The sequence below is a fragment of the Anopheles moucheti genome, chromosome 3 (genome assembly GCF_943734755.1).
Source record: "Anopheles moucheti chromosome 3, idAnoMoucSN_F20_07, whole genome shotgun sequence".
Lineage (NCBI taxonomy): Eukaryota > Metazoa > Arthropoda > Insecta > Diptera > Culicidae > Anopheles > Anopheles moucheti.
This window is the reverse complement of record NC_069141.1, coordinates 84,953,517-85,023,395: the sequence shown is the minus strand read 5'-3', so window position 1 is coordinate 85,023,395 and position 69,879 is coordinate 84,953,517. Positions and strand designations below refer to the sequence as shown.

The window sequence follows — 69,879 nt, the reverse complement described above, 5'->3', positions numbered from 1 at the left end:
TTGTCCGCCATATTGTCCGCCATCTTGTCCGCCATCTTGTGTCCGCCATCTTGTCCGCCATCTTGTGTCCGCCATCTTGTCCGCCATCTTGGCCGCCATCTTGTGTCCGCCATCTTGGCCGCCATCTTGTCCGCCATCTTGTCCGCCATTTTGTCCGCCATCTTGTCCGCCATCTTGGCCGCCATCTTGTGTCCGCCATCTTGTGTCCGCCATCTTGTCCGCCATCTTGGCCGCCATCTTGTGTCCGCCATCTTGGCCGCCATCTTGGCCGCCATCTTGTCCGCCATCTTGTCCGCCATATTGTCCGCCATCTTGTCCGCCATATTGTCCGCCATCTTGTCCGCCATCTTGGCCGCCATCTTGTGTCCGCCATCTTGTCCGCCATATTGTCCACCATATTGGCCGCCATCTTGTCCGCCATCTTGGCCGCCATCTTGTCCGCCATCTTGTCCGCCATCTTGTCCGCCATCTTGGCCGCCATCTTGTCCGCCATCTTGGCCGCCATCTTGTGTCCGCCATCTTGTCCGCCATCTTGGCCGCCATCTTGTCCGCCATCTTGGCCGCCATCTTGTCCGCCATCTTGGCCGCCATCTTGTCCGCCATCTTGTCCGCCATCTTGTCCGCCATCTTGTCCGCCATCTTGTCCGCCATCTTGTCCGCCATCTTGGCCGCCATCTTGTGTCCGCCATCTTGTCCGCCATCTTGTGTCCGCCATCTTTTCCGCCATCTTGTCCGCCATCTTGGCCGCCATCTTGTGTCCGCCATATTGTCCGCCATCTTGGCCGCCATCTTGTCCGCCATCTTGTCCGCCATCTTGGCCGCCATCTTGTGTCCGCCATATTGTCCGCCATCTTGGCCGCCATCTTGTCCGCCATCTTGTCCGCCATCTTGTCCGCCATCTTGTCCGCCATCTTGTCCGCCATCTTGTGTCCGCCATCTTGTCCGCCATCTTGGCCGCCATCTTGTGTCCGCCATCTTGTCCGCCACCTTGTGTACGCCATCTTGTCCGCCATCTTGTCCGCCATCTTGGCCGCCATCTTGGCCGCCATCTTGCGTCCGCCATCTTGGCCGCCATCTTGTCCGCCATCTTGTCCGCCATCTTGTCCGCCATCTTGTCCGCCATCTTGTCCGCCATCTTGGCCGCCATCTTGTGTCCGCCATCTTGTCCGCCATCTTGTGTCCGCCACCTTGTGTACGCCATCTTGTCCGCCATCTTGTCCGCCATCTTGGCCGCCATCTTGTCCGCCATCTTGGCCGCCATCTTGTGTCCGCCATATTGTCCGCCATCTTGGCCGCCATCTTGTCCGCCATCTTGTCCGCCATCTTGTGTACGCCATCTTGTCCGCCATCTTGTCCGCCATCTTGGCCGCCATCTTGTCCGCCATCTTGGCCGCCATCTTGGCCGCCATCTTGGCCGCCATCTTGGCCGCCATCTTGTGTCCGCCATCTTGTCCGCCACCTTGTGTACGCCATCTTGTCCGCCATCTTGTCCGCCATCTTGGCCGCCATCTTGTCCGCCATCTTGGCCGCCATCTTGTGTCCGCCATATTGTCCGCCATCTTGGCCGCCATCTTGTCCGCCATCTTGTCCGCCATCTTGGCCGCCATCTTGTGTCCGCCATATTGTCCGCCATCTTGGCCGCCATCTTGTCCGCCATCTTGTCCGCCATCTTGTCCGCCATCTTGTGTCCGCCATCTTTTCCGCCATCTTGTCCGCCATCTTGGCCGCCATCTTGTCCGCCATCTTGTCCGCCATCTTGGCCGCCATCTTGGCCGCCATCTTGCGTCCGCCATCTTGGCCGCCATCTTGTCCGCCATCTTGTCCGCCATCTTGTCCGCCATCTTGTCCGCCATCTTGTCCGCCATCTTGGCCGCCATCTTGTGTCCGCCATCTTGTCCGCCATCTTGTGTCCGCCATCTTTTCCGCCATCTTGTCCGCCATCTTGGCCGCCATCTTGTCCGCCATCTTGTCCGCCATCTTGGCCGCCATCTTGGCCGCCATCTTGTGTCCACCATCTTGGCCGCCATCTTGTGTCCGCCATCTTGTGTCCGCCATCTTGGTCGCCATCTTGTCCGCCATCTTGTCCGCCATCTTGTCCACCATATTGTCCGCCATCTTGTCCGCCATCTTGTCCGCCATCTTGTCCGCCATCTTGGCCGCCATCTTGTCCGCCATCTTGGCCGCCATCTTGTGTCCGCCATATTGTCCGCCATCTTGGCCGCCATCTTGTCCGCCATCTTGTCCGCCATCTTGGCCGCCATCTTGTGTCCGCCATATTGTCCGCCATCTTGGCCGCCATCTTGTCCGCCATCTTGTCCGCCATCTTGTCCGCCATCTTGTGTCCGCCATCTTTTCCGCCATCTTGTCCGCCATCTTGTCCGCCATCTTGGCCGCCATCTTGTCCGCCATCTTGTCCGCCATCTTGGCCGCCATCTTGGCCGCCATCTTGCGTCCGCCATCTTGGCCGCCATCTTGTCCGCCATCTTGTCCGCCATCTTGTCCGCCATCTTGTCCGCCATCTTGTCCGCCATCTTGGCCGCCATCTTGTGTCCGCCATCTTGTCCGCCATCTTGTGTCCGCCATCTTTTCCGCCATCTTGTCCGCCATCTTGGCCGCCATCTTGTCCGCCATCTTGTCCGCCATCTTGGCCGCCATCTTGGCCGCCATCTTGTGTCCACCATCTTGTCCGCCATCTTGTCCGCCATCTTGGCCGCCATCTTGTGTCCGCCATCTTGTGTCCGCCATCTTGGTCGCCATCTTGTCCGCCATCTTGTCCGCCATCTTGTCCACCATATTGTCCGCCATCTTGTCCGCCATCTTGTGTACGCCATCTTGTCCGCCATCTTGTCCGCCATCTTGTCCGCCATCTTGGCCGCCATCTTGTGTCCGCCATATTGTCCGCCATCTTGGCCGCCATCTTGTCCGCCATCTTGTCCGCCATCTTGTCCGCCATCTTGGCCGCCATCTTGTGTCCGCCATCTTGTCCGCCATATTGTCCACCATCTTGTCCGCCATCTTGTCCGCCATCTTGTGTCCGCCATCTTGGCCGCCATCTTGGCCGCCATCTTGTGTCCGCCATCTTGGCCGCCATCTTGTCCGCCATATTGTCCGCCATCTTGTCCGCCATCTTGGCCGCCATCTTGTGTCCGCCATCTTGTCCGCCATATTGTCCACCATCTTGTCCGCCATCTTGTCCGCCATCTTGTGTCCGCCATCTTGTGTCCGCCATCTTGGTCGCCATCTTGTCCGCCATCTTGTCCGCCATATTGTCCGCCATCTTGTCCGCCATCTTGTGTACGCCATCTTGTCCGCCATCTTGTCCGCCATCTTGTCCGCCATCTTGGCCGCCATCTTGTGTCCGCCATATTGTCCGCCATCTTGGCCGCCATCTTGTCCGCCATCTTGTCCGCCATCTTGTCCGCCATCTTGGCCGCCATCTTGTGTCCGCCATCTTGTCCGCCATCTTGTCCGCCATCTCGTCCGCCATCTTGTCCGCCATATTGTCCGCCATCTTGTCCGCCATCTTGTGTCCGCCATCTTTTCCGCCATCTTGTCCGCCATCTTGGCCGCCATCTTGTCCGCCATCTTGTCCGCCATCTTGTCCGCCATCTTGGCCGCCATCTTGTGTCCGCCATCTTGGCCGCCATCTTGTCCGCCATCTTGTCCGCCATATTGTCCGCCATCTTGTCCGCCATATTGTCCGCCATCTTGGCCGCCATCTTGTGTCCGCCATCTTGTGTCCGCCATCTTGTCCGCCATATTGTCCACCATATTGGCCGCCATCTTGTCCGCCATCTTGGCCGCCATCTTGTCCGCCATCTTGTCCGCCATCTTGGCCGCCATCTTGTGTCCGCCATCTTGTCCGCCATCTTGGCCGCCATCTTGTCCGCCATCTTGGCCGCCATCTTGTCCGCCATCTTGTCCGCCATTTTGTCCGCCATCTTGTCCGCCATCTTGGCCGCCATCTTGTGTCCGCCATCTTGTCCGCCATCTTGTGTCCACCATCTTGTCCGCCATCTTGGCCGCCATCTTGTGTCCGCCATCTTGGCCGCCATCTTGTCCGCCATCTTGTCCGCCATATTGTCCGCCATCTTGTCCGCCATATTGTCCGCCATCTTGTCCGCCATCTTGGCCGCCATCTTGTGTCCGCCATCTTGTCCGCCATATTGTCCACCATATTGGCCGCCATCTTGTCCGCCATCTTGGCCGCCATCTTGTCCGCCATCTTGTCCGCCATCTTGGCCGCCATCTTGTGTCCGCCATCTTGGCCGCCATCTTGGCCGCCATCTTGTGTCCGCCATCTTGTCCGCCATCTTGTGTACGCCATCTTGTCCGCCATCTTGGCCGCCATCTTGGCCGCCATCTTGTCCGCCATCTTGGCCGCCATCTTGTGTCCGCCATATTGTCCGCCATCTTGGCCGCCATCTTGTCCGCCATCTTGTCCGCCATCTTGGCCGCCATCTTGTGTCCGCCATATTGTCCGCCATCTTGGCCGCCATCTTGTCCGCCATCTTGTCCGCCATCTTGTCCGTCATATTGTCCGCCATCTTGTCCGCCATCTTGTGTACGCCATCTTGTCCGCCATATTGTCCACCATATTGGCCGCCATCTTGTCCGCCATCTTGTCCGCCATATTGTCCGCCATCTTGTCCGCCATATTGTCCGCCATCTTGTCCGCCATATTGTCCGCCATCTTGTCCGCCATCTTGTCCGCCATCTTGTCCGCCATCTTGTCCGCCATCTTGGCCGCCATCTTGTCCGCCATCTTGGCCGCCATCTTGTGTCCGCCATATTGTCCGCCATCTTGGCCGCCTTCTTGTCCGCCATCTTGTCCGCCATCTTGGCCGCCATCTTGTCCGCCATATTGTCCGCCATCTTGGCCGCCATCTTGTCCGCCATCTTGTCCGCTATCTTGTCCGCCATATTGTCCGCCATCTTGTCCGCCATCTTGTGTCCGCCATCTTTTCCGCCATCTTGTCCGCCATCTTGGCCGCCATCTTGTCCGCCATCTTGTGTCCGCCATCTTGTGTCCGCCATCTTGGCCGCCATCTTGTCCGCCATCTTGTCCGCCATCTTGTCCGCCATATTGTCCGCCATCTTGTCCGCCATCTTGTCCGCCATCTTGTGTACGCCATCTTGTCCGCCATATTGTCCACCATATTGGCCGCCATCTTGTCCGCCATCTTGTCCGCCATCTTGTCCGCCATCTTGTCCGCCATATTGTCCGCCATCTTGTCCGCCATATTGTCCGCCATCTTGTCCGCCATCTTGGCCGCCATCTTGTGTCCGCCATCTTGTCCGCCATATTGTCCACCATATTGGCCGCCATCTTGTCCGCCATCTTGTCCGCCATCTTGTGTCCGCCATCTTGGCCGCCATCTTGTCCGCCATCTTGGCCGCCATCTTGTCCGCCATCTTGGCCGCCATCTTGTCCGCCATCTTGTCCGCCATCTTGTCCGCCATCTTGGCCGCCATCTTGTCCGCCATATTGTCCGCCATCTTGTCCGCCATATTGTCCGCCATCTTGTCCGCCATCTTGGCCGCCATCTTGTGTCCGCCATCTTGTCCGCCATATTGTCCACCATATTGGCCGCCATCTTGGCCGCCATCTTGGCCGCCATCTTGTCCGCCATCTTGTCCGCCATCTTGGCCGCCATCTTGTGTCCGCCATCTTGTCCGCCATCTTGGCCGCCATCTTGTGTCCGCCATCTTGTCCGCCATCTTGTCCGCCATCTTGGCCGCCATCTTGTATCCGCCATCTTGTCCGCCATATTGTCCGCCATCTTGGCCGCCATATTGTCCGCCATCTTGGCCGCCATCTTGTGTCCGCCATCTTGGCCGCCATCTTGTGTCCGCAATCTTGGCCGCCATCTTGTCCGCCATCTTGTCCGCCATCTTGGCCGCCATCTTGTGTCCGCCATCTTGGCCGCCATCTTGTCCGCCATCTTGTCCGCCATTTTGTCCGCCATCTTGTCCGCCATCTTGGCCGCCATCTTGTGTCCACCATCTTGTCCGCCATCTTGTCCGCCATATTGTCCGCCATCTTGTCCGCCATATTGTCCGCCATCTTGTCCGCCATCTTGGCCGCCATCTTGTGTCCGCCATCTTGTCCGCCATATTGTCCACCATATTGGCCGCCATCTTGTCCGCCATCTTGGCCGCCATCTTGTCCGCCATATTGTCCGCCATCTTGTCCGCCATCTTGTCCGCCATCTTGGCCGCCATCTTGTCCGCCATCTTGTGTCCGCCATCTTGTCCGCCATCTTGGCCGCCATCTTGTGTCCACCATCTTGTCCGCCATCTTGTCCGCCATATTGTCCGCCATCTTGTCCGCCATCTTGGCCGCCATCTTGTGTCCGCCATCTTGGCCGCCATCTTGTCCGCCATCTTGTCCGCCATTTTGTCCGCCATCTTGTCCGCCATCTTGGCCGCCATCTTGTGTCCACCATCTTGTCCGCCATCTTGTCCGCCATATTGTCCGCCATCTTGTCCGCCATATTGTCCGCCATCTTGTCCGCCATATTGTCCGCCATCTTGTCCGCCATCTTGTCCGCCATCTTGGCCGCCATCTTGTCCGCCATCTTGTGTCCGCCATCTTGTGTCCGCCATCTTGGCCGCCATCTTGTCCGCCATCTTGTCCGCCATCTTGTCCGCCATCTTGTCCGCCATTTTGTCCGCCATCTTGTCCGCCATCTTGGCCGCCATCTTGTGTCCGCCATCTTGTCCGCCATCTTGGCCGCCATCTTGTCCGCCATCTTGGCCGCCATCTTGTCCGCCATCTTGGCCGCCATCTTGTCCGCCATCTTGTCCGCCATCTTGTCCGCCATCTTGGCCGCCATCTTGTGTCCGCCATCTTGGCCGCCATCTTGTCCGCCATCTTGTCCGCCATTTTGTCCGCCATCTTGTCCGCCATCTTGGCCGCCATCTTGTGTCCACCATCTTGTCCGCCATCTTGTCCGCCATATTGTCCGCCATCTTGTCCGCCATATTGTCCGCCATCTTGTCCGCCATCTTGGCCGCCATCTTGTGTCCGCCATCTTGTCCGCCATATTGTCCACCATATTGGCCGCCATCTTGTCCGCCATCTTGGCCGCCATCTTGTGTCCGCCATCTTGTCCGCCACCTTGTGTACGCCATCTTGTCCGCCATCTTGTCCGCCATCTTGGCCGCCATCTTGTTCGCCATCTTGGCCGCCATCTTGTCCGCCATCTTGGCCGCCATCTTGTCCGCCATCTTGTCCGCCATCTTGTCCGCCATATTGTCCGCCATCTTGTCCGCCATATTGTCCGCCATCTTGTCCGCCATCTTGTGTCCGCCATCTTGTCCGCCATCTTGTCCACCATATTGGCCGCCATCTTGTCCGCCATCTTGGCCGCCATCTTGTGTCCGCCATCTTGTGTCCGCCATCTTGTCCGCTATCTTGGCCGCCATCTTGTGTCCGCCATCTTGTCCGCCATCTTGGCCGCCATCTTGGCCGCCATCTTGTCCGCCATCTTGTCCGCCATCTTGTCCGCCATCTTGTCCGCCATCTTGTCCGCCATCTTGGCCGCCATCTTGTCCGCCATATTGTCCGCCATATTGTCCGCCATCTTGGCCGCCATCTTGTCCGCCATATTGTCCGCCATATTGTCCGCCATCTTGGCCGCCATCTTGTCCGCCATCTTGGCCGCCATCTTGTGTCCGCCATCTTGTCCGCCATCTTGTCCGCCATCTTGGCCGCCATATTGTCCGCCATCTTGTCCGCCATCTTGGCCGCCATCTTGTGTCCGCCATCTTGGCCGCCATCTTGTCCGCCATATTGTCCGCCATCTTGTCCGCCATATTGTCCGCCATCTTGTCCGCCATCTTGTCCGCCATCTTGGCCGCCATCTTGTGTCCGCCACCTTGGCCGCCATCTTGTGTCCGCCATCTTGTGCGCCATATTGTCCGCCATGTTGGCCGCCATCTTGTCCGCCATCTTGGCCGCCATCTTGTCCGCCATCTTGGCCGCCATCTTGTGTCCGCCATCTTGTCCGCCATCTTGGCCGCCATCTTGTCCGCCATCTTGTCCGCCATCTTGTCCGCCATCTTGTCCGCCATTTTGTCCGCCATCTTGTCCGCCATCTTGGCCGCCATCTTGTGTCCGCCATCTTGTCCGCCATCTTGTCCGCCATCTTGTCCGCCATCTTGGCCGCCATCTTGTGTCCGCCATCTTGGCCGCCATCTTGTCCGCCATCTTGTCCGCCATCTTGTCCGCCATTTTGTCCGCCATCTTGTCCGCCATCTTGGCCGCCATCTTGTGTCCGCCATCTTGTGTCCGCCATCTTGTCCGCCATCTTGGCCGCCATCTTGTGTCCGCCATCTTGGCCGCCATCTTGGCCGCCATCTTGTCCGCCATCTTGTCCGCCATATTGTCCGCCATCTTGTCCGCCATATTGTCCGCCATCTTGTCCGCCATCTTGGCCGCCATCTTGTGTCCGCCATCTTGTCCGCCATATTGTCCACCATATTGGCCGCCATCTTGTCCGCCATCTTGGCCGCCATCTTGTTCGCCATCTTGTCCGCCATCTTGTCCGCCATCTTGGCCGCCATCTTGTCCGCCATCTTGGCCGCCATCTTGTGTCCGCCATCTTGTCCGCCATCTTGGCCGCCATCTTGGCCGCCATCTTGGCCGCCATCTTGTCCGCCATCTTGTCCGCCATCTTGTCCGCCATCTTGGCCGCCATCTTGTGTCCGCCATCTTGGCCGCCATCTTGTCCGCCATCTTGTCCGCCATTTTGTCCGCCATCTTGTCCGCCATCTTGGCCGCCATCTTGTGTCCACCATCTTGTCCGCCATCTTGTCCGCCATATTGTCCGCCATCTTGTCCGCCATATTGTCCGCCATCTTGTCCGCCATCTTGGCCGCCATCTTGTGTCCGCCATCTTGTCCGCCATATTGTCCACCATATTGGCCGCCATCTTGTCCGCCATCTTGGCCGCCAACTTGTTCGCCATCTTGTCCGCCATCTTGGCCGCCATCTTGTGTCCGCCATCTTGTCCGCCATCTTGGCCGCCATCTTGTGTCCGCCATCTTGTCCGCCACCTTGTGTACGCCATCTTGTCCGCCATCTTGTCCGCCATCTTGGCCGCCATCTTGTCCGCCATCTTGGCCGCCATCTTGTGTCCGCCATATTGTCCGCCATCTTGGCCGCCATCTTGTCCGCCATCTTGTCCGCCATCTTGGCCGCCATCTTGTGTCCGCCATATTGTCCGCCATCTTGGCCGCCATCTTGTCCGCCATCTTGTCCGCCATCTTGTCCGCCATCTTGTCCGCCATCTTGTCCGCCATCTTGTGTCCGCCATCTTTTCCGCCATCTTGTCCGCCATCTTGTCCGCCATCTTGTCCGCCATCTTGGCCACCATCTTGGCCGCCATCTTGTGTCCGCCATCTTGGCCGCCATCTTGTCCGCCATCTTGTCCGCCATCTTGTCCGCCATCTTGTCCGCCATATTGTCCGACATCTTGTCCGCCATCTTGGCCGCCATCTTGTGTCCGCCATCTTGTCCGCCATATTGTGTCCGCCATCTTTTCCGCCATCTTGTCCGCCATCTTGGCCGCCATCTTGTCCGCCATCTTGTCCGCCATCTTGGCCGCCATCTTGGCCGCCATCTTGTGTCCGCCATCTTGGCCGCCATCTTGTCCGCCATCTTGTCCGCCATCTTGTGTCCGCCATCTTGTGTCCACCATCTTGGTCGCCATCTTGTCCGCCATCTTGTCCGCCATCTTGTCCGCCATATTGTCCGCCATCTTGTCCGCCATCTTGTGTACGCCATCTTGTCCGCCATCTTGTCCGCCATCTTGTCCGCCATCTTGGCCGCCATCTTGTGTCCGCCATATTGTCCGCCATCTTGGCCGCCATCTTGTCCGCCATCTTGTCCGCCATCTTGTCCGCCATCTTGGCCGCCATCTTGTGTCCGCCATCTTGTCCGCCATATTGTCCACCATCTTGTCCGCCATCTTGTCCGCCATCTTGTGTCCGCCATCTTGTCCGCCATCTTGGCCGCCATCTTGGCCGCCATCTTGTGTCCGCCATCTTGGCCGCCATCTTGTCCGCCATATTGTCCGCCATCTTGTCCGCCATCTTGGCCGCCATCTTGTGTCCGCCATCTTGTCCGCCATATTGTCCACCATCTTGTCCGCCATCTTGTCCGCCATCTTGTGTCCGCCATCTTGTGTCCGCCATCTTGGTCGCCATCTTGTCCGCCATCTTGTCCGCCATCTTGTCCGCCATATTGTCCGCCATCTTGTCCGCCATCTTGTGTACGCCGTCGTGTCCGCCATCTTGTCCGCCATCTTGTCCGCCATCTTGGCCGCCATCTTGTGTCCGCCATATTGTCCGCCATCTTGGCCGCCATCTTGTCCGCCATCTTGTCCGCCATCTTGTCCGCCATCTTGGCCGCCATCTTGTGTCCGCCATCTTGGCCGCCATCTTGTCCGCCATCTCGTCCGCCATCTTGTCCGCCATATTGTCCGCCATCTTGTCCGCCATCTTGTGTCCGCCATCTTTTCCGCCATCTTGTCCGCCATCTTGGCCGCCATCTTGTCCGCCATCTTGTCCGCCATCTTGTCCGCCATCTTGGCCGCCATCTTGTGTCCGCCATCTTGGCCGCCATCTTGTCCGCCATCTTGTCCGCCATATTGTCCGCCATCTTGTCCGCCATATTGTCCGCCATCTTGTCCGCCATCTTGGCCGCCATCTTGTGTCCGCCATCTTGTCCGCCATATTGTCCACCATATTGGCCGCCATCTTGTCCGCCATCTTGGCCGCCATCTTGTCCGCCATCTTGTCCGCCATCTTGTCCGCCATCTTGGCCGCCATCTTGTGTCCGCCATCTTGTCCGCCATCTTGGCCGCCATCTTGAACGCCATCTTGGCCGCCATCTTGTCCGCCATCTTGTCCGCCATTTTGTCCGCCATCTTGTCCGCCATCTTGGCCGCCATCTTGTGTCCGCCATCTTGTCCGCCATCTTGTGTCCACCATCTTGTCCGCCATCTTGGCCGCCATCTTGTGTCCGCCATCTTGTCCGCCATCTTGTCCGCCATCTTGTCCGCCATATTGTCCGCCATCTTGTCCGCCATATTGTCCGCCATCTTGTCCGCCATCTTGGCCGCCATCTTGTGTCCGCCATCTTGTCCGCCATATTGTCCACCATATTGGCCGCCATCTTGTCCGCCATCTTGGCCGCCATCTTGTCCGCCATCTTGTCCACCATCTTGGCCGCCATCTTGTGTCCGCCATCTTGGCCGCCATCTTGGCCGCCATCTTGTCCGCCATCTTGTGTCCGCCATCTTGTCCGCCATCTTGTGTACGCCATCTTGTCCGCCATCTTGTCCGCCATCTTGGCCGCCATCTTGTCCGCCATCTTGGCCGCCATCTTGTGTCCGCCATATTGTCCGCCATCTTGGCCGCCATCTTGTCCGCCATCTTGTCCGCCATCTTGGCCGCCATCTTGTGTCCGCCATATTGTCCGCCATCTTGGCCGCCATCTTGTCCGCCATCTTGTCCGCCATCTTGTCCGTCATTTTGTCCGCCATCTTGTCCGCCATCTTGTGTACGCCATCTTGTCCGCCATATTGTCCACCATATTGGCCGCCATCTTGTCCGCCATCTTGTCCGCCATCTTGTCCGCCATCTTGTCCGCCATATTGTCCGCCATCTTGTCCGCCATATTGTCCGCCATCTTGTCCGCCATCTTGTCCGCCATCTTGTCCGCCATCTTGTCCGCCATCTTGGCCGCCATCTTGTCCGCCATCTTGGCCGCCATCTTGTGTCCGCCATATTGTCCGCCATCTTGGCCGCCATCTTGTCCGCCATCTTGTCCGCCATCTTGGCCGCCATCTTGTCCGCCATATTGTCCGCCATCTTGGCCGCCATCTTGTCCGCCATCTTGTCCGCCATCTTGTCCGCCATATTGTCCGCCATCTTGTCCGCCATCTTGTGTCCGCCATCTTTTCCGCCATCTTGTCCGCCATCTTGGCCGCCATCTTGTCCGCCATCTTGTGTCCGCCATCTTGTGTCCGCCATCTTGGCCGCCATCTTGTCCGCCATCTTGTCCGCCATCTTGTCCGCCATCTTGTCCGCCATATTGTCCGCCATCTTGTCCGCCATCTTGTCCGCCATCTTGTGTACGCCATCTTGTCCGCCATATTGTCCACCATATTGGCCGCCATCTTGTCCGCCATCTTGTCCGCCATCTTGTCCGCCATCTTGTCCGCCATCTTGTCCGCCATCTTGTCCGCCATATTGTCCGCCATCTTGTCCGCCATCTTGGCCGCCATCTTGTGTCCGCCATCTTGTCCGCCATATTGTCCACCATATTGGCCGCCATCTTGTCCGCCATCTTGGCCGCCATCTTGTCCGCCATCTTGGCCGCCATCTTGTGTCCGCCATCTTGTCCGCCATCTTGGCCGCCATCTTGTGTCCGCCATCTTGTCCGCCATCTTGTCCGCCATCTTGTCCGCCATCTTGGCCGCCATCTTGTATCCGCCATCTGGTCCGCCATCTTGTCCGCCATCTTGGCCGCCATATTGTCCGCCATCTTGGCCGCCATCTTGTGTCCGCCATCTTGGCCGCCATCTTGTGTCCGCCATCTTGGCCGCCATCTTGTCCGCCATCTTGTCCGCCATCTTGGCCGCCATCTTGTGTCCGCCATCTTGTCCGCCATCTTGTCCGCCATATTGTCCGCCATCTTGGCCGCCATCTTGTGTCCGCCATCTTGTCCGCCATCTTGGCCGCCATCTTGGCCGCCATATTGTCCGCCATCTTGGCCGCCATCTTGTGTCCGCCATCTTGGCCGCCATCTTGTGTCCGCCATCTTGGCCGCCATCTTGTCCGCCATCTTGTCCGCCATCTTGGCCGCCATCTTGGCCGCCATCTTGTCCGCCATCTTGTCCGCCATCTTGTCCGCCATCTTGTCCGCCATATTGTCCGCCATCTTGTCCGCCATCTTGTCCGCCATCTTGTGTACGCCATCTTGTCCGCCATATTGTCCACCATATTGGCCGCCATCTTGTCCGCCATCTTGTCCGCCATCTTGTCCGCCATCTTGTCCGCCATCTTGTCCGCCATCTTGTCCGCCATATTGTCCGCCATCTTGTCCGCCATCTTGGCCGCCATCTTGTGTCCGCCATCTTGTCCGCCATATTGTCCACCATATTGGCCGCCATCTTGTCCGCCATCTTGGCCGCCATCTTGTCCGCCATCTTGGCCGCCATCTTGTGTCCGCCATCTTGTCCGCCATCTTGGCCGCCATCTTGTGTCCGCCATCTTGTCCGCCATCTTGTCCGCCATCTTGTCCGCCATCTTGGCCGCCATCTTGTATCCGCCATCTGGTCCGCCATCTTGTCCGCCATCTTGGCCGCCATATTGTCCGCCATCTTGGCCGCCATCTTGTGTCCGCCATCTTGGCCGCCATCTTGTGTCCGCCATCTTGGCCGCCATCTTGGCCGCCATCTTGTCCGCCATCTTGGCCGCCATCTTGTGTCCGCCATCTTGTCCGCCATCTTGTCCGCCATATTGTCCGCCATCTTGGCCGCCATCTTGTGTCCGCCATCTTGTCCGCCATCTTAGCCGCCATCTTGGCCGCCATCTTGTCCGTTATCTGGTCCGCCATCTTGTCCGCCATCTTGGCCGCCATCTTGGCCGCCATATTGTCCGCCATCTTGTCCGCCATCTTGTCCGCCATCTTGTCCGCCATCTTGGCCGCCATCTTGTGTCCGCCATCTTGGCCGCCATCTTGTCCGCCATATTGTCCGCCATCTTGGCCGCCATCTTGTCCGCCATCTTGGCCGCCATCTTGTGTCCGCCACCTTGGCCGCCATCTTGTGTCCGCCATCTTGTCCGCCATATTGTCCGCCATGTTGGCCGCCATCTTGTCCGCCATCTTGGCCGCCATCTTGTCCGCCATCTTGGCCGCCATCTTGTGTCCGCCATCTTGTCCGCCATCTTGGCCGCCATCTTGTATCCGCCATCTTGGCCGCTATCTTGTCCGCCATCTTGTCCGCCATATTGTCCGCCATCTTGGCCGCCATCTTGTGTCCGCCATCTTGTCCGCCATCTTAGCCGCCATCTTGGCCGCCATCTTGTCCGTTATCTGGTCCGCCATCTTGGCCGCCATCTTGTGTCCGCCATCTTGTCCGCCATCTTGTCCGCCATCTTGGCCGCCATCTTGTGTCCGCCATCTTGGCCGCCATCTTGTCCGCCATCTTGTCCGCCATATTGTCCGCCATCTTGTCCGCCATATTGTCCGCCATCTTGTCCGCCATCTTGTCCGCCATCTTGGCCGCCATCTTGTGTCCGCCACCTTGGCCGCCATCTTGTGTCCGCCATCTTGTCCGCCATATTGTCCGCCATGTTGGCCGCCATCTTGTCCGCCATCTTGGCCGCCATCTTGTCCGCCATCTTGGCCGCCATCTTGTGTCCGCCATCTTGTCCGCCATCTTGGCCGCCATCTTGTATCCGCCATCTTGGCCGCTATCTTGTCCGCCATCTTGGCCGCCATCTTGTCCGCCATCTGGTCCGCCATCTTGTCCGCCGTCTTGGCCGCCATCTTGTCCGCCATCTTGACCGCCATCTTGGCCGCCATCTTGGCCGCCATCTTGTGTCCGCCATCTTGTCCGCCATCTTGGCCGCCATCTTGGCCGCCATCTTGTCCGCCATCTTGGCCGCCATCTTGTGTCCGCCATATTCTCCGCCATCTTGTCCGCCATATTCTCCGCCATCTTGTCCGCCATCTTGTCCGCCATCTTGGCCGCCATCTTGGCCGCCATCTTGTCCGCCATCTTGGCCGCCATCTTGGCCGCCATCTTGTCCGCCATCTTGTCCGCCATCTTGTCCGCCATCTTGGCCGCCATCTTGTGTCCGCCATCTTGGCCGCCATCTTGTCCGCCATCTTGTCCGCCATATTGTCCGCCATTTTGTCCGCCATATTGTCCGCCATCTTGGCCGCCATCTTGTCCGCCATCTTGTCCGCCATATTGTCCGCCATCTTGTCCGCCATATTGTCCGCCATCTTGTCCGCCATCTTGGCCGCCATCTTGTGTCCGCCATCTTGTGTCTGCCATCTTGTCCGCCATATTGTCCACCATATTGGCCGCCATCTTGGCCGCCATCTTGTCCGCCATCTTGTCCGCCATCTTGGCCGCCATCTTGTGTCCGCCATCTTGTCCGCCATCTTGGCCGCCATCTTGTGTCCGCCATCTTTGCCGCCATCTTGTCCGCCATCTTGTCCGCCATCTTGTCCGCCATCTTGTGTCCACCATCTTGGCCGCCATCTTGTCCGCCATCTTGTCCGCCATCTTGGCCGCCATCTTGTGTCCGCCATCTTGTCCGCCATCTTGTCCGCCATATTGTCCGCCATCTTGTCCGCCATCTTGGCCGTCATCTTGTGTCCGCCATCTTGTCCGCCATATTGTCCACCATATTGGCCGCCATCTTGTCCGCCATCTTGGCCGCCATCTTGTCCGCCATCTTGGCCGCCATCTTGGCCGCCATCTTGTGTCCGCCATCTTTTCCGCCATCTTGTGTCCGCCATCTTGTCCGCTATCTTGGCCGCCATCTTGTGTCCGCCATCTTGGCCGCCATCTTGTCCGCCATCTTGTCCGCCATATTGTCCGCCATCTTGTCAGCCATATTGTCCGCCATCTTGTCCGCCATCTTGGCCGCCATCTTGTGTCCGCCATCTTGGCCGCCATCTTGTGTCCGCCATATTGTCCGCCATCTTGTCCGCCATATTGTCCGCCATCTTGTCCGCCATCTTGGCCGCCATCTTGGCCGCCATCTTGTGTCCGCCATCTTGTCCGCCATCTTGGCCGCCATCTTGTGTCCGCCATCTTGTCCGCCATCTTGTGTCCGCCATATTCTCCGCCATCTTGTCCGCCATATTCTCCGCCATCTTGTCCGCCATCTTGTCCGCCATCTTGGCCGCCATCTTGGCCGCCATCTTGTCCGCCATCTTGGCCGCCATCTTGTCCGCCATCTTGTCCGCCATCTTGGCCGCCATCTTGTGTCCGCCATCTTGGCCGCCATCTTGTCCGCCATCTTGTCCGCCATATTGTCCGCCATTTTGTCCGCCATTTTGTCCGCCATCTTGGCCGCCATCTTGTCCGCCATCTTGTCCGCCATGTTGTCCGCCATCTTGTCCGCCATATTGTCCGCCATCTTGTCCGCCATCTTGGCCGCCATCTTGGCCGCCATCTTGTGTCCGCCATCTTGTCCGCCATATTGTCCACCATATTGGCCGCCATCTTGGCCGCCATCTTGTCCGCCATCTTGTCCGCCATCTTGGCCGCCATCTTGTGTCCGCCATCTTGTCCGCCATCTTGGCCGCCATCTTGTGTCCGCCATCTTTGCCGCCATCTTGTCCGCCATCTTGTCCGCCATCTTGTGTCCACCATCTTGGCCGCCATCTTGTCCGCCATCTTGTCCGCCATCTTGGCCGCCATCTTGTGTCCGCCATCTTGTCCGCCATCTTGTCCGCCATATTGTCCGCCATCTTGTCCGCCATCTTGGCCGTCATCTTGTGTCCGCCATCTTGTCCGCCATATTGTCCACCATATTGGCCGCCATCTTGTCCGCCATCTTGGCCGCCATCTTGTCCGCCATCTTGGCCGCCATCTTGGCCGCCATCTTGTGTCCGCCATCTTTTCCGCCATCTTGTGTCCGCCATCTTGTCCGCCATCTTGTCCGCCATATTGTCCGCCATCTTGTCAGCCATATTGTCCGCCATCTTGTCCGCCATCTTGGCCGCCATCTTGTGTCCGCCATCTTGGCCGCCATCTTGTGTCCGCCATCTTGTCCGCCATCTTGGCCGCCATATTGGCCGCCATCTTGTGTCCGCCATCTTGTCCGCCATCTTGTCCGCCATCTTGTCCGCCATCTTGTGTCCGCCATCTTGTCCGCCATCTTGGCCGCCATCTTGGCCGCCATCTTGGCCGCCATCTTGTCCGCCATCTTGTCCGCCATCTTGGCCGCCATCTTGTCCGCCATCTTGTCCGCCATCTGGTCCGCCATATTGTCCGCCATCTTGGCCGCCATCTTGTGTCCGCCATCTTGGCCGCCATCTTGTCCGCCATCTTGTCCGCCATATTGTCCGCCATCTTGTCCGCCATATCGTCCGCCATCTTGTCCGCCATCTTGGCCGCCATCTTGGCCGCCATCTTGTCCGCCATCTTGGCCGCCATCTTGGCCGCCATCTTGTGTCCGCCATCTTGTCCGCCATCTTGTCTGCCATCTTGTCCGCCATCTTGGCCGCCATCTTGTCCGCCATCTTGGCCGCCATCTTGTCCGCCATATTGTCCGCCATCTTGTCCGCCATATTGTCCGCCATCTTGTCCGCCATCTTGGCCGCCATCTTGTGTCCGCCATATTCTCCGCCATCTTGTCCGCCATATTCTCCGCCATCTTGTCCGCCATCTTGTCCGCCATCTTGGCCGCCATCTTGTCCGCCATCTTGTCCGCCATCTTGGCCGCCATCTTGGCCGCCATCTTGTCCGCCATCTTGTCCGCCATCTTGTCCGCCATCTTGGCCGCCATCTTGTGTCCGCCATCTTGGCCGCCATCTTGTCCGCCATCTTGTCCGCCATATTGTCCGCCATTTTGTCCGCCATATTGTCCGCCATCTTTGCCGCCATCTTGTCCGCCATCTTGTCCGCCATCTTGTGTCCACCATCTTGGCCGCCATCTTGTCCGCCATCTTGTCCGCCATCTTGGCCGCCATCTTGTGTCCGCCATCTTGTCCGCCATCTTGTCCGCCATATTGTCCGCCATCTTGTCCGCCATCTTGGCCGTCATCTTGTGTCCGCCATCTTGTCCGCCATATTGTCCACCATATTGGCCGCCATCTTGTCCGCCATCTTGGCCGCCATCTTGTCCGCCATCTTGGCCGCCATCTTGGCCGCCATCTTGTGTCCGCCATCTTTTCCGCCATCTTGTGTCCGCCATCTTGTCCGCCATCTTGTCCGCCATATTGTCCGCCATCTTGTCAGCCATATTGTCCGCCATCTTGTCCGCCATCTTGGCCGCCATCTTGTGTCCGCCATCTTGGCCGCCATCTTGTGTCCGCCATCTTGTCCGCCATCTTGGCCGCCATATTGGCCGCCATCTTGTCCGCCATCTTGTCCGCCATCTTGTCCGCCATCTTGTCCGCCATCTTGTGTCCGCCATCTTGGCCGCCATCTTGGCCGCCATCTTGGCCGCCATCTTGTCCGCCATCTTGTCCGCCATCTTGGCCGCCATCTTGTCCGCCATCTTGTCCGCCATCTGGTCCGCCATATTGTCCGCCATCTTGGCCGCCATCTTGTGTCCGCCATCTTGGCCGCCATCTTGTCCGCCATCTTGTCCGCCATATTGTCCGCCATCTTGTCCGCCATATCGTCCGCCATCTTGTCCGCCATCTTGGCCGCCATCTTGGCCGCCATCTTGTCCGCCATCTTGGCCGCCATCTTGTGTCCGCCATCTTGTCCGCCATCTTGTCCGCCATCTTGTCCGCCATCTTGGCCGCCATCTTGTCCGCCATCTTGGCCGCCATCTTGTCCGCCATATTGTCCGCCATCTTGTCCGCCATATTGTCCGCCATCTTGTCCGCCATCTTGGCCGCCATCTTGTGTCCGCCATATTCTCCGCCATCTTGTCCGCCATATTCTCCGCCATCTTGTCCGCCATCTTGTCCGCCATCTTGGCCGCTATCTTGTCCGCCATCTTGTCCGCCATCTTGGCCGCCATCTTGGCCGCCATCTTGTCCGCCATCTTGTCCGCCATCTTGGCCGCCATCTTGTGTCCGCCATCTTGTGTCCGCCATCTTGTCCGCCATATTGTCCGCCATCTTGTCCGCCATATTGTCCGCCATCTTGTCCGCCATATTGTCCGCCATCTTGTCCGCCATCTTGGCCGCCATCTTGGCCGCCATCTTGTCCGCCATCTTGGCCGCCATCTTGGAAGCCATCTTGGCCGCCATCTTGTCCGCCATCTTGTCCGCCATCTTGTCCGCCATCTTGTGTCCGCCATCTTGTCCGCCATCTTGGCCGCCATCTTGTCCGCCATCTTGTCCGCCATCTTGGCCGCCATCTTGTCCGCCATCTTGTCCGCCATCTTGTCCGCCATCTTTGCCGCCATCTTGTGTCCGCCATCTTGGCCGCCATCTTGTCCGCCATCTTGTCCGCCATATTGTCCGCCATTTTGTCCGCCATCTTGTCCGCCATATTGTCCGCCATCTTGTCCGCCATCTTGGCCGCCATCTTGTGTCCGCCATCTTGTCCGCCATCTTGGCCGCCATCTTGTCCGCCATCTTGTGTCCGCCATCTTTTCCGCCATCTTGTGTCCGCCATCTTGTCCGCTATCTTGGCCGCCATCTTGTGTCCGCCATCTTGGCCGCCATCTTGTCCGCCATCTTGTCCGCCATATTGTCCGCCATCTTGTCAGCCATATTGTCCGCCATCTTGTCCGCCATCTTGGCCGCCATCTTGTGTCCGCCATCTTGGCCGCCATCTTGTGTCCGCCATCTTGTCCGCCATATTGTCCGCCATATTGGCCGCCATCTTGTCCGCCATCTTGTCCGCCATCTTGTCCGCCATCTTGTCCGCCATCTTGTGTCCGCCATCTTGTCCGCCATCTTGGCCGCCATCTTGGCCGCCATCTTGTCCGCCATCTTGTCCGCCATCTTGGCCGCCATCTTGTCCGCCATCTTGTCCGCCATCTGGTCCGCCATATTGTCCGCCATCTTGGCCGCCATCTTGTGTCCGCCATCTTGGCCGCCATCTTGTCCGCCATCTTGTCCGCCATATTGTCCGCCATCTTGTCCGCCATATCGTCCGCCATCTTGTCCGCCATCTTGTGTCCGCCATCTTGTCCGCCATCTTGGCCGCCATCTTGGCCGCCATCTTGTCCGCCATCTTGGCCGCCATCTTGGCCGCCATCTTGTGTCCGCCATCTTGTCCGCCATCTTGGCCGCCATCTTGTCCGCCATCTTGTCCGCCATCTTGGCCGCCATCTCGTCCGCCATCTTGGCCGCCATCTTGTCCGCCATATTGTCCGCCATCTTGTCCGCCATATTGTCCGCCATCTTGTCCGCCATCTTGGCCGCCATCTTGTGTCCGCCATCTTGTCCGCCATCTTGGCCGCCATCTTGGCCGCCATCTTGGCCGCCATCTTGGCCGCCATCTTGTCCGCCATCTTGTCCGCCATCTTGTCCGCCATCTTGTGTCCGCCATCTTGTCCGCCATCTTGGCCGCCATCTTGTCCGCCATCTTGTCCGCCATCTTGGCCGCCATCTTGTCCGCCATCTTGGCCGCCATCTTGTCCGCCATCTTGTCCGCCATCTTGTCCGCCATCTTGGCCGCCATCTTGTGTCCGCCATCTTGGCCGCCATCTTGTCCGCCATCTTGTCCGCCATATTGTCCGCCATTTTGTCCGCCATATTGTTCGCCATCTTGTCCGCCATCTTGGCCGCCATCTTGTGTCCGCCATCTTGGCCGCCATCTTGTGTCCGCCATCTTGTCCGCCATATTGTCCGCCATCTTGTCCGCCATCTTGGCCGCCATCTTGTGTCCGCCATCTTGTCCGCCATCTTGGCCGCCATCTTGGCCACCATCTTGGCCGCCATCTTGGTCACCGATTTTGAGGGGAAGGGTGGGAGGGGGATGGAAGATGTTACCTCTTGAACATCATGCTCTCCTGGTACCGGAAATCTGAAAACAGCTGGTTTGTATGAAAAGTTAGTGTATAAACATTGCATACCTTACGGCGGAAATTTGGTTGCAAAGTTAGTGTATAAACATTGCATACCTTACGGCGGAAAATTGGTTGCAAAGTTAGTGTATACACATTGCATACCTTACGGCGCAGTAGCAGGAGCTACCTCTTCCGTGGATGCTCTCCTGGTACTATACATTCAAAAACTGGTAGTTTTCGAAGAAATTTTTCACGAAAAACGGGAAAGTTAGTGTTTAAACATTGCATACTTTTCGGCGGTTTTCGACCAAAATTGCTGCAAAATTTTACTCGACCAACGGGAAAGTTAGTGTTTAAATATTGCATACCTTTCGGCGGTTTTCGACCAAAATTGATGTACAAGGTGCTACCTGTTCCGTGGATGCTTTCCTGGTATCAGAAATTTGAAAACAGCTGGTTTTGTATGGAATTTCGTACCAGCCGACGGAAAGTTTGAGCGAAATGAAGGATGCTTTCCGTTTTATTGATATTACTTATTAGCGATCGTTCTCACGTGTTTGATAGTATGCAATAGCAATTGTGATGGGCAAGTTTGTCCCAAGCTGCAGATGTCACCTCTGGAAAAACATGCTCTCCTGGTATCGGAAATCTGAAAACAGTATGCGCGGCAACGGTATAGTGGTTTTCACAGTTGCCCAGTTTATTTGGTCATTGGACAAATTTGTCAACCCTCGTGGCCCTGCACATATTAATGTGAATTTCGATCGTTCGATTAAATTTCGCGTATTAAATTTGATGCTCCAATTTAAGGTCGGTTGTCCGTGCGTCAAGAAATCCAAGAATTTCTGGGCCGATCTCTTTGGTCATTGTGAAGACACTTGCGATCATTTCGTCACATTTACATCAGTATGAAACACACTACGTGCTCCTCATGCACAATTTAATTGTCAGTAGCAAATTATAGGTTTACAACACCACAAAGCTCTCACTAATTTTTCTCAAACAAACTGAGTTTTCAATGCAAAAAAACGAGACCGCTTTCAGCACGCACGATATGGCCAACAATGTTTTATCAAGACTACTATGATAGGTTCTTCACTGAATACATTATTATTATATAAATGCATACTTGATTTCTTCAAGTATCTTTTTTCGTGTTTATTTTTTATTTATAATAACGATTTCGCGGTGATGATCTTCAACCGTATGGATTTAGAATTTAGAATTTAGAACAATTTCAGTCTAACAACGATGCAAATGTTACCGAGATTACAACAATGTAGTTTGAACAGTATTCTACAAGGGGATATGATAAAGTATTTAGACAGTTTGGGATGGGTGGACATAAGCTGGACCTACAATCCAGCTTCGATTGAGTAATAATCAAGAAAGACAGAAATGGTATTCCAAGAGCCATGAGGTATGAAATATCAAACGGAAAAGAGAATTCTAATGATTGTAATATGATTTTATTCATAATCTATGACAATGTTAGCTATTTCGTAGTACACTGACAGATTGTGTCGGTTATAACATCATTACCGGCTTGCAAACTTGCAGAAATTGTGACAATCATAATACTAAACACAATACTCCACCACAATACTGTTTCGAAACACGCAGGCTGGACATTTTCACGGTTCAATCGGTGAGAGAAAACAATACCACACCACGAGTATCGCAATGCCAATAGCTGGCGAATATTGCGGAAGTGAAAGCAAGCATGGTTTCTATTCTAGCATCTAACGGTAGGATCATTTACGAACAGATGAAAAAATCCCGTTCAAGAAATAGAATACGTGAATAGGTTGAAGTAAAAGGGCATATAAGGGTTCACGGGGCGGCCAGAAGGTGTATTGGTAGCACAAGACAGGACCACGGAAAAATTTCATTTGGACCACCAAACCTCCGTACGCAGCACTGACTATCCTACGGGTAAATAAAGTAAAAATAAAAATAGAAATGGTAGGCTTAAACATCCTGAAGATGTCGTGCCGATAACGACGAAGGAGTTTGAATGCACTGCATACTTCTCTTGCGTAGCGGTGTAACCGGGCCGATATAGCTAATCAAATAGAAACAAATGTTTTATATAACCAAGGATATTTTCGATTAATTTTCTACCTTTTTAATTAGATTTTGTGCTATAAATTAACTCTGCTGCTAAATTCCCAAAAATCGCACAATCGGCGCAAGTTGTTTGGGGCCCCCAACACGGCGAGGCCCTAGGCGACCGCCTACACCGCCTACCGTTTGATCCGCCGCTGATGACTGTATAATTTTATGCATAAGTAATGACTTCACTGTAATAACCACGTTAAAAGACTTCTGATATAAATACATCGTACATTTTCATTGTTTCCCAACTCAAAAATAATTTCTTGGGAGTTTCTGAGCTCATTTGGTATCTTAATACCAAACCAACAATTTATCAAATTGTGGTTGAGTGTGTACTTACCATGAATTACACAGATTTAGACCATTTTAATGCTAATACCAAAACTATGTTGTCCCAGCGCATTGACTAGAGTACAAACTCCAATAGAATTATGCGTTACTTTCTGCAATGAGTCACCCATAGTCAAATGAGGGCAGTCTATCTTCAAACACTTGCCTCAACCACCCCCGGGTTGACACCCATTAAAGTTGTAAAATAAATTTACTTTTAATAGAAATACGGGGGTCCACTATTCGCCACACTCGCGATATCTATTGCAGAAAATCGTGCCCCAAAGCCGCAAGATTAAATCTTCACCGTCGAAAAACACGAATCATATTCACGACACTTCCGTGCCGGGGACGAACAACGGAAACGGGTGGGCCACCGGAACGGGTCCGGGAAGGGGCGACGGAAACAACGTGACAATAATGTGTCGTCGTGTGCTGGCAGTACTAATAAAAATTGATTTTTATGCAACGCCTATTGCGCGATGCTGGGGTGCGGGACTTGCGGGGACAACACCTTTCTGGGGGAGCATGAGGAAGCTCACACTGCCCTAGCTTTCTTCGCGTGTGCAGCGAAAGGGTCTGTGTCCGCGGTACCCAGATGCAGCAAACGCAAACAACAACGAAGGCTCCCATAACATTGTCACGATTTTTGCGCACCAGTCGTAGGTGCGAAGGCGTCATCGTTCGATTTGATTGATACGTTCGTTTCCTGTTGGTTATGTTCGGTTATTTTAATGGCTCCATAGCCTTCTTCCCGTCCCAGCCAGACGTTCCGTGCGCGCAATGGTTGCGAGCTGTCAACCGAACCAGATTCGTGAGACATTTTTCATGCATTTTCCCGGCAATGATTTCCACCCCGAAGCAATCGCACAACGGTGGCTAAAGCGGGTAACTGTTTGCCGAACGAAATAGAGTGGGATACGACTACACGGCGGATTGGATGACTTAGAAGCCGGCTCCAGCTGTCATAGCCTCTCTCACGGATCTAACGGCCAAGGTTCATTCCACTGTGCATACAGCATCACGTGCGGCCGTGATCGTCATATGTTCCCGCAGTTCCCTTGCAAACCCACATACGCAGCGTTATGCCGCGCCCAACATAAATTACAATCGGTAACAATGGCAATAATGATCCACATACACTAAAGAGATAAGCCCGCACGTTCGCACCACACCGGAAGAGGGATTGATAATTTATGTGAAGTGCATGAGCTGCCGCAAAGCAACAATCGGCGGTAAAACGGCTCTTCTCCAGTACGGCTGGCCTGAGCTTTGTGCGAAAAGCGCTAAGCAGATGCATCCGTATGGAAGAAGACGGTTTGTGTGGAAGTGTAGTAATTATCATTCCCGTGGGTACCATCAGCGGCGGATCAATCGGTAGGTGGAGTAGGCGGTCGCCTAGGGCCTCGCCGTGTTGGGGGCCCAAAAAATTTGTACCGATTGTGCGATTTTTTGAAATTTAACAACAGAGTTAATTTATAGCAAAAAAATTAATTGAAAAGTTATAAAATTGAACAAGAATATCTTCCATGGCTATATAAAACATTTGTTTCCATGTGATAAGTTAATAATTGTGACTGTGATTCTGCCCTGGGCCACCAAGGGGATTGATCCTCCACTGGGTACCATGGGAACTCTTGATGTATTGCGCTGTTCGGGAGGCTCCATGTTATTCATCCATATCGATTGTGCCTTCGTTTCAAGAGATTTGTTCCGTTTCAACGGGAGTTTTTATCCACACGTACCAAGTTGAAGGTCGAACCACGGGCATGGGAAGATTATGTATTGCCACACATGCAATATTTTGCAACACATGTGTGGATAAATGCGATTTACAGCTACCAGGTTATAACCTTTGATAAATCTTCGAACAGTTCGATACTTCGATATGTGATGTTAGCTATTTTGAGGTACCAGCTGGTAATCTGGTGGCTAGTAATCAAACGAAGCTGCGTTTTATTACATCATTGTAATTGCACGTAAAAATCGAAGCTAAAAGTTCGATTAGATTTCATGAATATGAAATGGCAGAGGATTTGCAGTTTTCAAAACCTTTGAATAGCTCAGCACCTTTCAACGCAAGCTGAGAGTTGTTTTCTTGGGATGCGCCGATATGCGCACTACATATCATTCTCTATCACCATTACCTTGGTTGCTTTGCCACGTTCCACGTCAGACAAGGTTCAAGGCATGCAGAAGAGCAAATGAGCGTCGCTATTCACTTATCAATTTATAGCTTTAACTCTAAGCAGGAAATATTTATACAATGTTGTATAATTATCTCGTTTGTGAATCAACACCGTCAGCAATATCAGTGCAGTTGCTATCAGGTCGCAGTTTTTACTATAGTTATGTAGGACCGGCTAACCAGCTGTGAGTTAATTCAATGGGTCACAAACAGTCATTCAGCAAGTTAGTTCATTACGTGATAAGGTCCCATCGATTACCCTTTAGTGGAATCACCTCTGACAATTTCCCTTGATAATTTTAACAATTTCATGATGTTCTTACGATCTTTTTTTTCCGTTCCTGGATGCTATTTCGTGTATCTGTAACGAAAATGCCTAATTAATACATTATCATCTTTTATTATAATCAAATAGAAACGGTCATTTTGAAATTGGAAAATACAAATTCGCACAAATCGCCACAAGATTTGCGCTTACGTTATGGTACCTTCTGTGTCCCTTGGAACTACTTTTTGTGTTTACCATTCAAATGATTTGTTTCTTCGTTTACTACAATTGCTCCTGAGCTGTGCTGTCGATGTGATCTCATGTCCTACGATAATGTCCCGTGCAGTATATATGTGCCAGAAGCACCGTTATTTGTTCCTATTCATGTATCTGCACTTATTACCGGAACTGTTGCTAAGTAATCGAACAGTTCACTCGTTATATTAAACGTATGTACATGCAACGATTACAATTACTTGTTTTATACAATTACGGCATCCTCCTGCTTTGGGCAGTTCGGTTAGTGTAGTGGACCTGGAGACGGGAAGTAGTCGTTCGTGTACTTGCTTTACACATTGCTCCTTAATCTAAATTATCCTTTAGCTCTACTGATGCTTAGAAATATGCATTCCCCGAATGGACCATTGCCCGATGGTTCACTGGAGATGTGGTAGTATTGAAGCGTTATGCTCCATAACGCGTGCTTAGGCAAATAGCCGATGCTGGCCGGCGGATGGTTTTGATTTTACTTAGAGATAAACCAGCCACGCAATGTACCCGCCGAGAGATTGGTATGGAAATCACTTTATATGATTTTTTCTATGAAGAACTTTACAAGCTTATATCATGTAATAAAAGATGAAGTCTAGTTTTTTTGCCAATATACAAATAATTCCGTCTCTCAGAATCCACACGAAACAACACAAGGTGCCTAAAACCTACAAGCAAAGAAAGTAAACCGAGTTACAATTGCTTTGTTTTATCATAATATACAAATATGTAATACACTTACAGCATTGTCGCTTGTCCTGAGTTACAATCAATCGATAAAATCGATAACTCGCAGTAAGTCTCACAGCTGCAGCTGTACCGCGGGTACTGCATCGCTCGTTGTTGGCTCTAATTCGCAGAGAATGGCGGATCCTTCCACAGTTTCCTGGTCCATACCAATCGGAGGCTCGGCTATCGTGGCCGACGCGCCAATTACCTCCGTTGCCATGATTTCGTCCATAGTGCTATCGATCGCATCAATGCCTAGGACGGACGAGAGCATTGGAGAATCGCCATGCATCGTACCTAGACTTTCGATCAGCTGCAGTGGCGATGACATTGACGGTGGCGGTGAAACAGACGTTGTGGACGGTGGGAATGATATCGACGAAAATGGGGACGCAGCTGCTGATGACAACGCACGATCTTCGGGCAGTATTGGACGACCGGTTTCGGCCCAGTTTGAGCCGAAGATAGATTCCGATGCAACGGTGGTGCTTTCTTCGGTGTGTAACATCACATCGTTGCTTCCTAGTGTTTGGGGATGTTGATCGTTGTCAGTTATCGGTAGTTGAAGCTGTTCCTGCATGAATGCTTCTGGTTGCTGCCAATGTTGTTGAGCGTGTTGTTGGTTGTGCTGTACCTGGTGCTGTTGCTGCTGCTGCTGCTGCTGCTGTTGTTGCTGCTGCTGATCCAATGATGTTGGATGGAACAATGCGTTTCGATGCATTTGCACTAAACTGGCGACTGCCGAATACATTCTGCTGTCTGCCCAATCGGTAGCACTAGGTGCTTCCGGTTCCGATCCGCTTGATGAATCGGAGGAAAACGATAGTTGCACATCATTGGCCGCTGGTTCGCATTTCAGCATATCCGTCACCTCTATCGGTTCCTTCTTTTCTAAATTCACACCTTCTGGAACTCTTTCTTCTCCCTGTAGCGAATTAGAGGTGCTTGGTTCCACAGCGTTTGGCAGGACCGCCGTAGGTGCACCCGAACCAGACTGCATTCCTTCATCAACATTCATCGCTTCGTTCAGTCGATTCCCGGCCGATTTATTGTAATGGCAACGTTTTATGATAACACTCTTCAGCTTGCGCTCCCTACACTCCGTCCCGTCGACAGATGTTACATCCACTGTGGGAGACACTGATGGTCGGGATGCAATAACGTAGTGCGCTCCCGTGGATGCATTCTCCTCGTGAATATCTTCATCTAGCAGTGGGGTCGACCGTGACGGGTCATCTTCGGGATTGAATGATGATTTGGTACGTTTTTTACCCTTGTTGCTGCGTGCTGTTACACCACGGTTACGCGATTTAGATTTCGTGCGTGATCCTTTCTTAACGTCCCGAACGGCCCGGGAAGATGATTGGGACTTCTTTTTAGACTTCGTACGACGCGACTTTGATTTCGAAACAGTTGTTGCAACCTTTTCCTTGGCATGTTTTGATTCCTTTTCGATCGTTCTTCTGCTTCGCTTCTTTTTCAACCGACCCTTGGAATCGGTCTGGGCCGGCTTAGAACGTGTGGAGTAGATCGTACGGCTCTGCTGGGCCGCCGTGTTATGCCGCAATTGCCGCCCGCATTCGATTTCCACTTGCACGTTTTTGTGATACGTGGTACCACTGCCTCCGTAAGGATAACTGCTGGAGGTGCTACCACTGCTGCTGCTACTGCTGCTGCTGCTGCTGCTGCTATTACTACTGCTGCTAGAACAACTAGAGTGACTGGAGTCGCTATTACTGTCCTCATCACTACTACTGCTTGCACTACAATCTTGACTGCTGGGGCTGCTATTGCGCCGTTTCCTTGAGGCTCTCTTGGAACCCTTTGGTATTGTGGTAGAGGTCTTTTTGTTTAGTCTTCTCCGGTTTCGTTGCCCGCTGCCAAAATCTATCTCCTCGTGCGAGGACGAATCGCTGGCAGTGTTGGACATTGTGCGCCTTCCTTGCGGTAAGTTAAATAGCGTGTCACTATCGCTGTCATCCGTATCACTTGGCTCGTAGATGCTCTTCACTCCTATTCCGCCCGAGTACCTGATTGATCGTGGCCGTACGTAATACTTTGATCGTAAAGCGCTACCGCTCGCCACACTTCCGCTGCTTGCTCCACCGCCATTACCACCACCACAGTAGCCCGAACTGGTCGAGGCACCATTATTGTACTCCTGAATTCCCGCTGTCTCCTTTTTCAAAGAATTAGCCTGCTGCTGTTGTTTCGTCGTACGAATCGTGGCTCGGGTTTCTACAGGTTCTTCCGCGACGAACACCACATCACTATCGCTGGCCGATTCCAGATCGACCACATGGTCCGGTGTGCGCAAATGTGGCGGCTTCTGTGCCATCACAAACTGACAGTCATCGGAATCGCTTGACGATAGCGAAATGTTTTCACTTGCCTCAATCGTAGAGGTCAACGGAACTCGGGGCAACGAGCCGGCCATAGCGACCGGACGATCCGCTATATTACCGACACTATCGATCAACAAGTTGAACTCGTTGTTAACTACATTCCTTCCAATTCGGCCATTGAGTGTGCCGGAAGTAGCGGTGGAATTACTGCCTGTCCCCGTTACTCCACCGCTTGCCGCACTGCCGTCGTTGCTTACTCCTTCGCCACCAGCACTTCCTTCGACGACTGGTGCCTCATTGTTCGACGAGGTGCCTGCCGCTGGTTCGGGCAAATACACGATATCGTCATTGTCCTCCTCGGATGAGGAAATTATAACTTGGCTGCGGCGCTGTATGAAGCGTGGATTGTACTGGACGCATCGATCATACCCAATCATATCGTACGGCGATCGTGCAAAGTTGACACACTCGTGCTGAAAGTGTTCACCATCTTCCAACGGCATGTGTCGCAGCATGCGAAGCAGAAATTCGCGTGAGTCGACATCGTGCATTTGCAGCAGATCCTCCAGCACGCCCATATTGGGCGCGCGAATGGTCATGTTTGTACTCAGCACGAGTAAATCTCGGTGCATCCAGGAGAGAATTCGATGCATTTGGGCCGGATTCTCTCTGCAAAGAAAAGAAAGGAGAGTAAAATTCAATACACACAATTTTGGAGCCTTAGTTGCATGCATCTACATGCATTTGGTGTACGTTAAATTACCTGTAAAATGTAGCAGACGTCTCCCGAAAACGGCCGTTTAGATCGGGTAATGGACACGCGTACAGTCTGTTCGTATAGATGAACTGCCGCCAACGGAGCTCATCCTGTCGCGTTGGGATCGGTTGATTACCATACTCGCGTATAAAGCGATCAACCTCGCTGGATTCATGCAGCAGTAGCTCCTGGAGCCGTTCATTATTCGACTGCAGGCGCAGCGTCATATTTGGTATTGTGTATGAGGTGAAGCGCTGTGAGTTGCTGAGAAATAGGCTCAGATCGTGATACATATTCCGGGTGCTTACTCTGGACACGTTTGCGGCTGGAACCGCAACCGTGTGCTGTTCGAAACAGTCGATTGATTTATAGTAAACGATCGAGAAAAAACGTTGCTTGCACAATGGACATTCCGGTTTGACCTACGGTGAGGGATAGTGAAAAAGTATTTAAAATTCGCAATCAAGTATCAGTACCTCCCCGCTCCGTGTACGAACCTTGCTCCATTCAAGCAGACAGCGGAAGCAAAACTGATGCTTGCAGGAGTTGGTGTACGCCCGCTGGCGACATTTTCCTAGACAGATTGCACATTTCGGTGGTGGCGAGCGACGTCCATCTGTAGGCTCATCTCCTTCCTCAGACGATGAACTGCACAATACATCGGACCGTGGCGGTGGTGTGCTCGACAGTGGTAATATTTCCGGTGTTGGAGGGCAATCTACCACAGGTGCTTCCTCCATGGTAAGGAAGACTTTGGCTGCTGCCACGAACTGGTTGCTGGTGCGATCTTTTTACTCAGAATGATTCGCAAGTGTGTGGCCTCCAACCCCGAGGGCACAGGGAAAAATCGACAAATTCTAATTCTATGTTCGCTCCCCAGTGTTTTTCACCGTTTTTCACCGCGTGCGTGCAGCTTGTTTGTAACGGTATGACTCTTACTTCCAATAACTTTATTGTTCATTAGTTTAGCTCTTTCTTCTTGACGACATGATGTACGCCATTAGCACAGGAAAGGATGATGTGTGGATTCGTGAACGGGAAACAGCCCCTCTCAAACATTTGCAATTAACTGTGCCACATACCACACACTACATTTCACACGTACTTTATGCGAAGTGAGATATAGAAACGATCACAAAACATGAAAAAACGAATATATTAGCAAAATAAACGAATGAATTCTGTGAATCGATAGAATCGGAACTTTTCTTCAGCCAGAGAAACGACCAAAACAGCTCGCACACACACTCACGCACCGTACGTGCATATAAACATAGCACGCACACAATGGCCACTTTTGACGTTTGCGGCCCTACGCACAGTGATGTCGTCAAACACTTGCGCGCACAGTGATACACCGTATTTTACGTTAATTTTTAAATCGCTCAAAGAATTTTTGAAACAGATTTTTTAGAAAAGTTGAATGATCAAATTCTTCCGCAATTAATCAATAATCCCCGTGTACGGCTAATTGCAGTTTTTGATAACTTGAAATATTTCAAATCCCTTTCTGAATGACCCAAGCTCCAAACGTCACACGAAAGGGCGCCCGAAAATGCTCCCGCAGGGCGCCCGAAATTGGTACCATCGGGCGCCCGAATAACGATGGCTAAGGCAGGTTTTGACATTTGCAGTAGCCAAAAAATTGGCAACGCTGCCAAAAACAAAATTTTCGGTTCCATCCTGCCCCTCTCCCACCATTCCCTACCAGTTCTTTTTTTCTTCTATGCATCCCCCATTCATTTTACTGTCTATATTTAGAATCGAACTCGTATTGTATGTGTTTGAATCTCCAATGTGTTATGTATTTGTCTTTTACGTCTGTGTTGAATTGGGGGCTAATATAGGGCTATAAAAGCACCCATGATGGAATTAAGTGTTATATGCACTGGTATGTATGTCTTCGTCATCAATTCACACAAGATGCACCAAATTGATGGTGCAGTACAAGATCGGTATGTATTTTGTCTCTATGTATGTAAATAGTCTCAGCATCAGCATCATCATTACCGTCATCAAACCGTCATGAGTTTGTCTCGTCTTGTTTTCCTGGGATTGTAACGTAAACTATTGTCAATACATTAGAGGGGCAACTATTATGTAGCAAGAACTCTGCTTGAAACCAAACGTGCGATTATAATTTAACTTTTACGACGAAGAATATCACATGCACATTTAATGGTCGGATGCGGTAAAGAAAATTGTAACCCATTTTAACCACTGCGAGGCCATCTCTGGAGCTGTTGTGCGATGTACAAGGATCATCTACAGGTTAAGGACCCTCTTCTAGTACAAGAAGGACCTAAATCATGGTGAAAAAGCACATTCATTTCTTTCATTCCTTTGGTTCTGCCGGCAGCATGATCATGACGGTGGTACCGGTTGCACGAACATGACGGTGATAAATGTGCGAATAACGCTTTTTTCGCTATGGTAGCAGATGCAGAAGACTCCTCATTGTTATTTTCTGCATGTAAACAACTGCATTTTATATAATTGCAGATAAAACTCGTTCGTTTCTGCAGCGGCTTCACTCGTGTTGTTTACGTGAGCTTCTTCTTCTTCTTCTTGATGACGGTGTGACACCCAATATGCTGCCCAAGGTACCAACATCAACAATAGCAATGCCCCCTAAGGTGGGCTAAAACTTGCAAAATGTTGAAAAATCGTCTGAATGTTAATAAAACGTTATTGTAAAATTAGTTAAAATCTTCTTAAAGTCATATAAGATAAAGTTGCTGACCATAATGCAGTAAAAATGCCTTAAAAACACGTGCACTCTTGAACTGTGTAGCGTAAATCGACAATGTTAGCCCGTCCGGCTGTCTTTTGCATGCTGGGGAGCCACATGACTGTCAACGTGAATTGAGTGAACAGAAAATTCGTTGCGCACTGTACTGTCAAACGCAAAGTTTTGTTTTGTTTTTCAAACGTCCGGTAAACACAACAATTGTGAGTTTTCGTAAAATGTTGTTCTTTGCTGCCAGATAAAGTGCTTGTGGAATTATTAATTGGAATGCTGGGTTTGCAATGTTCTTTAATACATAAAGATATCGTCAAAGTTCGCATGCATGAAACAAGGTTCAGTGAATGTACGATCGATAGAGGTGCAACTCCTACGCAGGCAACCGACTTTCCATTGAATTGTTTTTATGTACTCCTTAAAAATTTACCCTTTTTCATCGAATTCTAACACCGAAAATTACATTTTCTTACTTCGAAAGCTACAGATGACAAACGGAATCTCGTTGACAGTGCGCTAATATAAATAAAACCATTCCCCAAAAGATTCGTGGCTGCGTGCGCATCCTTCTCAACCCGGGACCGAATCTTTGCGTGCACCGATTCGGCAGACGAGGTTTCAAATTAAACTGCCAACATCAGTAGCAAACAGACGGTAACTGAGTGCGGTTCGGCATACTTCTTAACGAAGAGTGTTCATCACTTCATCTCCCTTTTCAGCAGGTTGGTAGGAACGACGGACCTGTAGGAAAATTGGTCGTAGCAACGTGGTATCCAACGGGTAGGGCAGGACGAGCGCACGCGATCTTAAATTAGAACACGTCGTCGCCGCTGCCTTTCCAAAGATATTTTCCTCCCGTCTATATCGAACGTCCCGCATTATCGCAGTTGGCACTGCACAACACAACACATTTTAGTCAGAAGTGTGTGTGTATATAGAAAGTGCGACCGCGCGAAGCAGAGCTTAAACCGATTTGTACGATTTGCCATTTACCTACATGATTTTTACTTTTCCGTGCATCACAGCATCCGGCAGATCATCTGAACCCGAAGATTGTGTGTGTGAGTGTGTGACCGTATGTGATAAAGTGTTGTGATAAGAATCGAACGATATCTCAGAGTCGGTTAAAGGAAACTCAAAGCAAAGACAGCAGTCGCTAGGAAGCACAATGTCTGGCGACACGCAGCCTAAGAAGCGAAAGGACAAAAAGAGGAAGAAAGGTAAGAGTGCCGGCTACCGGAAAGCAATGCGATAACGATCGGAACCGTAGGAAACAACCGGAACATGTTGAAGTTAGCGATAGGTTCTGGCAAATGTTCTCTTCACACATAGAGCTATCTCTTATCGGACGGGCGGAGATTTAACGCAGTGAGTTGGTTCTGTTACGAACGTGTGAGGCCTCTTTGACCGGAGCGGAGTCTTTACTGTGGCTTCCCTTGAGGTCGCTTTTAAATTAGAACATTATTAGCTTGTCTGAAAAATCTTTAAATAGCTCTGTTGCGGCGGCGACGGTCTTGGCGTTGAACCTAACGTGCATGGCCGGCTGTACTGGCGCTGTTCGGTTCCTTTTCGGCAGGTCGTTTTCCATTCTAACGGACGAAAGTGACGAGAATGTCGTAATATTTCCATATGCTTTACTGCAATACTTTAGTTTAGATTCATATGAGCTATTTTGCGGTCGCTAGCAAATGATGATCATAGAGAAAAAGGTTGATCGCTACATATTTTTGAATTATCAAAACAACTACCTAAAACGAGCTCTATATAGTTTTATGTGTTTGGATGTACGACCATAATTGGAAATATTAGAAAATATTATTGCTCAGCATATTTTAATAGCAGAACAGTATAACAGAATATTACCAATATTAGGTTATTAAAGTAGATTTGCAGAAAGAATTTTTGCATGATATCAGCAGCTGGGAAAATCTGTTATCTGACTATCTACCAAGATCATTCCTCGACAACTAGGCACACAGTTTATCCGATGATCTGTTCCACATTCTGTAACTTCCCTACTGCTCGGGAAGTCCGATGCAAGCTCGATGTTTAAAACGCAGTTCGCACTTTGCTGCGAAATATTTGTTTGACATTAAATGATTCCTTGTTCGGAAGACGGAATTTAAAAAAATAACTATTAACTGGTCAGTAAGCTACCTCGGCTGGTAAACAATGACCCAGGTCATGCGGTCAGCCCGAGTTCGACGCAGATTCAAAATCTGATGCAAAGTGTGCCGCTTCTATACAAGAAAGTCCATGTCCGCATAATCCCACTCTCAGTTGGGAAATGTGTTTTCCTTCTGTTTTTGCCCTCGGATGGCGCATCGTGTGATGTTTTTCCGAGCTGCTTTCCACCTGTTTTTGTTGTTGTTTTCTTTCGGTTCACTCATTGCCGGCTTGTTTTTTTATTGCCGGTACGCGCCACCCCGTGAGGATAGACAGTATGTAAAAATATCATTTAGCAAAAGCCGTTAAACGAGAAGGAAGTGGCTGTTGTGTAGTATATCGATGGGTGTGTTTGTGCGTTGACTTTGCGGCGCGGTGTTCGATGTGGTGTGGCACCATGCGGGGTCAAGCAAGTGGAGCATCGAAAGTGAGAATGCCGCGTGCTTGCTGACGTGTGCCACGTCACATGCCATGTGGTCGAAACAACCGTTGGCGCATATGGGAATCGAGCCAATCGTCGTACAAAGCCGAAATGAACGGTGTGCCGTTTTTGTGTGTAACGATTTGTATGTTTTGTCTTTATTTCAGATGACGAAGATACGGTCAAGGAAACGACTGTCCATGGCCCGAAGCAACCTTCAGCCGGAGCAGCCCAGGCCGCCAAGGAACCGGGTGATATTCAGATGCATATCCATAGCGATCACGGTACCGGTGGTCACTGGTGTGCGAAGGTCGTGTTCTTTGTCCTGTTAGCCGGTTTGGGTGCACTGATCGGACTCATCCTGATGGAAAGCCAGGGCGTTTCGAATGACGATACGCCACTATCTGAATCGAGGTACTCTGAATTCTTCAATGGTTGGGTCGATGAAACGCGACAGGACGATCACCATCACGATGAAATACTGGCCGCTATCAACTCCCTGGACGATCATGATGATGACGGCGGTGACGATCATCACGCGGTAGATGATCACGATGATGATGATGGGCACGATCAGGAAGACGATCATGACGATGGTGCACCTTACGCGGAGGAAGAAGATCATGACGATGATGAAGACGGCACGGACGTACAGGATGATGATGATGAAGATGAAGGGCCAGCCCAAAAGCTAGACGACGACGAAGTGGAAGATATCTTCATCCAGCAGGAGGCCGCTGCTCAGCAACAAGCAGCAGCGGCAGCTGAAGACGACGGTGATGATGACGATGATGGGCAGGACGATGAGAATGATGATGATGATGATGCCGGTAAGCTTTATACGTTCTGGTAAACTAGGTGTAGGTCGTTCGTAATTATTTCTCAGTTCCTGGCACGCTCTAGGTGCCAATGTTAAAATTAATATTGTTGTTGACGATAATGATGATGATGATGATGATGATGATGATGATGATAAGAATGACATACCAAATAACGGACAAGATAATGATGATGATAACGACGAAGACGACACAAATGACAATGATCAGGATGATGAGGATGGCAATGATGATGATGATGATGATGATAAGGATACCGGGGATGATAGTGATGATGGTAATTGGATAGTTCATTTTGCATTTTCAAAACTAAAATTCGATTTAAAAGACAATCGAATGATTAAAAGTGTGTACTTTTTAGATAATTGACCTATGCTTCGTAATCATTGCTTTCCGCTTTTGATCGTATAAACAAGCTAGCAACATCAAGCTGACAGGATAAAACATAGCGATGCAATCTTCATGTAGTACATCATTTGGGTATTGTTTTTGCTTTTAACATGTACATTTTGACTGTATTTTTAACCTTTTTCGTTTTGAAAAATGGCTAGGCCGAATCAAGTAACATTTTCTAATGTTTGTTTTATTTTGCATTGGCGCATTATGATTATGTTTTGGCAATTGGCTTTTTTGAGAGAATTGAGTGAACATTATTATGTTTTCTTTCACTCTATAGTATTGACAAATACTAAGACAGAAAAGAACGATAAACTTGACAATGATAAGGATAATGATCACGAAGAAAATGATGATGAAGACGACGGAAATGAGGATGATGATGAAGACGACGGAGATGAGGATGATGATGAAGCTGATGGAGATGAGGATGATGATGAAGCTGATGTAGCAAAGGATGACGATGACGATAACGATGATGATATAGAAATAGTGAGCAAACAAGACATAACTGGTCAGTATTTTCGATTGATTTTTCTATCGCTTTTTCTTTCTATCGCTGGAAAATTGGACACAATTTAGTTAAAATGTATTTACTTATTTGTATGTTTTTTATATATTGTTAGAACCCGTCGTGAAAACCAATGCTGCTGCAGGAAATACAAACGCAAAGGATGATAATGACGATGATGGCGATGACGTGAATGACATTGCTGATGATGATGACGATCAGGATGATACACCATTCGATGAAGAGGTATGTGGCATTACTCTTATTTTCCATTGCATATAAGTTTTAATTTATACAAAATTAGTTGCAATAGATATTAGAGTTTGTTTGTTTTATAACATATAATTATTGGTTTTATACGAATGTTTGTTCTTTTTTTCGCTTCCTCGTTTTCTTGTGCTGCCTATTCTGCTTCCGAAAGCAATCTAATGCTTTGAATGATAGCACTAACCAAAAAATGCAAACGCTTGAAAATAGTTCTACCAACGAAGACACTCTGCAGTCTTCCGTCCAAAACTCCAGAACTGATGACCGTGAACCTGAACAAAATCAGGTACAACCATCGCCTACCACGCCATCAACCGAAGAGGCTGTAACGGGAGACATATTAAAAGATCAAATGGATGAGTTGGTACGAAATTATAATAAGCTTGCGGAGTCGTTAAACGTACCGAAAGTTAATGAAGTTCCTGATGATACTCATGAGACAGTAATGCAGGTAAATGGAGTAGGGATGCGTGCATGGACTGAGATGGTTAAATCAACTATGGTTAAATTGCTCGGATTGCTAAATTTAAATAGTGTGATTTCAAACTAAGCGAATAAAAACGTTCTTTTTCCAACATTAGGACGGGGACGACGATGGTGATGAGGCAGAAATTGAAGAAGTCACTCGTGGATCTCAAACAGCAAACGATGACGACGATGATGATGGGGATGACGATGACAATGCTGTGAATGAAGATGACGACGACAAAGTTGCTTTTGGTGAATTTGTTGACAACGACGGAGGAGAAGAAGAATATTTGGAAAAGGTTCGCGCTGAACAACAACGTCGTGCAGCTGAAGAAGCACGCAGAGCCGCAGCCGAGCCAGTAGAGGAATCCTCGCGTAAGTAACGACGGTATATGATCGAATGGTATGAGGAAAAATCGTTCTTCTTGAACTACAGAATGATACTACAGAATCACACAAAAATATCATCTCATACGTTACCAAATTATTCCTGCTTCATCCCTCATTCTATCAATCAGTCACAGTAAAAGATTCGAAGAGAAAGTGCAACTTATTGCTTTCAATTAGCTCGAAAAATGCAATCGAGAGTTAGGTTTCGTGCATAAAGATAGTACATAATTAGCATACCTTTATAAGCCGTGCTTTGGTGTGGCTTTTATAAAAAAGTATACCAAATCTCCTGTTTGAAGCAATCGTACTAAGAGCAACTCCTGTTGGGCTACACTTTCAGTTACCGTAAAAATCTTTGTCGGTGTCGCACTGCTCGGTGCTGCGCATCTTCTCTTAACTAGTCCACGTGCTCCTACCAGTGAGTTGTCTTGTTTTTCCTATTGTGTACGTTGTACAGTTTTCGGTGTTAATGTGTTTTTGTTTGATGTTGTGTAGATTAATTTGAAAAAGTTCAGTTTTATTGGTTTTATTAATTATCTATTTGAACTTCTTCATTCGTATGTTGTAATGTGTTGTGTTTCGATTAATTTGCAGCTTTTGTTTATTTTTAATGCTCTTTACATTTGATGCCACTTTTATGTTGTTTGTGCATGGCGTTTTCTAACACATGCCTTGCGTGTTCACTTTTTTCTTTTTATTTCAACAAGATTGGATTGTTCTAAACAGTTATTCCGATGGCTATCTCAATTTTTGTTTCTTTATGTTCTATCACATCTTAATGCTAATAACTTGCACTTTCGAGCTCGAATATTATTTAAACCGATTCGCTATTATGTCACAGCTGAAATTATTTGTTCTTCATATGCATAATTGCGCATATTTGAACATGGCTTAATTTGAAGTGTATGAAAGTTGATCCTAGCAGTGGTTTGCATGAAAAGTGTTGTTTTAATGTTACGGTTTGTAACAGTTGATGTTATGGATTTGAAAGTGAAAAGTGCCAATAATAAATACAACATGTTTTCATCATCTAAGAAAAACCAACAATTCATAGCGACGATAAACAGAAAATGGAAAGCGTTAAGGTCAACGAATCATCTACAATTCATCCGACGGACGTACTAAACAAAGCATTAAACGTAGCACCAACTGTTACCAAACCCATATTAGATGATTTTGTATATGCTGGTCAAGCGAATCAATCGTTCTCGGATAACGCCGAAGTGATCGAAGGAAATGGTGAGTTTGATTAATCAGTTGAGTAACAATTCTGTAAAGTATAATATTTTTCTTTTTTCAGTGATCATATTTGACGATAACGACGATGCTGAACGTTATTCAGGTGATGATTACGACTATGAAATGGAAGAAGGCGATGAAGAAGCAGTACCTGAAGAAGAGGATGAAGAAGAAAAACACCTCATCAAACAGGAACAAGAAATTGGTGCATTTGTACCGATTACGTTTGAGGATTTCAACTCCATGTACCGATCTCCTGTAGAGACAGCTGATATGTCGATGGAGGGACAACAGGAGGCTTTTTCTATTGAACCAGCCTCAAACGAATTACTGCCATCAAAGAAGGTGACAAAAGATTCGCTGCTAGCACGTAAAAAACCACCAAAGGGTGCTGTGAACAAGCTCATATACGGTCTACATAAAGATCCTATCGTTATACCGGCGGACGGCACGGAACCACAAACCGATCGGATGCATGAACCGATACCTCCAGGGGAAAAGAGTGAAAATGTAAGTGCGAAGATTGAGGCAAAGTCCGTCCTGACGGCATTGCTTTCGGAAATCCCATCACCACCGATTGAACGTGATCACGCATTCGTTAAGCTTGTACCCACGGGATCCACTATTGTGCGAACCCCATCACCAGCTGAGTCGGCTCGAAGCTCTGGAGCAGTCGCTCAGCCGTTTAAACCAAAACATGTTGAGTTTCTGTTGCCTGAGCGAAAAGAGTCGGAATACGAGTTTGAGTCAGAGGTTGAGTTAGAGAGCACATCACCACTACCAGCAGGTGATAATGGCAGCAAGGAGAACCTTTTCGTACCAGATACCAGCGAGGAAGAGCTAGAACCGAACGAATACGCGGAAGAGTATAGTGAGTACGCGGAGGAGGAAGAAATTGTGTACGAAGATGAGGAAGAGGTGATCGACGATATAGAGTCGGTTCTGCTCAATCAGTACGGTTCGGATGAGGAGGAAGAACCACTGACTGACGACAACATTCCGCCGGGTGGTGACGAAGAGGAAGCGTCCGATGTCGATGATTCGGATCTGATGCGACGTTTGGAGGAAAAGTACGGCAAGCTACCGGCCACCGAAGCTGCCGCGCAAGAGGGAAACGATGATGACGACGAGGCAACTGCAGCAGGCTGGACAAGTATTTATGCGTATTAGAGGCAAAAACAAAACAAAAACATCATCGAATCTCGACCCATAGATAGAGAATGCACCGTGTGTTCGCTCGCCCGCTCGTTTGTACGCTCGCTCGCCCGCGTGGTTGGCTCATTAGTCATCGCTGCTGCGTTGTAGTTTTGTATGCACATTTGTACACACAACTTTCACCTTCAAGTTGCTTTCGAAACAGCTCATCGCATTCATCCGTAGCAAGCATCCCTAGATTGCCCTCATCCCGGTTTCGCCATCTCAAAACGATCATCTCATATCAGAGGAGCACTGCAACGTGATTCTGTAGTATCACTTAGAATGATTTAAATCACCTCAATATAGCTTGATTTCTAATTCACTTCAGTGATACCTGAAGCAGAAGCATAGCTCGCACTTCATTCCCGAGATATCCCCGCAAAGTAACCGAACTCTATGTGTGCCGAGCCATTTACTGATTTAATGATCGTATTTTTATCCGTTTCCGATCAACGTACGGGTGCGATGTCGCGATTCATTATGCGTACAGAAATCCCCTCGAGGGCTGAAGAAGCTGATCGGTCCTATCAGGAAGAATTAAGAAGAGCAGAACAGCAACTTGACGAGGTACGTAGAGAAACGTTAGACGAAACAGTTCCCCGATACTACCCAGCAATATGAAAATTCCCGAAACATTTCCCCGAAAATATGGTGTTTCATGCGCACTTTTGTTTTCATCCAAATCAGGAATTTGGGTTTGAATAAACCCGGCTATTGAAGAGCGAAACATCAACTCCGTCAATTTACAATCCCAAATTTAAAATAGTTTTGCCTGAGCGCACCAAAACGCGTGTGCGTGTAAGACATCCCTTAGTTTTAGAGTGAACAGAAGAATCAACAGATGAAATTGGTGACCCTCGGAAAAAATAAGCGCACATAGAAAGACAATGAGTGAAATTGATTTCCTATTGTGGATGGCACAATCATCAGCATGACAATATTAAGAACTACTTACAGACACCTCACACTGACAAAATAATTTGGACGATGAAGAGACTGGACGATTGACAATGTGCTGACACTGGACGCTTTTCTAATTGCAGTTTTGTTAAGGCTGTTCTTAGAGCTATTGGAATGAAATAGTCACAAAGAACTAACGTTACAATTATGGAACGAACATGCGAATAGTGTTAGGTGTGTGCCTGTGTGTACTGATCTGTGATGTTTATGGTGTGTTTAAACTTCGATAACACATTTGCTTTTGTAGCTCGAATAAACGAACCGAAAGCAATGGTTTACAGTAGCTTACCCAGCTTCAAACGTGCTCTCGTTCATTCTACAAAAAAAATATAATAAGGAATGCTCGATTCAGTTCATTCAGTTGTGGTTTTGGAATTCCGTTTCGGACACCCACCCGAAGCGTGAAACGGCTGGTTGTCGGCAAGATCACTTAACAGCAGGAACCACGAAAAACGTTCTATACGATTTTCCTATTTCTGCTACAAATGCAATGAACGAATTGTGAAACCATTCCTGCAAATGGAGAGCTGCGGTTTGTTTGTGTTTATCGTATTGATTAATGTATTTGCTTTTATTTTTTCCCCCTTTTTTCCACTCTTATATAATGCTTCTCCAAATGCTTCAATTATTCTTTGCTGTGCTGCTGTACTCTTTTCGTGCATTTAAACCCACCGCTTCCCTGCTCTAACAACATGCCTATGCGTATGGACCGTGTGCGTGTGAATTTATTTGCTACAACATTAACGCTCCCGTAACACCTTGGATACTTATCAACGCTGCGTTAAATGGACAAACATACCTGACCTAACCTGATCACATGCCACGTACGTCAACATGCCCACATACACACACAAAACATCGCTCAATCGTGTGAAGCAGAACAAACCCCAGGAAGCGCTGGCCATCTTCGATCGTATTATCCTGCGAAAGCCCAACATTATCGCGGCATTAGTCGGCCGCGCACGATGTTTGGATGCACTGGCCGAGCAACGACGCAGTAACACGGTGCTGACCGAAGCGATCACCGCCTATCGAAAGGTGCTAGACCAAGAGCTTGCGGTGGATGATGCAACGCTTAAAACGGTAGCGGAACGATGCATCGATCGTATGCGCTTTCAGGGTCAGCATGCGAAAGCGATCGAGGTGCACAAGGTGCTGATTCGACGATTCGACAACGAACCCCAGTATCGGAATCAGCTCGCCGTTAGCTATCTGTACATGAACAGGTTCGTTTGAGCGAGCGACAAAGTGTGCATCGCCAGGTGTAATTAGATCTTTTCTTCTCCTGCAGACTGGCCGAAGCAAAAGCCGTACTCCACGAAACTTTACTCCGTTGGATTGACGATGGATTCGCGCTGGTACACTATGGGTTCGTATTGAAAACGCTGGATCAAAACATGGAGCTAGCTGCCCAGTACCTGCAGGAAGGCATCGATACAGATCATCCAGGCACGCAGGATGGGCGATTCTACTTCCAGCTTGGCGATGCTTTACAACGGCTAGGGCGCAACCGCGAAGCACTGGACGTTTACCGAAAAGGTGTCCAAAAGAAGCTTTTCCTGTCGCTCTATCAACGCTCTCTGTATAATATAGATGGGTTACGTTCGCGCCCGTTCTGGACGGAGGAACAAACGACATACGCTACCGAGCTAGAACTGTTGCGTGCCCAGTGGAAAGAAGTACGGGACGAAGGTCTGAAATTGCTGAACAGTGCCGGTGTGTTTGTGAACGAGTCGGAAAATCTGCGCGATCGGGGTGACTGGAAGCAGCTGGAACTGTTTTCCCGGGGCAGCCGGCTGGAGCGAAACTGCGCCCGTGCACCGCTTACTTGTCGCCTGGTGGAACAATACTTTCCCGCAGCCCGAACGTGCAAACGCGGCCAGGTGAAGTTTAGTGTGATGCATCCCGGAACGCACGTGTGGCCACACTGTGGGCCTACGAACTGCCGAATACGAGCTCATTTGGGTTTAAGCATCCCACAGGGTACTTACATACGGGTGGCTGAAGAAACACGGTAAGACGGTCGCTGCCAAACGCTTGTCTTGTACGAAGCAGGAAACTTTAAATACGTCGTTTAAATATCGTTTCTTTGCAGTTCCTGGGAAAACGGAAAATGGTTAATATTTGACGATAGCTTCGAGCACGAGGTGTGGCATAACGGAACAGAGACTCGGTTGGTGTTGATAGTGGATTTTTGGCATCCTGATCTTACGGAAAGTCAGCGGCGTTCCCTGTCCCCTATCTAGAGTTTTGGCTGGATGTCGTCCTATAGTATGAGAAACAGAACCGAGAATACCAGGCGTAGAACGCAAGTGCATTTTTACCCTTATTTTATGCGTGTTTTTTCATCTTATTCTTGATTTATAGTTAGGAAAAGTTGGTGCCTTTTGCAAATGCGAGTGAGTTTTAAACTAGTGTAGGGTAAATAGGTGAAACGGATAAATGACTCAAAAACAAAAAAGGTGTCCTCGAATCACACGCGTGTTTTCAACCAAAGTTAAGTAGCAAACTGTTCCTACCGCTTGAACTTTTCGTTTTACGGGTCATCCAGGTAATGTGTGTTATTTTGTAAAGACATCTCGAACAAAGGAGCCTATAAAGACGAACACAAACACAAGGATACGAATAGTAGGACTGAAGGACCTGATGGACTTGTAGGAAGAATCGCTGAATGTATTGCAATGAGGAAATCGATGGTAGTTTTCTATTAAATTTTAAAAACGGTGCTCGAAGAAGCTCTTATAAAATCTCCACAATGTTAAAATTATGAATCCTATCGGATGATTGTTACCCATCAGAAGTTGTCATGTTAGAGGGATAACTGCGCAGAATTGCGCAAACCGTGCTCCTAATGGGGAGATAAAGAAAGTATAAAATCTATTCTGAAGAGTTTTTATTATACACCATTACTATCACTATCACTAATTACTGTAAAAACGAGTCCAAAATTTGTACATGTCTTCATTGTAGAAGTTAGTATACTTCTGTACAATTGGTTCATCCTCAATGTTGGAGTTGGTCAGTTCCAATGCTTGAGGAAAGCCACTGTCACTCATTTCGCCTTCCGGGATTCTAGTTGCAACACTGTAACGAAACATTATCGTCAAACATTTTGAATGTAGAACGGATCATATCCTCTGCTGAACATACCCGGTTCGTGCAAAGTCTACCAACAACTTTGTCATCATTTTTGCCACTTTAGCATCTGGTGAGTTTCGACTAAAATCCGGAAACAGTATGGGTGCACGGAAAATGTAGATCAGATCATCACAATGAACAATACCGAAATTCAGTAGCGGATCGCTGTCTGGAGCTAACAAGGAGGAGTACGAATGAGGACCCTTATAGTTGAACTTGTACAGATATATGGGAGCGTTCGATCGAGTGTGATTGACATGTTGCCGCACACTAAGCATGAGTGGATACACAAACAGCCCTTCATTAAAGACCTGCAATAAGTAAAAGCATGGACTTTTATAGGAATTTGCAATAGATTACCATTTAACGACTTACCTTAGTCAGGATGCTAACATGTTCCTTTGTGAAGCACTCTCCAACCGTGGATTGATTGTAGAAGAAATGTTCCATCACCAAGCGCAACGCTTCTGGCTGCTTCGCACCTCCTAGTACGTTCAGAAGCAGCGTCTTTTGTTGAGCAAACGTTTCATTCGAGCAGTCGGTGTCCCTCAGCATGGGTGCGCTAAAAACGAACCCATCGTTCGGTACTACTCCTGTCAACCAGGGCACAGAAAGATGCTCTCCTCGAGACCACAGCTCTTTTGGAGTGTCCGTCAAGAAAGCATCTTTCACGGTAGATGACTCCACAACAGGTCCGTAGACGATCACAGGGTAGCGTGATCCATTCTGATGAAGAAAATACGCGTTCTTTCGAGTACAAGAATACCATTTCGGAACAGCATTAAAACTTACCGTAAATCCCTTGTAACTGCTCACGAACTGTTCGGCTTCAATGCTTCGAAGCGCTGCCACCAACTCGGAAGTAGTCATCTGATGTGCTTCTTTTACTCCCAACAGTTCTGCTTGTTTGCGGGCAAGTTGTTCCGGATTCGTCGTTGGAGTACTCCACGGCGAGAGAGCATTCCCACTAAGGCTGATAGCCCGCTGAAAAATGCCTTCGTTGCCCATGTGCATTAGGTGTAGATGTACCGAAGCACCGCCTGCACTGTGCCCCATGATCGTCACCAACTGTGGATCACCACCAAACGCTTCGATATTACGCTGCACCCAGCGCAGTGCTAGCCGTTGATCCTTTAGACCAAAGTTTCCACTGGCCGCTTCATCGCCGGTGGAAAGAAATCCAAAAGCTGCCAGACGGTACGCGATCGTCACTAGTATTACCGGGTGGTCCATCAACTTTTCCGCTCCAGCAACCAGAGGAGAGTTATAGCCGGCAAAGAAGCCACCCCCATGGATGAACACCAGTGTTGCTAGTGGCGCCGTAGAATTCTGCTTTCCTTCTGTTTTGTTGCTCTGGAACGGCCGATACACGTTAAGATACAGACAGTCCTCCTTTCCCTCGACTCCACGCATCGGGAGAAAGAGATTTTGCTGCAAACACGGTGCGCGAGGAATTCTGCCCGTCGCATCCAGTTCCTTTTCTGTCCATGGATCGTTCGGTTCGGGATTGGCAAAGCGTAGTGCTCCAATCGGTGGCTTTGCGAATGGTACTCCTATAAACGCTTCGTACCGTTCCCCGTGTACACTTCTCATCCAAGATCCACGCATACACCCATCCTCGATGCAAACTCTTGGGACATTCGGAGCGAAAGGATTTCCGGCTAGGGTTGGAAGGATAGCCAGCGAGGCCACCGTCAGAATCACTACCGCACGGACTGACATTATGGATTGCTCTACACTGACCCCGTTCGTAAGACGCGTTCTTTTATACCGCCCAGAGGGAGATTTCTGCAAACTTTCTCTTCAACTTCACAGAGTTGCTTAAGCATTTCGGCTGGCGAAAGTATTACAAATGCTCAGCTGTAGATCTTCGACTGGACCGGAGGCTTCAATCACGGGTTCTTGGTGTTAATAGTGTGGAAGACTACACATTTACTACCAGCAGCACGGTAGGCAGAATTCCACAATCGTTACAATGGCTATATTCGCCAATACTGGTTTAGGGGTTGTTTAGCGTGCCGAATCGTATCAGCGAACCGGAAACAGGTTTCTCCGATTAACGGTTGCGATCGGTCGTTTGGGTTTCTTTGTGTGGGTATCATATTTCAAACCATCCAAACCCTCGTCGCGGTGATTGATGAGCTCAAAAAGAATACACAATATCTTCGCAACTGACCTATCTTACATTCCCATTTATTTCGATTCGTATTTTTAACAATTGCAGCTCTTTCCGGCACAATTTACACTTTGTAAACAAAGTCATAAATCAAGTACAAACTAATCTAAAACAACAATCCCTAACAAAATAGAAACAAACAAGAAAGGTAAACCAGCTATCGGAAATAGAACGATATCTTACATTTGCACTGTGTACCCCATGATGTCCGCCGATTTTACCAGTCGGACATTTTGGAATCGTTGTTAAGTATCACAATTGAACCTGTGTCCCCCCCCTTGCGGGATTGGTTTCAGTAAAAGTTCTTCCAGAAGGCAAACATTTCCTCATTGCGGGCGTTGATCACGTTCACCTGCACCTCGTCACCGACCCGGACAAACTCCTGCACATCACAGTCGAGCGACTGGTGCACCTGGTTCTCGTTTTTGCATTCCCGATAGGGGGCCAGTTGCGCTGCTCGGCTGTGAGAATCGGAAATTCGAAGATGGTGAAGATATCGCTTGATCCATCTCGGTCTGTGAGTGGTAAACGATCACTTACCCAGTGATGGCAAAATCGATGAAGAAGTTCACGAACGTGTCCACCATCTTCAGCTCGGGTGATCCAGGAGGGTAGTCGGGGAAGATGGCCAGTTGGCGGAATAGGTAGTTCAAGTCGTCACAGTGTACCACACCATAGTCCCCTGGGTCACCGCCTGCGTAGACAATGGAGTAGGAGTATCTGCCTTTGTACGATAGTTTGTACACACTGGCCGGTGCCATGTCGGTGTCTGCCATGGTAATGTACTCTTTTACGCCCAACTGAACCGGATAGATGAATGAAGCCTCGCTGTAAAGCTGTACGAAAAAGAGGAGGTGTATGCGATGAGTATTAGTTTGCTCCATCTCGTCAGGAACTCGGAACCAAACTCACATTAACGAACGCTTGCAAGTTATCCGGTCGGATCGGATCCTCGTCGGTAGTGTCGTTCAGGAACCGCGATCGTATCTCCTCAATCAGTGACTTCGATGGTGGCCGCTCTAGTAGGATCGGTAGAATCGTGCTAAAGTTTTGCCTCAACTCGTTAAACAACTCTTCATTTTTGAAGATTGCCAACGCCCGAATGGCTCCTTCGTTCGGGACGTATCCGGCCATGTAGGGGATCTGCTGATAATTCCCATTAAGCCAACTTTCTTTCGGTTCTTCGATGAGGAACGCATTTGGCGAGTCTTTCGATTCGACTACTGGCCGGAAGAGCGTGAGTGGATCCACCGACCAAAGCTGTTGGGAGAAGATCACATTTAGCATTGCAAACATTTTTTTGTGGTTCTAGCTTTGCTTGTTCCGACGATCCTGTACCTTTAATTTGTATATACTACCGACGAGATGTTCCCCTGGCGTTTGGCGCAGTGCCGCAATCAACTGTTGGCTGGATAGACTCTCCACTCCCATTATGTCCACCGCCATGGCAGTGGATCGGGCCAATGCTAGCGGATCCTTGGTGGGAATATTCCATGGCACAAGCGAGTTGCCGCTCATCATAATCGCCCGATGGAAAAGGCCTCGGCTCAGTGGACTGATCATATGCATGTGCACGGAGGTAGCACCCGCGCTCTGACCAACGATCGTGATCAGTTGATCGCTTCCACCAAAGCTGGCAATGTTTCGCTTGACCCACTGCAGTGCAAGGGTTTGATCCTTCAGCCCAAAGTTGCCGGGCGCGGTTGAATCTCCCGTCGAGAGGAACCCAAGTACACCGAGTCGGTACTGGATGGAGACGAGTATCGCCCGCTTAGTATCCATTATGTACTCCGGTCCAACCACTAAAGGGCTCGCCGTGCCGGCAAAGAATCCTCCACCGTGGATGTACACTATCACGGGCAAGTTGGCGACGGTGCTCGCAGGGTCGGAACAATCCTGTAGATAAAGAACGAAAAAGAAACACCGGTGATGATGTTTACTAGACTGATGTTTACTACGCCGACCAAGATTATTCTCGATCATCATAATCGTACGTAAGTGCGGGTTTAATAATAGCGAGTTTTCACTTTCATTCAACACCGGCGTGCGCGTGGTGCCACGTGTTTCTAATTGCAAACAAGTCGTTGCCATTGATCAATACGCTTCCCATCTCCCCGGATTATCGGCTCCACCGGTCATAAACCATCGCCGCGGGTATAAAAATAAACCACAATTAAATACAACCACCGCCCGCTGCAGGTCTGCGTATGTTGTCGCTTCTGCCAATCTCCTTCTCCGGCAGACGCAGTTGGCTGCCTCGGCCCCGCGGTACACAGACGGTGCCGGTGGTTAGCGTACCGAGCGAGACGCCTAATCAGCAGAACGATCAAAAACCGGAATTTATAAGCAGGGGTTTACAGGGTGAATGTGCCCGCACACTCGTGCTAATATGCCACGCGCGGTCCTCACACGATCAGGCAACAGGTTACCACCTTCTGTGTGCTGTTGGTTCCACAGCATTCTCCCCATAAAACCCGGTTGGGGTGGTGGTGTTTACTGTTGCTACCTTAGCGGTGTACGTCCGCCACAACACACTGTGGCTGCTGTTTAATGTTGCGACATGGCGCCGCCGGCACCGGGTATGCGTAGTGCGGAAGTGATCAGGTTCCCACGCGACGCCAATACCGCGTGACCGGGTGGTTCGAGCGTAAATGGTTTGGCGCGTGGCCACGAGCCATCGAGACGCATCGGGCAATCAATGGGCTCTGACTCACCTTTGGTCTGTAAACGTTGAGGTAGAGACAATCTTCGCTACCAGTGACGGGTGGGTTCGGTAGCAGATCGTTCCGCTGCAGGCACATCGATCGCTCGAATGATGCATTGTACAGCTGGTCGGGCCACGGTTCGTTGGGGATGGGATCCTGTGAAGAGATTTGAAAAATGAGCGTAATGAGTGACACTATCGCTGATTGGCATATATTTTCTTATTCTGTATATGATCGAAGCGTTTACTCTCCTACGAATCGGTGTATCAACTGTATCAACAAACTGTGTTTTTCTCCAAATAAGCTTCGCTACAGTACGAAACCGACGTTTGAAGAGCGAACGTTGAAGTAGTCAGAGTAAAACCACGAGCTCACTCAAGTGAGCTTCGCTTTCAAGTTAAAGTTTATCCTCGATCATGTTACATTTTTACGCCACGGAAAAATCACCACCCAGCTGTTCAAGGTAACAATTTGCATTCAATGCACTCCCTGCTGCCGTGACGTAGTGGCGTGGGAAATTGTAGTGGCCGGTTGTGCAATCTAATCGATATTAAATGACTGACCGGTGCAACTGCATCAAATGGCCGTTTTTTTTGTATCCCCAAGTGGATGCGACTGTATGATTTTTTCATCGATGTATGAACATCGAAAACAATGATTAATCTAGCTTCACCTGCCGTTGCAGTTAAACGGTAGGTGGAAAGTTGATTTAATATGGCGCTGTTATTCCGTACCCCTGATTGCACGGATCGTTACAGAAATATTTGATTAAATTAAATTACGCCGTAGTTAGATAAACGTTTTTCTTTTGAATTGTTCATTAGTGCAATTCATGCTATTTGTTGCTGATACAACAAACAATTATTTGTTGGTTATTTAAATTAAGTCTTATTACACTTTGAGTTGAACACGTTGCACGATGATCAATATTATTTTTTTAATGTGTATTGGATGTATTAAAGTGAATTATCAGGATCTTTAATTAAATTAAAGGATCAGAACATGTTTTTTAGATAATTAAAATGTTTTATCAAAATCACAAAAATATCTCAGGTTATCATAACAAGCTCACTACTCTGTTTATTATCTTCAACACATAGGAGTAATTGGATACACTACACTGTTACCTTGAACAGAATATAAACAAGTTCGATTTTTTTCTTTTCAAAATATACATAAACGATCGTTTCCTTCATTAAAATTGTTCATCACTATCATTTACATAATCATTAGTATATAAACATTCCTGTTAGTAATGTGGCCTAATAATGGTCCTAATAAAGGAGTGTAGAATATTACTTCATAGAGTGGCATCAAGCACCTTCTACTAATATCAACCACAACACAAACAACAGTTTTTTTTTTATATTCAAATATGAATCCTTTTCAAGGGTCGCTAGATCTAAACTACATTCAAGGGATCACCAAACACATGTCGCTTTCACTTACCGCAAATCTTAACTCTCCTACCGGTGGCTTAGCAAAGGGGATGCCCAAAAATGCTTCGAACTGTTCACCGGCCATTCCCGGCATGAATGTGCCACCCAGACATCCTTCCGCAATGCAAACACGTGGCTGATCCTCCCGATCGCAGGAGCTGTCCGGCTGCATCTCTCCCGCGATCAGTGACCGGCCATTTCCGTACCCGCTGCTCGTACATGACACCACACACTGCATTACGAGAAACAACAACGACACCACCGTTTGATGTGTACGCAACATTTCGCTGGTACAATTGAACTGTTCACCTTCACTGCACCAAGCGTCCGAAACACAACACCTTACTGCTGATCACTGGGCTGCTGATTAGTTGATCGTAGGGAAAAACGGGTTTCCCTGTAGTCCTTCACTGGGGTGTTCCGTCCACGGGGTTCGATACGGCACTGCACTGGACGGCTGGAGGGATCGTTGATTTTATTAGCAGGCAGAACCACCACCACTCCACTCACGCTTTGCTGTTCCGGCCCTGTTCGGTAAACGCGAACGCACGCGTAAAGATCTGCGACAAAACGAAAATACATCAACACATGTGTGTCAAACAATATCGGTTCCCGTTTCGTACCACCCTCGCCGGTGTTGATTTCCACCGCTTCCACCCTTCCCTTACTGATAAGCGTTCCCACCAGAATGGTCACCATCAATCGACCCACCGCACCACCGCTTCCACTTTTTCGTGTCCCGTGTTTTAATGGCGCGTAGAAAGCGCGAAATAAACGAGGCCTACTGCGAGCGCTAGACGCGTGCAACTACTCGCACAGTACGACGCGTAATGAGCGGGGTGAGCCACGCACCCTAGCAACCACCACCGAATGAATGAAGCCTACTTGTGGAGAAGCGTATCGACAGCACTCTAATCAGACAAACACCGGCCTAACGCTCTCCCACCTTTCCTAGGGAAAATCTTTCTATCGTTGCGACGATCCGATTGACTGTCATGCGGTTGACGTAGAGCCGCGCTTCATTCACAGCTGACAGCTGGACACACTATTGGAGAGTAATGCGGTGTAACCCTCAGGAAACCCCTTTTTATTCTTATCGGCTGCAGTATGCGTGCATGCGATTCCTTGCCGTGACCTACATCCGGACCGATCCGGACGAAAATGGTGATCGTGCGCCACGTGCTAGCCGAACCGAGCCGAACTTTACCCTTCGCGGATGCGTCGTAATAGCGAGCAGCGCGTGGGCTCAACTTTTGGGAACCCGTGACACACGGTGGTGGAACCGTGATAAGGAGACAACGCTTATACCGTGAGTTTGCAAATTGGGAACGTGTTTGATGATGAGATCTCACGCGCGCACCTCACACGCATACGACACACGGGGTTGAGGGGGTGGCTTTCAGTTTATTTTTGGAAACACAAAAGATGCCCAACTTTCAACCGGTGCCGGGGTTTAAGGGTGATAATCGAAAATTGGAGTTCAATTATCGGAAAAGTTTCTTTGTCTTCTTATCGCCGGCTTTCAGTCTTTTGTTCGTTTTATTATATCCGATGAATGCAACGAAGTTCGCAAAGGGTGTCTGATATAAAATTGTACAACTGATTTTGTGATTCCATTACAAGTTTTACTCATGGATAGCCCTGTTTGAGATCAGTTTTAAAGTCTTTGAAACACAATTAATGTGGTAGTGGAGTATTTTTTTTTACTTTCCTATTAAATATAATAACACGGGTATGACCAACCACCCTGTTACGCAAATTGTACTTATCAAATGTAACAAAAGTACATAAAAACAATTTCTTCAAATGGTTTTTTTTTTTGTCAAACAGACGCCATATTGGTTTTTTACGTCCAATATTTTCGGAATAGCGAATTGAGCTTTTTTCGCTATTTGTCTTTCGTCGTTGAATCATAGACACATCCGGTGTTATTTCCGAAGACCGGTTGGATAAACTATTCTTACAGGCCTTCACGATCAAAATTGATAATCATTGAATGGATGTAGAAAAACCGAGAGAATTGAGTGGGAATAATGAGGAATTAAAGAACATCCTACAGTTGTTCTTGAAATAGTGAAGATCTTGTGAAATGCTGGGATGCTACTAGAACTTCCCACTTTTTTGGTGAGTTTACCGCCAAAACAGTCAAATCACTGCCGTATTGAACACACTTTTGTAGCTTTAACCCGTTCCGTTCCTTCCTCCCATCCTACAAGCCGACAAATCGCGATAAAGCAAGCGCGTGTGTGACGGCAGTAAGCTGTGTATTTTTTTGGAACTCTTTACATCCCTTATCTACAAATGCCCTACACGAGGCAATGATAAACAACTTTGTTTTTGAGCGGATTTTAGCGAGACATTTCACTATTGATGAATGAAGATTTTCGAGCGATAAACGATGCAACGCGTGGAGCTTATCTTCTGGTGGTATGATTTTGGGGCCTGATATGAAACAAACACGTGTGTACAATTGGGGATTTCACGCCCCTATCGCATTCGATGCGGTTTCGATCGAAGGCACGATGATGTTCCTGTTTACCGTTCGTTTGACGCAGAATTTGGTTTGCTTGAACCATCCAAAGTTGATGGTTCATAAAGTCACTAAAATCGTTAAGTCACGTTTTTATTTTAGTGATTTTATGTTCTCAATAAAAGAAGTATGAAGCAGTTTTATGTATCTAATTAAGTTAGATGTTCCAAATCAATGACTTCTACAACATCACGAATCCGCAGCATGGACAGAAAAGTCAAAATTTCACTCACGTTTTATTCACCGGCCAGTAGTAGTCAGCAGCCACTTACGTAAACACTTTCACTTTCGCCGGCTAAACTTCCTTCGACTGCGAAAACCGAAGGACACAGAATGGCATACAAAATGCAGCACACATGCACCAAAGGATCCCGATGCCAACCTACTGTTGCATTCGTTCCCGGAGGATGCTTCTTTTATACACGGGAGTGGACGGGAATCGAGAATTAAAGCATTCGATTGGTCCACCGTGATGGGGTCTGGCTCTGTGTGTAACGCATCCGTCTCTTAGCATCCTCCCTCGTACACACAGGCACGAAGTGCATTTGATGCAAGCGATCCATTCTCCCCGTCGGGCAACTGGCGTGCGTAAGGCAAACGTCATGCACGAGCGAACAGCCAACTGCATTTCACTAACAAATTAGTCCCGCACGATCTGGAAGTTAGTACGTTCGTCCAATAAAGCCAGTACTAGCGATTTAACGTGATCGTATGTAATAGTGTAATATTGTAATAATAGTTGGTGTAGTTATTATTGTAATGAATTATTGGCTGTTGACCTGTTTTTTTCCCAGCCGATCCTCTCGCGTGCTCAATTGAAGGATAAGTTTGTCCCCAAAATTTTGGCGATCAATCCGTGCCATCAGCAGCACTTGAACGGGGTTAGTCCACACGCGCGTGTTACTTTCCTCACCACCTCCACACCCAAAATTGCATCCCACCAGAAGCGTTTACGCGGGATGTGGACTCAATTTCGAGTGTCTTCAATTTGTTCCTGTTCTTTCTTCACATTTCGGTTCCAGTTTTGAATGTGTGTGAGAGAGAACGAGTCTTTTTTTTGTTGCAACAAATTCTTCACCCTTTGCATAATGCATCAAAATTACTGACCCACATTTTCGGCACAGGCATTGGCAATGCAGTGCGAACTGCAATCCGGTGTGCGAACGCAAACGAAAAGCAAAAGTGCGACATTGTCGATCCGCAAAGGGAGCCAGCCGGACAGGACTGGGGGCGAGCAGTCATTCAGAATCGGTTTGTTGATGGTTGCTTGTTTTTTTTGCTTCATGTTTTGCCGTTTTTATTTTTTGGTTCTCCGTGTTCTTGCGTTGACAACTGCAGTCAATATGCATTGCTCTGTGTGAATGTATTTTCGGCACCGTCATCGTCTACCGCTGGCGGCGTTAAACTTTAACCCGTGTCGTCTGGCCGCCGGCGTTGTAGGGATGAAAACGAGAGCAACGGTCAAAAGCTTTACGACTGCAGATGCGCACGGGAATGCATTAAAATGCAACATTTAAATGCTTTCCCTTTTGAGGGCATGTTTATTATTAGAATAGCAAGCGTATTACTATTCCAAAATAATTTATGTATTTGGATGGCATAACTTGCGAAGATTTGGTGAGAAATTGCTTGAAAGACAAAAGTTCTTAAATTAAACTAAAACTGTAATCAATAAAAAATATTTATTTCTTTATAATTTTAATAATCTGTTCCATGAGAAAATGATATAAAAAGCAGTTAAATTAATAGAAATAAATACTAATTTAATGTTTAGTACCTTATGAAACACATCCCTTTGCCCACGTTTGTTTACTAGCCACCCACAACAATGCAATCTTCACACAGAAGAAGAAAACTTTTCCTTTTCCGCTAACGCTGCCTAAATACGTGATAAGAATGGGAAGATTTCGCTATTTTTCACACAACTAACCGCCGTCAGCAAGTCTAGCGCATACAACCCTTATCAGCGCCAAACCAGCTGATACGGAATCCAAACGCCAGGCAAGGATCGGTGCTTGTGACCTGGCCATTAGGAACGTATGGCGATCGACACGCTTGCGTTGGTTAGGTGCTGATAATATGAACTTACCCCGAGCGTGAATCAATGCCGTTGAACCGAAAGTAAATGCGAATCGCGATCGCTTTCTGGCTCGCGACGCCACACTAATCGGGCCCCCGCTGCCCGGTGAGTTTGCACGTTTAGAAGCAAGATGTTATTATGTTGTAGCAGGGCAGTCTTTTGTTTACAAACGAATATTAGCGAAGGTTTGATAAGAATGTTTTACCGGCCGGCACAGTGTTTTGGGGTGAAAATTGGCTACAAACCATTTTGTGTGAAGCTTTACAAACAGGGCACAATTCGTCAGTGTTCTAGTGAATTAGCGATTTTTCCGCTTTAACCCTAACGTGCAACATTCAATCTTTGCTCACGTTTCTTCAGCTCCTTCCTCGAAGATGTCCTTCCAAAATTGGTACATCTCCTCATCCAAACCTCGCGTAATCTTCCTGCTCACCGGGAAGTACGGATTGTACGTGTTGTCATACGTGACAACGTCACACGTCGCACCGAAGCACGTTCCTTCCGTGTCGACCAGTTCGTCTGTGGCGAAATCCACGAAGAACTTTACCCACATCTTCGACATTTCCTCTTCAGGCGATCGAACGGGAAATTCGGGAAAGAACAGTGGCATCTCGAAAAGGTAGATCATATCGTCCGGATGGCTTAAACCATACGATTTGTCTGAACCGGTGAAAAGCTTCGAGAATGAGTAACGGCCAAGGAACTGGAAGGAGTAGACGCTGGTTGGAGGACGCTTCCGGTTGGCTCGATGTTGCTTAATGCTTTTCACCATCGGATACAGGAACCAGGCTTCCGATAACATCTAGAAGAATAAAGGTGTGTTTAGTAGCTGACTCAGTGTCTTAGCCATGGTGATCTTACCTTGGTGATCTCGTCATAGTTATCGTGGGTAACCCACTTAGTTGGTGAAGTTTTCTTTAAGAAGCGTTTCCTTATCCGCGCAAGTTTCTCTTTCGTCACGCGAGTTCGGAGTATCAGTGGCAAAAGTTTGGTAAATTTCTCATCAAAATCCACGACTAGCGAACTGTTCCGATAGATCGTTTGTGTGACGATCGAACCATCGGTCGGTATACTTCCGGTGAGCCAGGGAACATTCGCATAGTCACCCCGGCGCCAGGCAGTTCTAGGGTCTTCTGACAGAAAGGGTTCCGGTTCTTCCGCTGGCTCTACAACGGGATGATACAAAGTGATGGGATGAATGTCCCACAGTTTTAAGAGCTCGGTGCTAGCAGTCAGCTCAGCCGCATCCACATCCCGAAGCTGCTCAACCAGTTCCGCCATCGAAAGTTCTTCCGCGGACAGTACGCCGAGCACATTCGCCTGGTTGCGTGCCAAACGGAGCGGATTTTCAATCGGAACGCTCCAGCTAGCGAGTGCACTGCCGCTCATGGTTATGGCGCGATGGAACAGTCCGCGGCTAAGTGGGCTCAGCAAATGAAACTGCGTGCATGCGCCTCCGGCACTTTCACCGAATATCGTGACCCGATTTGGATCACCACCAAACGCATGGATATTCTTCTTCACCCAGCGCAGTGCCATTACTTGATCCTTCATGCCGAAGTTACCCGGCGCAGACCCGTCGCCAGTCGAGAGGAACCCAAACACACCCAGTCGGTATTGGAACGTTACCATGATCACCTTACGAGAGGACATGAACCGCGAAGGGTCACGTTGTTCCTGTTGGGCTGAACCGTACAGGAAACCACCGCCGTGGATGTACACCATCACGGGAAGAAGGCTGGAATGACGTGCCTCCAGCACAGGTACGAACACGTTCAAATACAGGCAATCTTCCGTACCAAACATTGGCGCGGTCGGAACAAGCGTAACCTTCTGGATACACGCATTCTTTGACCTCGACGCATGGTATATACCCTGCCATGGGTCGTTCGGTTGTGGGTTCTGTATGGAAGTGGAAACAATACCATAGAATCACTCGAGTTTACCCAAAGCCTTAAGCGTATTCTCACCGCAAACCGAAGCTTGCCAACCGGAGGTTTAGCATAGGGAATTCCCCAAAACGCTGGATATGACACGCCGTTACTACTTTCCATCACTGTACCTTGTAGACAACCGTCAGCGATACACACGACGGTCTCGGCTGCGTATGTCATAGCACCACTCAGCCAGTTGGTGTCAAACATTACAAACAGTAGTAGCAAGGTAAGCACACATTTAAACTTAGTTTTACTTCGTCCCATTTCGAGAAACACACTAGCACACTTCTTCACAAGGTATCTGTATCGATTGGACTAAAACGAACCGAGTTGATCGTGAGGCCTTTTATACCAAGCGTTGGTGTCACTTTCACTGTCCTGTTGTTTTTTGTTCATATTTCCTTTCAATTGCCTTACCTGATAAAAAATCCAGTCTTATGTTTTTGGCAACAAAAACCTTTCTCCTTGACAGTGTACGTTGAAATTAAGGGTCTTCTTCCGCGATTGCTTTCTTTCAAGGTTGCACTGGTACTAGCCAAACTGGCCAAATAAAAACCAGTTTCATTTTCGTTGATGAAACTGTTTTAATGATATGCTGTTTTAACTCACTTTCGATTATGTTTTGACCACTTCCATCCGAATAATTCGATGCAGTAGAGTGCGTCTCCATTATTTAGTACAAATAGTACTAAAAATAGTGCGTGCGAATTTAGAACTTTTCGGTGTTGTATAACAATCACTGCCAATGGCCTACTTTTCTGGTGTCACATGCACGTTCTTCCCTTTTGGGGCGATGGAAACTCTCCTTAAAACATATGTAGGTAAAGTGAAGCTGCATACATGAACGTCAAGCAGATGCATTATTCAAAATGGTTTCCATGGGCGCATCCGCATCCTGCATGTACTCGTTGCGACACGCCGCTTTGGATTACCATCCCAGACATTTGGGACATGGACGCGACCGTTGCATACGTTTATCGGGATCAATGAAGGCTCTCAAAATTCATATACGATGAATAATGCTTACACTGGTACTATATGTTCTCACTGGAACAAACCGGAGATCGACCAATGTAAAGGAAGAACGAAGGAGTTGTAGTTGCCTTAGTACATCATTAGTAATTTATTTATATAAAATTGGATTAGAATTTTGCTTAAGAATGTTAATTCAATCATCAATGGTACGCAATGTAAGCAGCGCCATAAACGGTATTCCAAAAGTCATGCATGGTCTTCAGCTCCTCGCTTAACCCACTTCCACTCGACACCGAAACAGACGAGGGCGATGATGGGGTATCTTCTGACAATGATTTTGCATTTTCAAACCTTACCATCTTGATGCTCTTTTTACACGAGGCGGCAGGTTCTGGGGTCGTTCTGGAAGAAGGTGAAATGTACCGTAAAGTAAAGTGGGTAAAATAAAACGACGTTTGCTTGAATATGTTTACCCATCGACGGCAAAGCTGACCACAAATTCTGTCCATACGGTGGACATTTCGGCCTCCGGTGATTCTGGCGGAAAGTCCGGGAAGAGACCGATCATGCGGAACAGGTATAGTGCATCATCCTCATGACAAACACCGTGGCTTGCATTCGATTGTATGTAATACGATGAGAACGAGTGTCGGCCAACGAATTCGAACGAATAAAGCGTAGCTTCGCGACAACTTGTTGCGTTCGAATTGGTGTACTCCAGCAGTGTTTTTACTATTGGATATATGATAAGCGCATCTGACATCATCTGGGGATAAGAATTCATATTAATATTTCTACCTAATAGTACCACTCATCAACAAACCTTTGTGAACTGATCTCCGCTTTCTTCGCTTATCCAGTTATTGTCGGGGGCATCCGGAAAGTAGCGTTCCTTAAGTTGCTCCAAAACCATAGACGTCGCATTAAGGGCTGCTACAGGCGTAAGAAGTTCCTTCAGGTTGTCATTTAATTGCATCCGAATCGTGTCGTTGTGCAGGATGGCGAGTGACACAATTGCACCCTCGTTCGGCACCGTTCCGATCATGATGGGAATGTCCATGTAACGTCCTTCAGCCCATAGCTTTCTAGGATCGTCGGGTAAAAAGCGTTCCTCCGCTGGCACGAAAGCACCCTGAATCGTAGGTCGGTATATCGCGATCGGATGCTCGAACCAAGTCCGAAGAAACGGCATGCTGGCGGTAAGCACCTTCGCATCGAGATACTGCAGCACATCGACCAGCTCTTCTGTTGTGAGCTCATCCGCTTCCGACACACCTACCAGTTTCGCCTGTCTGCGTGCCAATGCGAGCGGATCCTCAATCGGCAAGCTCCACACCCCTAGAGCACTTCCGCTCATTATGATCGCTCGCTGGAACAATCCCACACTGAGCGGGCTCATCATGTGAAGCTGCACCGAGGCACCGCCGGCACTGTCCCCGAACAGTGTCACTGACTGTGCATCACCACCGAAGAAACCAATATTTCTGTTCACCCACTTGAGGGCCATCACTTGATCGAGCATCGCGTAGTTGCCCGTGGCTTGAGCATCGCCGGTTGAAAGGAAACCAAACACTCCCAGTCGATACTGGATCGTGACGAGGATGACTTTCTTCGTTGCCAATATGCGCTCAGGTCCGTACACTTGCGGATCGGCAGACCCAAAGAAGTAACCTCCACCGTGAATTAGCACCATCACCGGAAGTGGTTCGGTATCGTTATTTTTCGGCCGGTATACGTTCAAATAGAGACAATTCTCATCGCCAACGACAGGTTGGTTGGGAAGCATGAATGCTTTTTGCAAACAGGCCGGTTTGCTTTCGGTCGCATTGTAGTCTTCCGTCCGCGGTTCAATCGGTTGCGGTTTCTGGCGTAATCAAGATAAGCTTACATCACTGATCCTTTGTTAGCGACGTTCTAAACACATTTGCACTCACCTTGAAGCGGAGCTTTCCAACCGGTGGCTTAGCGTACGGTATGCCCACGAATGCATCAAACCTGGTGTTGGTCGTATCTGTCATGGGTGTACCCAACAGACAGCCATCTTCGGTACACACACGTGGATGTTTCAGCTGAGCCGTAACGAAAATCTGCAACGCAGGCCAACTGGCCAGAACGACGCTGATCGAGAGTAGTAGCTGCATTATGGTACCGTTGTCCATTGTACACTAGCGCTGAATCTCATGATCGATTGGTGATCTAGCAGCTTAAAACAGGGTGTTGTTATAATTTTTTAAACGATGCCACACAAATACAAACTTCCCACAGCTTTGCAATGCGAAACATGCAACCGACATTCTAATGGTGATAACCGGTCCCAGGATGATGGACTTCCCGCGTCCATAGGGAGATGTGCGATTTAATTCTTATTAATGCAAAACAAACGAGGCAACAGCTGCGATAGCCAAACAACACATGCAAAATTATTAATTTGTTTATGCAATCACGTGGGTTTGTGTTTTTAAAATTTTAGCAATGTGTGTTTCATAATATTGCGCCCAGATATTATTAGCTGTGTGAAATTGTCTAACGGCGTGGTATATTTTTGACGCATGAAACACTTTAAAGTTTTATATTTTTTTTCATATTATTTATTGCTTTAAACCAGCTTCCCGTTTCATACTAAAAATATACAAGGGGGAAGCAGGAACAAAATGGAAACCGAAACAGTTTGAACGCGAGAGGCTGCATACAATCTGACAGTATGGCGCACAATATTGCACACTGTTTGTTCAGCTTGCATGCCATATTCCATTTGAACGTGATGTGTTGGATGGAAATAGTGATTTTACCCCAAAAATAAAAAAGTTTCACATTTGTAAGCGATAATACGCAAGGAGTTTACCTTTTCCATAAAAGGATTAATATAAAATATTTACATTATTCAAAAATACACGGTACTAATTTGTTGAGTTTATGCTTATTTTTTACATTTTCTTGTCAACCTCACTTGGACATTTTTAAGAGACAACTCCAATTAAAATATGTGGTGAAAACCTCTTGCTAAAACAATACTTCAAAAAACAACACTGGAGGACAGACATCACTATCTTCAAATCGAATTTCCTGCCACCATAAGCAATTTTGCGATCAATGCGTCTTGGTGTTGGGATAAAAAAGAGACGAAAGTTAGTTCGACTACTATTTGGTCGCAGTAACTTTATGGCTTTGTCCTACATAGTTTCCATCATCTGGGGTGAAATGCTGGAGATGCCGGGACGGATACGTGTGTAGACACACGGAATAACGAGGTACGTTGAATGTATAGGATTCACATCATCCAGCCCAATTAGACCGAGCGTCACGAAAATCTCGATGAATGAATGGTTCCAAATGTGGTACGGTGGTACGACTTTATTCGTTCGCTTTGGTACGAACTTTTCTTCGGGAATCAAGGAGGAATATTAAAAGACTGTGGAAATGTCCAATCGATCGAATGGTCTTTTATGAACGTGGAACCATCATCCAGGGAAGTCGCCTTTCCTAATTGCGATATATCATGGTAGCTAAGCAACCAGTAGATACTCCTGACCTTGTTTAGTTTTGTCCTTATGGTGCTCTTGCCCATAAACGAGGCTTCCCTAACCCGCATAAGGTTGAGGTCAAAAAGTTAAAGCGAACTCTTGCCATTTGCGTTACTTTATGGTTGATGCTGGACGATTCCCTGCCCAAACCACCGCTGTCACCTGCATCGGCCCGGATAGGATAGGATCAAAAAGGGTGACGATGGTTTCTGGTCGGTGGTTTGCGGCGACAGTTTATATTATCCAAACCATCTAACACACTATGCAACCCGTAAAGGTATAACAACTTGACAACCACTTGCACGGCGCGGCGAAGAGTTATGACCAGGTACAGAGATTACGGAACTTCATGCACAGAAGTTTTTTGTGGTCTGGGTCGTAAAATGATGCAATTTTTCTTACCAATATTTTATTGCGGTTTTTCAGGAGGATGTTTTCATAATGGAAAACAGACCGATCCGTCAGTTTGAATGTGGGAAACATGTATCGGTTTGTTTGAACTTTGTTAATATGTTTGTAATGGCTTGAATACGAATATTTTGTTTTCCGTTGGTGTACGTTTAATTTTGGAATCTAGAAAAACTGTTGGTACTCCTAGCATATAAGTTTAAGAATTTTAGGTTAGACTTTTTAATTTTTCGATTACTTGTAAGGTATTTACACTATAAACCAAACACATCATTCATGATCCTCATCCCTTCAGCAACAATTAGCTGCAACCCATGCTACGGCAAATTTCGAATGACTTCATCACACTCCATTAGCGGCATTCCGTGCGCCTGTGGCCACTGTACGGTGTGCATCATCAGTATCATCAGCATCATCTGACGTTGAAGCGCATTGTTGTCCTCCTATCCGCTGTGGATGAAGCTATTTTTAACTATCAAATTCACCATCGACCATTCGAAAAACAGTGGGGAATTTCAATACTACATGGTGCATCCTACCTGTTACGGCGTGGAAGAATGCACGGGAACGAAGGCAGCAGTGCATGGACTTACAGTATGAAAATTAATACCGCTACAACACGGTAAGCTGCAAAAGCTGAAACCGTTTTTGCACAACCCAATCGAATCGGTTTAGGTGTTTGTTTTAGTGCACGGTATCTCGGAGTTTCGGGAGTAATTTTAGCACAAACTTGCCGGTTTTTTTTTTGGTTGCTCCCCGTTACGGCCGGTAGCATGAATTGTCGTTTGGATTGTCCTTGATCTCGGCGTACAACAAACCGCGTGGAAGAGCGTAGCGAACACAAAAGCAAGAGTCCGTGTTTGGTTTGTGTTGAAATTTGTTTCCTTTATTCTTATTTTATTCCGAACACACTGTTGATGCGAACGATTAAGTTATGTTTTGTTGATCTTTTCGAACAGACAGACGACAGATGAGCTGCGGTATATAATTGTACTAGGCGAGCGAAGAAACGATGAGTTTGGTAGCGGTAGTTTTGTGGTGGGAACAAAACACGCTTAAATTGTTTGAATTCGAAACGTTACACATTAAATCATAAAAGTATCATAATAGTGATCACAAGGCGAACGAACCGATCTCCGCCCGGCCGTTCAGTTCTTGAAGAACTCATCGATCGCGGTACTGGAATCGAACGATGAGGATTTGATGGAAGACGAGATCGACGACGAGGTGGACGAGCTGAACGAGGACGACACCACCTTACTGCTCGTGACGGAACTGACCAGCGACGAGGAGGACAGCAGCGAAGAGGCTAGGGCGCCACCGTCCGACACCGACTCCGTCACACTGCGCTCCGAGGCGAACGCTGACTCGGACTTTTCGTGCTTCTTCGTGATGGAGTTGGCCGACTCTTCAACCATGGACTTTTCGCTGGCCGATCCGTAGCTCTTGGACTGGGTAACGTTCTTCTCCGACACACCGTCCGCCGTACGTTCGGTGATCACCTCCTTCGAGATGACGGGCGTCGAGGTTTCCGTCAGCGTCATTTCCGTCTTGGTGGTGTTCTCGGCAAGGGCCATGGTGCTCTGAAATGGGAAAGGAAAATATGGGAATCATTTGAACCTAGTTCTGTCAAAATTCAAATCGATTGAGGTTATGTTTGTGTGGGGAATGGCAGCTTACAACGTGGCCCACACACACGCGGTAAAGTTAAATATCTCTATTGGCTATTGATCGCGTGAAAAACTTCACCTCTCGATCGTTCATTTTCTATCCTTCCATCAACAGACACTTCAATGATGTGACTGTGAAAGAGAATGCGAGAGACTGTGTGTGCGAGTCTAAGAGTGAACACTACACGGATGACTCGATGAGCTGGGAAAATCCGGGAAAACATGCATCTTGTCTCTACCACGAGGGCGTTATTTTTAAAACACACCTCTCTCCGTCCCCGCTAGTTTCTTTTCGTTCATCAATGTTCCGTTCCCACCAAAAAAGCGTGTAAAAACGGACTCATTCCGTTGTCTTTTGGTCGTCGGTGAGCATCAGGTATCGTCAGGGAAAATCTGGTACGAATCATCCCATTCCCTAATTCCAACCCCATTGCGATGAGATGATGAGAAATGATGTTTTTCCTTTAACGCTGTCCGATACTTAAAACGGGGAGGTCGCGTTGTTGACCCTTTTATCCTCCCTTTTCATTTTGCTTTCCCCCATTACGAGGTGTGTGTGTATGTTTTTGCTCCATTGATTGTTTATTTACTTTCCTGTTTGATGGAGAAGAACCCGGATCGGATAAGGGAAACGATCGAGTCAAGGACTTTGCAAGCGATGCCATTAAAGAGGGTGTGTTATTGCATTTTTAAATTCCTGAGACGATATTAGTCATCCGTTTTTTTTGCGTGTGTGTTTAATTTGAATTAATTGGCTCCTATTACGTGTCGAATTGGTGGCATTAATTAACAGGATGTTTGTTTGGTAGGGAAAAAGAAACACGGTATTCATGCAAGTGGGACAAAACAAGGAGTGAGTATTGATTATAAAACGGAGTCATAGCAAAGTAAATTTGTTTTTTTATTTCTGAATGTGATAAGAGAATAAAAATAAAAGACGATTAATACGAATCAGACACAACGAAATAGATAGACAAGTGGGTGAACTGCTGTAACCTTGAGGATGAGAATGTTTATGAAAAGCATAATGCAGTAGTAATGAATTACAATGCAGTGCATTTGCTGTTCTGAGCGAATCAGAGTTTGGGAACCTGTTGCTAAGAGGTAAAAAACGAATGGTAATGAGCAAATCGTTCACCTTTTTTCTGCATCTTCAGAGTGAATTTTGTAAGGATATTTAGCAACTTCTATTCAAGCATCCTCTTTGAAATATTGCTTGCATATGTTACTGCTAATATTTAATATTTACAGCCCACGCTAAAACCATTTCGCCGTGTTATAATAACTAATATTTCCTCACGCTGACACAGGTAAGAAAATGAGGCCTAATTGTGTGGACAGAACATTCCACACGATCTGCCGTGTGGTCGGAGTGACAGCCCGTAGCATGTGTCGTTCATCTGGTATGTTCCCCGTAGCAGAGGTTCTTTCTTCCCGCCATTTGCTTGACCACCGCACGAACACTACTAGCCGTACTACATCGCCTCCTCCCCAAAAGAGTAATGCGTGGTGAAACGAACCGCTCTGCTTCAGACATTATAAATTGTACACGGTCTGTGAGGTTAATATCGCTGCATATGTAGAAGAAGTGTTACGGTACGGAGCAGACGGCAAAACAGCGAAACATTAAAATTGTTTCGTGAAAATGGATTTGGCACGAGAGAAAAAAAAAGCACATCCAACTCGGAAAGGGTGTAGACGATGATACAACACGGAGTCTGTAACACGCCTAATATACGCGCGCTGTTCATAAACAAAGGCGAGCTCAGCCGTCGGTGGTGGTCGGTAATTTCGGTAACAAAATGTCACCAATTATAATCAACATTCTTGGGCGAAATATGAATTACCTAAACGAGGTGCAAAATGATGCGTGAGATTTGCGTTAAAATTTGCTAGAAGCAACGATGGCAGCGATTTGTAAAGTATTATTATTCTCAAAAATTAAAAAAGTTCCATGAATGTTTTTACTAAAGTTTGTCATAGTTTATTTTGTGTACAAGATCTGCATCTTCGCTGGATATAAATTTTAAAAAGGTCCAACGTGATGGCGTGTTGAATAGTTTCATGACCTTCTTTGTTACCGATTTTCACATGGATAACAAAACGAAAATGCATACATTATGTGATTTATTTACCGGAAGAAACATTACATAGTTCTCCCATTCAGAATTCCATTCCTCCGTAATGTTTAATACAAATACTGCACCTTCGTAAGTAAAAAATAACCATTGACACAAACAATAACTGTAGCTCCACAACGCCACTCTAATTGTATAATGTTCACTGTAGAAAGGATTTAAAGGACGACTGAATGCTAGTTACATATGTTAGGGGGCATTAACGTCCATCCCTTTTACAAATGTAATCCGAAAAACGCTTTGTTGTACCTTAGCAAAAGCATTTAAACCACAAATTATGCAGCATCCTTTCAACAGCTAATGGTTGCATGACAATGAAAGTGAAGGTAAATGTTTGACTACAGTAAAATAACGAAAACTGTAGTTGTGGTTCGAAATATTCACAACTTTGGTTGCGATTTAACATGCTACTTCAATTTTTTAATCCTTTTCGTTTGATTTGTAAAACATCTTCTAGATTTTTCATTAATTTTTAAATAACTTTTAACTTTTATGAAATTATTTTCACATAATCGTTCAATACAACAGCACGCTGTTGCTTCAATAATCACGATTATTGATTCAATAATCCCGATTTAGTGCGAATCTCATTATTATAGCTACAAAAATCATTTCAAGCCATAAAACACTAATGAAAAATCTTATTTACAACCAATAAACAGTGGCCAACGGTCAAAACTTTGCAAAGCACCCAATAGTATCATTGCCGGTAACAGCTGGCTGGGTCCTGTTTCCATTAACACTGACCACCTGGCGTAATAAATTCGATTCCACGCGTTTCAGTCCCATTCGGACCGTTCCTACGCACCACAAGGTGTCAGAAATGATATCATACCCTTCCACAGGTCCACTTGCACATCAAATCAGTATCTGGCGGACCATCAGTACCTGGTGCCTAGTGGCGGAGGTATGAAATTCGCCAACATAATTCTTCATCCGGGGGCGAACGTATTGCAGCCCGGTGTAGCGTAATGGTAACGATACGAGTTTAATGCCATAAAACCATCACATACAGGTTTTGCATTTTGCCGAGACCTTTGCTATAAGCTCCCTGATCGGTCGTTGGCGTGCTGGCGCACCCTATCACTTCGCGGAAGCTGCCGTTACGAGTTTGTCTTGCTATCGAAAGCTGTTGCGTTTTGCGAAGTAGTCACGCGAATTGATCGTGTTCGTGGTACAGACGAGGGCATCAGACCCATGAATCATCCCTTTTATCCGAAAACGAATGCCACAAGCAAGTGAGCAGGACGAGGTTAAGATCATGCACCGGAAACAGACGCGACGTGACTCAGCTGGCGCGACATCGGAAACCCACACCATGTCTGTGCAACTGTGGGCATCAAATTCCAAACCCTTTACACCCGACCCACACACACACACACTCACAAGTGGAAAGAATGCTCGAAAAACTCGTTTCGCCCTAAGCGAACCATCATCAGCTGCTTAAACTACGCCTAATTAATATGTAATTCAGAAATGCTCCCGGGCACCAGCCGTGCTCTTTTTTATTATTTTTGTAACTCCGCCGGCGCAAGTGCACTTTGCATTTGCTGGGTGTTTTAATTTATGAGCGACTAACTCGCTTCTTCTCCCATATGCCTTCGCCTTCTCTCAATAGTTAGAGCAATAATGTATAGCGCCAGACATAAACCAGACGCGACATTGCGTTCGAAGGCGTTTCATTGTGCACCAGAATGGTATTTTATTCTTCGCTACGTGCTTGCCGCTTTCTACCAGTTCATTCAATGCTCCATTGATTGCAGTTCTTTTTAATCAATAATCCCATTCTTTTAATCGCATGATATGATAAGATTTGACAACCATTTTCCAAAGGGTCTCTTGCCTTTTTGAATCACAGCTCAAGGTGAATCACTTTGCGATAAGACGGAATGAATTGTGATGAATGTTGCAATTTAGGTCGCTTATCAAAACCAAGCTTAAGGAAGTACAATCGCTTTGCTCTTTCTTTTTCGCAACAGGTTTGAGTGATATGGTCGTTGCGGTTGCATTTGAAATTGCAATCAATGCTGGTTATTATTTCTTATTGTCTAACACAAAATTGAACATGAACACGAGTGCTACAAAATTAAACTAATATGTTTACTTGTTTTTTTATACTACAATTACTATTATTACTTAAGACAAGTAAAACGAGTTTAAATTAAAATAGAAAACACTAATAACTCATTCTTAAAAACTGCAAGGCCGAATTGTATTCAAATCATCTCCTTAAAAGAGAGAACATTGACTAAGATTTACATTTTAACCATCAAAATTCATTCAATATCACACTGTATTTCTTGTGTTCAACGGTTTTGTTTTGTTACAAGCTAATAACTTTGTTTAAAATTGTACAAAAAAGTGTTTGCACCTGTGTACAAAAGTGTTTCACTAAAATCATCACCAAATTATTTCCGGTGTTCTCACAACGCACCCAAACACCTCACAATTCCCCTGATTTTTCAATTATTATGTCCTTGGACAGATAATACTCACCTTCAACTTTTATTAGAGATTCCTTCGCGCAAATGAAAACTGTTAAACTGCTTGCAGCTGAGCTGTTCCTTTCCCGTGCACGGTATAACTCGGACTGGTTTGCAACCGGCAATCGGTTCGCGGTTAGCTTCCCGGCACGTTTCGGTCGTCTCGCAATCGTTACAATCACCGCACACACCACCAAAACAACCCTCGCTGTCTCTCGCGAACACGAACAATATACAATAAGCGAAACGCACAAAAATAGCCTTCGTGGTGTTCCACTCACGCCGCGACGGTATCTGCGTATGCTTTCCTGGCGATGGACCGCGATCGCGTTCTTTTAAAGCATCTCTTCGGTCCGAAACAACAATCGTCGATCCAATGCTCGCAAAAACCGCGCTACCAGCGATGTGAGTGAATGATGTGACAACCCTGCAACACAATCCTCTCCCTTGCTCAGTGATGTGTTTGTTGCTAAATTGTTGCTTGTTGTGGATATCGTGCTGAAGTGGATCGAATTTCAAGGCGAAAGAGCATTACATTGAACTGAATCATCACAGTTATGTTTAGGACAAATGGCTGCGATGAGTCGTTGTCATCTCGTCACCACCGCCAGTTCATTGAGCTGAACATGTGAGGAAACGAACATCAACAGAAAGAAAGAGAGAGAGAAACACGAGGAACCTCAATTAGTACCAAAGATGAAGACATTCTGGCTTAACGTTCGCTTTGTTTACTTTTACTTTCGCTTGTGCAAAAACCGCACAAGCAAACGGTAGAGCCAATAAACAAATGGTTGCAGTTCGTCGGCTTTCATTTTGTTTGTTCACTTGCAGTGCGGGCGCGTGGTACGTCAAATCCTGGGGATAGTAAATCAAACTGTGGATTCATTTCACACGCGGGAAAATCATTTGTCACCGTGCACGGTTTGCTGGTGGGCTGTGCTGATGACTGTGGTAAATTGCTTTTGGTATTGCATAGCGTTGGGTTGAGTCAGCACTTTTTAATAGTTGTTATTTTAAAATGCGGAACAAATCTGTAACTCTCTTCGAAGCACGCAAATGAATAATAATCCAAATAAAATTATCTTCAATCAAGCGTTATCAATGGAGACGCCAAGTCATTCATTGTATCTAGTTTGATTTTACTTCTTCTTTTCGTAGTTCTTTTCTTTTTATAGTCTGCTATAAAACTAGTGAACACTTTCAAAGCCATTAAGAAGTAATCATGTTATCAGCATCTTACAAAACAACAATAAATGCCATAATTGCTACTGCTACCGTACGCAGCACACTTAAACAACTTTCACCGCGTGCCTTCCCGGTGGGAAAAAGTTTTGCCTCGTACTGTGAATTGAACGATTGTTTTATTTGCTGTTTGTTTTTTTCCATTTAAGC

At 48.3% G+C, this 69,879-nt stretch overlaps 6 protein-coding genes across 8 annotated transcripts; 1 reads left to right on the top strand and 5 right to left on the bottom strand.

The window, feature by feature from the left end:
- Window positions 1-25,705: 25,705 nt before the first annotated feature.
- On the bottom strand, window positions 25,706-30,813 carry LOC128301170 (E3 ubiquitin-protein ligase Topors-like). Its single transcript, XM_053037519.1, has 4 exons — window positions 30,188-30,813; window positions 29,697-30,112; window positions 26,602-29,602; window positions 25,706-26,527 (listed from the first exon to the last, which is right to left on the bottom strand). Exons 1-3 carry the CDS (start codon window positions 30,428-30,430, stop codon window positions 26,662-26,664), a joined length of 3,600 nt encoding a protein of 1,199 aa, XP_052893479.1. The 5' UTR covers window positions 30,431-30,813; the 3' UTR covers window positions 25,706-26,527; window positions 26,602-26,661.
- A 2,113-nt stretch (window positions 30,814-32,926) lies between these two features.
- Window positions 32,927-44,161, top strand: LOC128302072 (aspartyl/asparaginyl beta-hydroxylase-like). Of its 3 annotated transcripts, XM_053038793.1 has the most exons (11): window positions 32,927-33,155; window positions 33,459-33,653; window positions 35,188-35,850; window positions 36,536-36,769; window positions 36,882-37,012; window positions 37,188-37,484; window positions 37,615-37,876; window positions 40,818-40,894; window positions 42,167-42,513; window positions 42,579-43,301; window positions 43,383-44,161. In XM_053038793.1, the coding sequence occupies exons 2-11, from the start codon at window positions 33,602-33,604 to the stop codon at window positions 43,531-43,533; spliced, it is 2,937 nt and encodes a 978-aa protein (XP_052894753.1). In that variant the 5' UTR covers window positions 32,927-33,155; window positions 33,459-33,601; the 3' UTR covers window positions 43,534-44,161. The 3 variants fall into 3 exon arrangements, with proteins under 3 accessions (XP_052894753.1, XP_052894755.1, XP_052894756.1); XM_053038795.1 differs by lacking the exon at window positions 36,536-36,769 and having other exon boundaries at window positions 32,928-33,155; XM_053038796.1 differs by lacking the exon at window positions 37,188-37,484 and having other exon boundaries at window positions 32,928-33,155.
- Window positions 44,162-44,208: 47 nt separating this feature from the next.
- Window positions 44,209-46,147, bottom strand: LOC128303071 (juvenile hormone esterase-like). Its single transcript, XM_053039925.1, has 4 exons — window positions 45,218-46,147; window positions 44,801-45,151; window positions 44,438-44,736; window positions 44,209-44,371 (listed from the first exon to the last, which is right to left on the bottom strand). The coding sequence occupies exons 1-4, from the start codon at window positions 46,145-46,147 to the stop codon at window positions 44,209-44,211; spliced, it is 1,743 nt and encodes a 580-aa protein (XP_052895885.1).
- A 459-nt stretch (window positions 46,148-46,606) lies between these two features.
- On the bottom strand, window positions 46,607-57,556 carry LOC128303070 (uncharacterized). The gene is made up of 9 exons (XM_053039924.1): window positions 57,326-57,556; window positions 56,217-57,257; window positions 55,706-56,157; window positions 50,756-51,059; window positions 49,316-49,462; window positions 47,940-48,497; window positions 47,514-47,861; window positions 47,142-47,437; window positions 46,607-47,062 (listed from the first exon to the last, which is right to left on the bottom strand). The coding sequence occupies exons 1-9, from the start codon at window positions 57,554-57,556 to the stop codon at window positions 46,894-46,896; spliced, it is 3,546 nt and encodes a 1,181-aa protein (XP_052895884.1). The 3' UTR covers window positions 46,607-46,893.
- Window positions 57,557-58,435: 879 nt separating this feature from the next.
- Window positions 58,436-60,426, bottom strand: LOC128303069 (juvenile hormone esterase-like). Its single transcript, XM_053039923.1, has 4 exons — window positions 60,202-60,426; window positions 59,091-60,131; window positions 58,741-59,033; window positions 58,436-58,669 (listed from the first exon to the last, which is right to left on the bottom strand). The coding sequence occupies exons 1-4, from the start codon at window positions 60,424-60,426 to the stop codon at window positions 58,468-58,470; spliced, it is 1,761 nt and encodes a 586-aa protein (XP_052895883.1). The 3' UTR covers window positions 58,436-58,467.
- A 2,645-nt stretch (window positions 60,427-63,071) lies between these two features.
- Window positions 63,072-68,748, bottom strand: LOC128303835 (uncharacterized). Its single transcript, XM_053040911.1, has 2 exons — window positions 68,501-68,748; window positions 63,072-63,779 (listed from the first exon to the last, which is right to left on the bottom strand). Exon 2 carries the CDS (start codon window positions 63,771-63,773, stop codon window positions 63,345-63,347), a length of 429 nt encoding a protein of 142 aa, XP_052896871.1. The 5' UTR covers window positions 63,774-63,779; window positions 68,501-68,748; the 3' UTR covers window positions 63,072-63,344.
- Window positions 68,749-69,879: the final 1,131 nt, after the last annotated feature.

Coding starts and splice junctions, on each gene's coding strand:
- LOC128303069 (XM_053039923.1), bottom strand. CDS start 60,426: ATGGACAACGGTACCATAATGCAGCTACTACTCTCGATCAGCGTCGTT. Junction 60,132..60,201: donor TTGGAAAGCTCCGCTTCAAG/GTGAGTGCAAAT, acceptor TGATTACGCCAG/AAACCGCAACCGATTGAACC. Junction 58,670..58,740: donor GTCAGCTTTGCCGTCGATGG/GTAAACATATTC, acceptor ACCTTCTTCCAG/AACGACCCCAGAACCTGCCG.
- LOC128301170 (XM_053037519.1), bottom strand. CDS start 30,430: ATGGAGGAAGCACCTGTGGTAGATTGCCCTCCAACACCGGAAATATTA. Junction 30,113..30,187: donor GTCTGCTTGAATGGAGCAAG/GTTCGTACACGG, acceptor CCCTCACCGTAG/GTCAAACCGGAATGTCCATT. Junction 29,603..29,696: donor ACGTCTGCTACATTTTACAG/GTAATTTAACGT, acceptor TTTTCTTTGCAG/AGAGAATCCGGCCCAAATGC.
- LOC128303835 (XM_053040911.1), bottom strand. CDS start 63,773: ATGGCCCTTGCCGAGAACACCACCAAGACGGAAATGACGCTGACGGAA.
- LOC128303070 (XM_053039924.1), bottom strand. CDS start 57,556: ATGGGACGAAGTAAAACTAAGTTTAAATGTGTGCTTACCTTGCTACTA. Junction 47,862..47,939: donor GTAGTATATACAAATTAAAG/GTACAGGATCGT, acceptor TTCTCCCAACAG/CTTTGGTCGGTGGATCCACT. Junction 47,438..47,513: donor ACTTGCAAGCGTTCGTTAAT/GTGAGTTTGGTT, acceptor TTTTTCGTACAG/CTTTACAGCGAGGCTTCATT.
- LOC128303071 (XM_053039925.1), bottom strand. CDS start 46,147: ATGTCAGTCCGTGCGGTAGTGATTCTGACGGTGGCCTCGCTGGCTATC. Junction 45,152..45,217: donor GCAGTTACAAGGGATTTACG/GTAAGTTTTAAT, acceptor TTTCTTCATCAG/AATGGATCACGCTACCCTGT. Junction 44,737..44,800: donor ATGTTAGCATCCTGACTAAG/GTAAGTCGTTAA, acceptor TACTTATTGCAG/GTCTTTAATGAAGGGCTGTT.
- LOC128302072 (XM_053038793.1), top strand. CDS start 33,602: ATGTCTGGCGACACGCAGCCTAAGAAGCGAAAGGACAAAAAGAGGAAG. Junction 42,514..42,578: donor AGCTATCTGTACATGAACAG/GTTCGTTTGAGC, acceptor CTTCTCCTGCAG/ACTGGCCGAAGCAAAAGCCG. Junction 43,302..43,382: donor CGGGTGGCTGAAGAAACACG/GTAAGACGGTCG, acceptor GTTTCTTTGCAG/TTCCTGGGAAAACGGAAAAT.